Source organism: Hyalella azteca, unplaced genomic scaffold (genome assembly GCF_000764305.2).
Source record: "Hyalella azteca isolate HAZT.00-mixed unplaced genomic scaffold, Hazt_2.0.2 contig8570, whole genome shotgun sequence".
NCBI lineage: Eukaryota > Metazoa > Arthropoda > Malacostraca > Amphipoda > Hyalellidae > Hyalella > Hyalella azteca.
The window spans coordinates 1-55,516 of record NW_025938659.1 but is presented as its reverse complement, the minus strand read 5'-3'; the positions used below and the strand labels follow the sequence as shown (position 1 = coordinate 55,516).

The window sequence follows — 55,516 nt, the reverse complement described above, 5'->3', positions numbered from 1 at the left end:
AAATATTTATGATATAAGTACCCGCAAATTACTCAATCGAAAGAACTCTGAATGAGCCCATGGGTTACTAAATATGAATTTATGGTCCGTATTTATCTAAAGGATAAGTTTAAACTTCGTTTTTCGGAGTGGTTTAGGCAGCATGAAATGCCTAATTCCGCCATTAATTACCAATTTTTTTCCATGGCTAACCATTCTCTTGTGTACAATAGCTTGAGAAATAAAATTAAAGACATAACTCTTAAGAGCCTCAAGTCCAAAGTCACTTCGTAGACTTATCCACACTTCACTCACATATATTATTATTCATCATAGGCGTACTCCACACATACCATCTCTCCACCTAACCGTTATCACTAATCAATGCTTGTTAAAGAGGTGAATTTTTAACCCATGATTGCTCATGTTTACTGACAACCTCATTTTGATTTTTTTAGTTGGCAGGCCCTTTCATAATTGAACTCTTAGTTAACTTTCGGATCTTGCTATACTTTTGAAAATAAGTATTTAGTAGGACGTAAAAAGAAGTTCCACACAAAATTGCTCCAATTTTTTGAATAGATTATCATCTTTATACACGAGTTCTAAACATCTCGACGACCATATTTAAACTAAAAATGCATATGTGGAAGTTAGTTTTGTGTTAATTTAAAGCCTTTCCTTTCGATATAAAAGAGCGATTCAATCGCCTATCCACATTACCAATCGGCCGTGATGTATCAGAGCCTGAAGATTTTGATTTTTGGTGGTGGTATCATGCACCGAAATAATATGCGTTTAAAAATTACTTTTTAAAGACAACACTTCTAAAGAATCCAGTACCTCCGATGTTACAAATGTACAATGAATTTCTAATGTTATTATCAAATAATAAAAAATTAATTTTTCAATTTAATTAAAAAAAATTGGCTACAAATTACTTTACAAATTTCTTTCTAGTGGCTACAAATTACTTTCTAAGCACCCACTTCTAAAGAGGCCGGTGTCTCCGATGTTACATATGAACAATGAACTTCTTATTATATCTTTATTTAAATATTTTAAAAAATAATATTTAAAATTTTTAAATTAATTTCTTTATTATGTCATTCGATTCATGCATTGCCTCCGATTTTACGCGCAAGTGTGCAAAATTTGAGATCGATTGAACGAGTAGAAATGTGTTGAATATCAATTATAAGAAATTGTAGGAGATAAAATTATTTTTTAAATTTGTTAAATTATTTTTTTTTTAATTTGTAAAATTATAAATTCTATCAATTGATTCATGCATTGTCTCCAACTTTACACAAGTGTGCAAAATTTCAGATGGATTGGAGAGGTAGAAGTGTGTTAAAAATCGATTAGGGCAACATGGGCAGCGCGCCCCCACTTTTTTTAAACTAAATTTTTGATTAAGTTTTAATTGATACGAGGTGGCTCTTTGTTTTGTTTAAAGGTGCAACTAATGAGGAATGTATGATGTGAATTAGACGCCTATAGAGTTATTCAATTTTTAATGAAACACTATTTTGTAAAAAGTGTCAAAATGGGCACATTGCCCACCCCTGGGGCAATGGGCCCATGGGCTTGGGGCAAGGCGCCCACCCTTGGTCCCTTTACCCTAATTGCATAATTTTCGTTTAAAAATGATAAATCAACACTTTACAGTTGAAAATAAGAAAAAATGTATTTAAAAATATGACATTCATTCATTTATTAACAAGCCAAAAAATCATATCCTTAACATGAAAAAAATATACCCTTGGCTTAAAAAATCTATCACTGACGTGAAGAAAAATATTTCATTGACATAAAAATATATATCCTTAACTTGAAAAATATATCCTTGCGATAAAAATTCGTCCTGACATGAAAAAATGTATTCTTGACTAGAAAAAGTATATTTAGTGGATCAGAAAAAAACTTCGTTCCAGTTTTGCCCATAATCCAGATATTATGTGCAGAGAATTCGTACCTAATCGTGATTTCAGCCAACACCATAAAAACTCATCAACTTTTGGCTCATTTGTGTTGACTGAAATCAACTTTTGGCAAGGCTAGAGTCAATAACTCGATAAGGGGTCATAAATACGCATAACAAGAAACTAAACCTGCTGCCTTGAGGCGGCAAATCGAAAAATCATGCAATATGAAGTGTGATTGGTAATTCAAAAGTTAGTCATAGTTTTGAAAAGGTCATTGAGACAAATCTAATGATGTATAACACAAGACTTCACCATGGGCGCTTGGCCCCGTGACACGCGTGGGCCCGTTGATCCCACTAGGTATCCTTTCAATTTATATCGTGTAAAATTTTTATTTTAAAAGCTAATAGTCTAAACTTGATCTCAAAATTATCCCTATAAATATTACTTTCAAAATATTATTCACGGTAATTTCAGAAGCTTCATCTATAGTATTCGAAAACAGTTTTATTTAGCAGCAAAAAAAAACCTTTATCTGGGCTGAAACAGTTATCCACAAATATCTTAATAACGCAAACACATAGCAAAACGTACACTTCATCCCAGTGAAACTGTCGTCCGGCGGTAGAGAACACGGACCAATATCTGCAATACTTAGCGAGAAACCCGCTATGGGCCCGTGACCCGCAGTGGGCTCGCTGCCCCATGTTACCCTATAGGATTTGTAGCAGACAGACAGACAGACAGACAGACAGACAGACAAACAAACAAGAAGTTAAGTTAAAGAGAAGTATTGTAAAAAGGGAAGATGAAAGTGCATTGAGAAACTTAGCTGTAACTTTTTGTGGTAGACATATATTTAATTCATAAATAAATAATGAGAATTGAAGATAATTCCTTTGTCACTAATGTTTACTGAAAACCTACCGATGTCGGGAAAGTGCTTAATGAAGAAAGTGAATGCCCTCAGCGCTGTAAAACCAGCAGCACAGTGCGCGCTCTCATACAAAGAGCATTCAAGACCTGCACATCCGAGAGTGATTTGAAAACTGAACTCAGATCGTGTAAACAAACTCTAGTCAATATTGGTTTTTCAAATAGAACAGTTAACACTGAAATATCAAATTACAGATCGAGAGAAAACCGAACCAACAATGAAGCAATATCTAATGGAACCCCCACAACGGTCTTCTACCAAAACCAGATGAACAGAGGCTACAAAGTGGATGAACGAGTCCTACAGTCAATCATCCATAATAATATCAACAGCACAACGGATAACGAAAATGTAAAACTTCTGATCTACTACAAATATAAGAAAATTAAAAACCTTGTAATAAATAATAATCCCTGTAAAAAATCTGGTCTGCTTCAAGAAACTAATGTTGTTTATAAATTCTCATGTAAAAAAGAAGGTTGTAGACTTTTTCAAACATAAACTACATTGGTCTTACTGGCACGACTTTAAGCCGACGACTCACATGCCACCTACAATCTGGAGGACCTAAGTACCACATGCGGGAGGCTCACAATGAGACCATCACCCGAGCGACATTATGGAGGCCTGCACCAGCATAGTTATGCGGTGCCCTGACCCATCGAGACTGGCGATAGCTGAGGCCCTCATTATCAAGAGCGAGTCTTCCGCTATCAATCTACAAACTACAGGATTTGTCCGGACGATGAAATTATTTTCAGAGTAATTTTAAGCTAGTATTTTAAATTGTGTCCACTATACCATTGATATGTACTACTGTCATTTCCAAAATTCAATTTCAAGTGTTGTAAAACCTTCACCAGCATGATAATGAAAATTGTATTTTCAAAACGTCGCAATCTATTGTAATGTCATTTGGAAACCTGCTTTTTGATCTCCCGGCGCCAGCAAGAAAGTTGGTTCGACTCATTGAAAAAACGAACAAGAAGATTATTAATTAAAATCATGCTCTGGTCTTCAATAAAACTTGCATAAAATAAATAATGATTGCATAAATTCCAAAGCGGGTAGAAAATGGGAGTTCCATTATAAATGAAGGCTGGAATTTATTTTCCGTTAAATAACATCACATTGATCTGAAAATTATGAGAGGGATTATTGGAAACGAAGTTATAGGCAACATAATCATGATAATGGCCCGTATGCTAAATAGGGCACTAGCACTACGAAGTAGCACTATGCACTACGAAGTGTCCTGTTGGTATGCTAAATACGTCACAGACACTATAAGCACTTCGGAGTAGCTCTTCAATGTTTAGTGTCGCTTAGTGTCGCACTACTGATTCGTATGCAGAAAGACTTTGAAGTGCTACTTCGCTCTTAGAGTACTTTATAGTGCCGCACTACGCTATGAGTCTATTGAAAAATGGTAGTTAAGTGCTCAAATAATTAATTATTCCCTAAGTGATTCTCATTCTTTGCAGAAGATTGATGTAAAATGTCTAATTGTGATGGTATATAATAGTACTAGTGAAAATTGTGATGGTGAGCTGAAATTCGCAATGCGTCTGCGCACCTTTCCCATCATATATTCAAAGGCCACGCTTCCCAAAGACTTCGAACAAAAGAGAGAAGCATTGAAAGTTATTGCAGAAGAATTCAAAATGACTCTAGAAAAAAAATTTAAAACATGGTATCAAAAACAAGAAAAGTATTTTCTACTTCTACGCTGTTCATCTGTTTCGCCAAGGAAAATGTCAGCCATAAGAATAACATGTTATTCACTGAAGCGGTACACTTTTTTATATTCATGGCATGTAGTTCCTGAGGTTTTTACGCGATGATACCTTTGCTGTAAGCCAAACAGGTCCATAGCTGACGAAGTAAACAAGGTTAAATATACCGTAGTGTCGTCTTTAAGTGCTGGGTGTAGGACACTTCAGATTTTATAGTGCGCGTTATACTTTTTGCCCTATTTAGCATACCAACCGTAGTGTTCCATGCCGCACTATGGCTTGTAGTGCGAAGTGCTACTTCAAAGTGCTAGTGCCCTATTTAGCATACCAACCGTAGTGTTCCATGCCGCACTATGGCTTGTAGTGCGTAGTGCTACTTCATAGTGCTAGTGCCCTATTTAGCATACCAACCGTAGTGTTCCATGTCGCACTATAGTAGGCACTACGGCTTGTAGTGCGTAGTGCTACTTCGTAGTGCTAGTGCCCTATTTAGCATACGGGCCAATGCCCAAATATATTATGTAGATCAACACCGGGTTGAGATGCAAATGCATTGAATATTTGTGCAAGTTTGTTTTCGCGCGTGTGGAATAAGTAACATTAGGAATATATGATAATATGAAAGCCAACCGAGCGCGTATATCCCTCGTGTATGGATATTACCTGAATATGGGATTTCATTTATGTCATTAGAATGATGAGGCACTGACAATAAGTGGATCCGGAATTTGAAATCAAAATGCTAATTTTCTATATCTCGATTTGATGACAGATACATACGAACCTCTTGTAAATAGCCAAAAATATTGACAAGGTAGAATTACCACCTCGAAGTTCTGCAAGAGATTGGACTCATTGAGGACGTACAACATCCATCATCCAATCGGGTACTCTTCTTGATTTGGAAGCATTCAGATTTGGAAGCATCACCGACAGATTTTGGGATTGTTAATCCAAAAGTTAATGATGGTAAGAATATTAATGGGAACATTTTGTATTATTGCACTGTGCATTCATACGTGATGTTTTCAAGGAGTTTTCAATTCAAACGAAAAATTTCCCGAATAAAACAACGAAGTCGAAGTACTTATGTCTCGGACAAATTTACGGCCGGACTCGCGGCTTCGCTCAAGGAAAATGATTAGATTTTATCTTACTCACTATTAATTAAATGATAGGATCACTATTGGACCTCAATGAATATTGATTGTAATAAAAACAGTGCTTATCTACAATATTTTACTTTCAATACCCTTGATTGTAATGATTGAATAAAATATAAAATTTGTCCGTTCGTTAGATTTTCCATATTTATTCAATCTATTCATTTCCTCCACACCACTGCGCTGATATTTCAACCACGTAGATGATTACGTCCATAATTTCAACATCAATAAATATTATAATTCAATCTTTAGTGGTACCTAAATGTTATATGAACGGGCTTTGGAAACATTACATCACGTTCGCCACACGTTTGCAAGTGCGTTTGCCGGTTGATTTTCGCATTCAATTTACAGTTATCATGAGTGATGTGTTTGTGTTAGCCAGTTGCGGCATTTAGCGTGTTACAAAATAGAGCCGGACTTGGTGTACTATGATACTTTGAAAATTGGGAAATTATACTGTTAAGATGCAGCGATATTTAATTAACTTCTCATATTTTGGAACAAACTTCAGGTGAGTTTTATTCTTGCATCTGAAAAATAATGCTTATCGTCAGCTGGGCATGCATGCCATGATGCCATGAATGATGATGCCGGAACTGGTGAGACTCAGAAGTCAGAACTAGCTACGATTTGTAGGATTTGAGTAATTCAAAATAATTAGACACCGACTAGCCTACAAAGCAAAAGCTTTATTGATCACTCTAACATACTTGCTAATAATTAGCTACCTAGGTATAAAGCAGTGATTTAGCTTTGTTTGTAAATAGCTCATTTCTGATTTGATCATACCTAGGTATTTTGATGAATGCTGGTGACTTTAGTGCTGCACTGCTGCTGGCAAGTTTATTGGTATTTTTATTAATATTAATTTTCAAACATGTCAGTCCCAACTCAGGTTTCCAAATAAATATGGTCAAGAAACTTAATTAAAAATAATAAGTAAAATTTAGAATGTTATTTGTAATTTTAATACAAAATTCTTTTCTGTTCTCTTATTCTAAAATACCAAGTCCAGGCTCTAGGCCCAGGGTCCTAGGGATTTAGGCTGAACTGAAAATAACTGTCAATGAGTATTGAGTGAATGACCCATAAGACATAAGTTACTACCTACCTACTCAGCAACAGCAATTACTGCACTACACTTAACTTGTCACCTTTCAAAAAAATCATTTTGTAAAACTGGCCATAATTAAAAATTTTTAATGGTTCTACTTGACTTAGTTGACTAAGGCCTACAGCCTTACAGGCTACTTCTAATACACATAGTAATTTAGAAGCATTTTTGATGGAGCTAGCCTAGTAAAGGTGGGCTACACCATAAGTTCATAACATACGTGCTATACGTAGCTAACTAGCTAAGCCAAGTTGACAGATCTGTCTTTTTTGAACTAAAATTTCAGTATGCACAAAAGACCAAAATGCCAGGTTTTAGATTTTAATGTACCAACAGGTTTTAGAGTTTGCAGAGTTTTAATTTGTAACTTGTAAGTTATAATCAAATTCAAATTATTCAATATAGGTATGTGATAAATGAAGCTGTGATGCCTGTGAATGAAAATCAAACAATAAAATAAAAACTCTTTAAGTTGCATCTGCACCTAACTTATACATTACTTATAAATAAAAATTATGTAACTGAAGCCATGGTTTGGTCTAATTAAATATGTCAAAGTCATCTAAAAATTCTAAATTTTTTTCAAACTCCAAAATTTTTTCATCATTTATATACTGGTGAAATATTGTACGTTTGTTGGTTTGAAGCCTTAATCCAGAAAAAAAATATATAACTCAGTACTCACTGCAGTGAGTCACAGAGAGCACATTTTCTCATCAACAAAAATGTAAAGTCATGGACAGCCAGACGGACATGACCAGCAGTCCAGCACAATTGCGCCTTTTTTTCTGTAAATGAGAAAATGTGATAAAAAGGGACTTCTTTGGTCCCTTGGGTACATAGTATCTGAAATTCTTATCATTTTAGGGTATCTCCTGTAGTCCTGTTTTTAATTCTTAATCAATTTTGGTATCCGGTTACCTTGAGAAATTGAGAGGAGAATTAGAATTACAAATAAAATGAGATTATTGTGTTGCCAAGTGTAAACTTTTTTGATTAATAAGTTTAATTTTCCTATTGAATTTCATAATTGCAATTTTATTGGATTTCCTTGTGTACTGTGGGTTTGAATTGGTTTTTCTTTTGTTAAGTACTGCCCTCTATGGTACTTTGGTTTTAAAATTAATCAATGGATTTGGGGTGCTAGGATTGAAATAACAGGATCATTATATTCTAAGGATTGTGTATCTAGGGCAAAAGTGGGATAAGCTGCTAGTAAATTACATGGTTTTGTAGTTGTTGTTAGTTGCCCAGGATTGCTGCTCAGCAGCACTGCCAAAAATGACACGGAGGTAGGGGTTGCGGAGGTTCCACTCCAAAGATGTCAGAGAAGGGTGGGAGTGATGAGAGGAAAGCTGCAGTTGGTCCAGGGTTAGACCAGAGGTCCAGTGGGGTAAGCAAGGTGGGATGCAAAGGGCAGCTAATGAGGTGATGGGTGGTGTGATCTATTGTGCTGCACTCAAGGCAGAGAGGGCTATTAGCTGCAACAATGTAGGCAAGGTACGAGTTGAGCCGCGATGAGTAGCCTGAGTGGAGCTGGGAAAGGGCGCTTCTGGCCGCCCTGGGAAGGGATAGCTCGCCTGATGAGACAGTTGGGGCAGGGGTCAGCAGCACCTTGTTGGGAGCTGCTGAGGCCAGGTAGGAGGAGACAATGGAGCAGTGCAGGGTGATGAGGGCAGTGGAGTAGTTGTTGGGGGAGGGATCCCTCCTCCAGCAGGTGAGAGACCGAAGGGAGGAAGCTGGACTGGAGCATATGCTTCATGGGACGGGGCCCCAATGTCTTGAGTAATTCAAAAAAGTGACAAGTTAAGGGTGACGATAGGGTAGCTGGGATGGTGTGGTCAAAGGGCACTGGCAAGGTACTGTGATCAGAGTAGAGAGAGGTGTTCAGATATGGGTAAGACCTCAGTTTTGCTGTGCAGGTGGGAAGCAGAGGCCATTTGAAGAGATCCTGTGGCTTTTCAGAGGTCAGAGTTTGAATGGTTTGCAGCTTAGAGATTGCCAAAGGAGAGGTGTTGGAGAACCACACTGGGGCAGTGTAGGTGATGAGAGACTTAATAAGAGCCTTGTAAGTCACCAAGAGGGTTTCCTTCTGCTGTCCCCTGCTGTTTCCGGCAAGGGATTTGAGGATGTTGAGGCGCGGGCAGGCTCTCTGACATATTGCAACAATATGAGGCAAGAAGGTGAAGTGTGCATCAAAAGTGACTCCGAGGATCTTTGGGGTCTGGCAAAGTGGAAGGTTGGACCCCTCCGAGCTGACATGAGGGTCTGATTGTGATTGATGGGTGTCGGAGGTGAAGAGGGTAGTGTGGGATTTGGGGATAGATACGATAACCCCTACTGACAAGCCCATGCCACCACATCGGAGGATTGTGAGGAGAGGACTGCAGACGTGTTGGCAATCTGCATGGCCCCGCAACAGCTGTGAAATCATATGCATAGGAGGTGATTAGAGGGGGGGGGACTGGGGGAAGTCTGAGACATAGGAATTGAAGAGGACGGGCAAGATGACAAAGCCTTGGTTTTGTTGGTGTAGGTAGGCTATGGTTGCTAGAAGGCATTTGATTTTTGTAGAAATTTTAGAGCATTGACTGGCCATATATTATATTATGATAATCTTTGTGTGCAGAGGCATTCAAGTGCAAGGACTGCGTCACAGTGACTACAAAACTGTGCAGGGGGTGATAGAAGCTGGATTACGGTTCCTGAAGCCTGCCAATGATCCTATCACTCATTCATCATCTCGTACTGATGCTGGTATTGTATTGGAGTAATTGGACATTTGGAGATTTGAATGTAAAACAGGCTTTATAGTTGTCTGCATTAGGCCAAGTATGCTTCATTCGCTTAAGTATCATTGTCAGTAATGAAAATTTATCAATTTGTTTCACCTCAACCCCTCATATTGCAACATTACACACATAGGACATTCTTCATATGTGTAGTAATTAGAAGTTTGTACAATTCAAAAAGGGTACCTATATATAATCACATATGTTTTAATCCAATAGAATTGCCTTGCACTAAATTTTGTTCCTGGAAAGTAATGGGTATGTATGTCTAAGTCAATTTCCTAGTATGAATTTCCCAAAGAATTATTTTTGTGATGCTGACTGCAGCCATACTGCTGTGAGTTTGTTGCTGCTCAGAAGACTGTTAGCAAATTTCAGGCCATTTTCTCTATTGTTGAACACATGAGGTTTCCTTAAATTTCAATGTATGTATAAATTCCTGTAATTTTGCAGGTGTGCATGCTATCTCAAATGCTCTCCATGTGGACTTGGTACCTAGTGACAGCAAGCCTTATGACCCAGACTTTATTACACATCACCTCAACGTCTTCTTCAGAAAAGCTGAGGTCAACATCAGGTGATAACAGCTATCATAAACTGGTTTCAAAATTAGATTATCACAGTTATACCTTATCATTCTATTTTATTTTAGTGTTTTCTAAAGTCTAAGAATCACGAATAAAACTACAGTTCATCACTACTACTTCATTTTGATTGCTTGGTTTAGTATCCATAGATCTTTAAAATTCCATTACAAATAAATCTGCACCTGAATTAAATTATTTTTAGCTTCTGATTTGGTTTATCCCTCATTTTCCTGAATTATAATTACCTTCATTAAGTTTAAGTTTGTAAAATAATTAAATAAAACATAAAGGAATAAGTAATTCCTGTCTCGACTGCTACTTACTTTTAAAATTTTTTGTTCACGTTTGGCTTGTTATGCAGTTGCTTTATTTTCCACTTGTATCTTACCTTTTGTACTTGATTTAAATTTGGAATAACTATCATATATGTTTTTCAGAGTTCAGAATACACGTGTTGTGTCCCCCTTCATGAATGCTCGCCTTCACGCAGCCAGGCGCCACTATGTCTACAGACTTGCCTTGCTAAAGGACCCCATTGTAGACACCAGCGATGCCATATTTGCGGAAAATTTCATCCCTCTTGCTGAATTGGATAGACTCCATGTGATCAGGTAAACAATCAATGTAAAACTGTAAATGGAATGAAATGCAATTGCTAACTTGGAGTATAGAACAAAAAGTTTATGGGTAGATCAATTCAATGACGACTGGTAGCTTAATTGAGCCGCTTCATTCTATTTATTTTTTTTATACCTCTTGCTTCAAGTTTTATTTGATGTTTTTGTGCCATTTTCTTGAGATAATTCAATTAAAATGTAGATTTTAATAACTATTTTTAAAGATATTTTTAAGATAATCGACTAAAACGTTTTTGGTAGTTCTTCAGATGTGTTGATTAAAATATGTATACCTAAATGTTTAATTATAATTAAATTATAAATATATACCTAAAATTAGTGAGGTGGAAACATATATGTACTAATCCAATGAAATTTATTGCATCATAGGAATCCCTTGGACGTGGAGGTGTTGAGGCAAGGATGCGCGCTGATGCAAAGAGAAGCTGACTTTGCAAGTTTCATGAGCGTCGCAATGAAACACTCGCCTCTTCCCAAGAACACTATTAGGAACTTGAAGGTCTGCTTGATGATTGATCATGTTCAATATTTGCTTGAGAAAAATTAACTAGGCTTTAAATTTCTCTGATATATGTTTCATTCTAATTTTTAGGCTCCTAATAAAATGTATTGTAATTCTTTTGTTTACCTAAAATTTTTGAATCACTGATGTTCTAGCGGCATGACGGCTTTAATTATTTACATAGATTTTCTAAAATGTAATGCATAGGAGTGATATCACCGATAATTTTTTTGCTAATTTTGTTGATGATGAAAAAGTTTACGTTAATAATGTGTGAACTACAAAATATGAACTTATACATATCTTGAAAATTAACATTTTTGTATACCTATGAATACGAATATGAACAGCAAAATAAATTTATATAAGAACCAACCATGCATTAGTGGTTGCAGAGAAAATTTGACTTGATGTGCTAAAATTTTGTTCTAATTTAGAAATCTGTGTTCTCTCAGGTGGAGCTGCGACCAGGCCAGCCTCTGATGAACCCAATTTACGACCCGACGTACAATAAGCTTCAGCTCTGGGATGTGGCGTTCACCAGTCAGTCCTTCTTATACAATCAGGTAGAGCATAGCAATTGGTAACAGTATTAATTTTTAATGGTTGAGTCCATACTGAATGCACTCATGGAAAATCGACTGCCTACTGCCTCAAATAATAGCAATTTATTTGCTAAATGAGTGAAAACGTCAGGTTTTCCATTCTTTAATAGAAAGAGCACATTTTTTGCTTGTCTGTGGTGTTGGGTTCATCGCAGCGTATGCTACCAGCCATCTTTTTATTATTAAAACGTTTTTCTTAGCTTAGCTTCGCGTTTGTTTGTTTGTTGTTAAAATTGACAACGAAAATTGGTCCACTTCTGATTGCTCTAGAGATCTGAAATTCGGCATGCAGGCTATTTTCGCCTAACAATTTCAGATACAATCATAAAAACTTGCAATTACAGACCTAAATTAGCTTAATCGAGTAAAGTATATATATATAGTATGACATGCGGGCGCTCACATTATAGACGAGCAGGCGCTGACGCTGCGTATCATCGATACGCACGTCAAATCATGCTTTTTAGTCCGCGCATCAACGGACTAAAAAGGAGAAAATAAAATACTTAAAAATACTTTTTTAAAAAACACGTTTTTCTTGTGGACTAAAAAGTAGAAAATAAATTATGGCTCGCCCCAAAAAACGTGGGTCGGGCTGTACGTTCACCATCAAATTTCCAAAATTTAAGTGTTGTGTGCTTTTCGCTTTAATCATAAATCTGCCCGACACACGTTTTTTGGGGCGAGCCATAATTTATTTTCTACTTTTTAGTCCACAAGAAAAACGTGTTTTTTAAAAAAGTATTTTTAAGTATTTTATTAGTTTTTATTTCAATTGCTTCTATTGTGAACTATTCAAATGGATGCAATTATTCAATAATAATAAAAAAATCAAAGAAAAAATGTTTGAACTAGGAGATGGGTCAACCAAGATGCTGACGAAATTGAGGTTCAATGTGTCTTTTGTATCCTGATTTGATGTAACGTTACTGTCATTTATGTCGCCTTTCTTAAATAGAAACGTCCTTGTTGATGTGCAATACTGAACTACCACTTGCTAGCAAGACCGGAACGGCTTTGGAGTTATTATGTGGTGAAGGAGCGATATGTGGTTCTGCTTCCGACTTTTATTATGCGTTTTTTATTAACGAACGACGAGTTAAGCTCAGTATCTGTTGAGCTGCAAGTTGTGTCATTGATGGTAGATATCTTGTGTGAGATTGGCTCTTGCTAAATATAATTGAAAGGCCACCTTTAATATTCATAGCTAATTTCAAAAATATGTTTGTGTCTATTAGGAGCCTGGTGAAGGGACTGATATACGTGTGTATCAACGATTCAAGTCGTGTCGTGATACTTACTTGGAATAAAATTTTATTTGCAGCGGAGGAATCATGCAACATCGAAAATGTTGGGGAGGGGAATTAGATTCAAAGTTTAATTGTAATTTTTAATTTTGTAAGTGTAAATTTTGATCGGAGAGACTGTCTCCAAATTTCCTTCCCATTGAGTTGACAACACGTGTTAAATTGGAATTGCATGATCAATTTGGAAGGTAACGAAGCTTCTTTTAACAAATCACGTTCCTTTTCAAACTATTAACTGGGTTCGGGAAAATGTGATTCGCGGTGCCGGGATCCGGGAGAACATGATTTTCAAATAGCGAGGATTAGGTATACAGGACAACTTAGTGCTGACCTGTTCGTTTGTCACACTATTGCCGATCCAACATTCCAGAAACTTGAACATTTATATTGGAGACGATTGATTTTTTTCTATTTGCATTTCTAATTACATTAAATTCGTCATTCTCAAGTTAAGCAACTATAATTATATCTGGGGACTAGCGTTGACTGGAAAATTTTGCGCTTTCTTCATGGCGTGTGACGATGACTGCCTTCAGATCCGGCGCTGCCTGGGCGTGATTATCAGCTTGGCTAAAGGCCTCATCACCACAGACCACATTGAGGACATGTTCTCCAACCCCCGCGTCGGCAACTGGCCGAGCGAGACCAGCAAGACTCCTGCTCACGGTCTCTATCTTCTCAAGGTTGGCTCCAACTTCTATTGAAAATGCTTCCAGATTAAATTAATTCGGTAGGGTAAATATTCGTGTTTATCGAATTGATGCTTCTCGTGCCAAAAGGATTTCAAGATGCTATCACATTTTTTACATGAGTATTTCATCTATTGCATGATATGAATTTCCTTATTGAGATGGAAGTTATTTATCTACTTCATTATTTTCAATTCATAGAATGAATGTGACTTTCATCAAGATGGCAGGAAAGCTGTCAAATTATAAGCTGTGTTTTTTAGGTTTATTCAAAGCACGATTTCATTCCGAATTTAGTTTTGTTTATTTTATTGCGTAAAAACTTTGCATTTTTCATAAGCTTTAATGATGAGGAAAAATGTCCGAGTTAATTTATGCACTAGTTAAAGTTTTGTGTTATAGACTTTTCGTATCGTCACGATTATCCCTCTTATTATCCACCATTAATAACCAAGTTTTTGTGCATCTCTTTCGTATCACTCCGGTCTGGTTCCTAATTTCCGCATCTCTCCAGTTGAATTATTACATTTAAACCTATTAACAGTTGAGTTTTTCGTCCTCGGATTTTATGCAGTATTTGAAGCACCGCAACTTGTCCCCGGTTTGATTTCAGGTCGAATTCCCGGACCACGTGCTGGACCTTCGCTTCGACGGCGGTGACCTGACGCCCGCCACACGCCTCTATGTGGACACGTCGACTCAAGTGAAGACCGCTGTGGCCCTGGGGCAGACCAAACTCATCAACGAGCCGCCCTCTCCTGCCGACCTATTCGCTCAGGAGTTGTCAGATCTTCCGCGAGATTCAGGACCGTTGTATGAAGCGACCGAGAGTGAGCCAGATGACTCTCCAGGGCTCTGTGATGACATTAGTGAAGCTTATGATGAGGATGAAGATTCTTCGTCCTGCCGTGAGTCTACAGGTGAAGGACACCTGCAGAGAGTTTCAATAAAGCAGAACTCTGATACTTCATGTAACGATGGCGTAGTTACGGGTACGGTACGATTAGTAGAGGATTTAAATAATACTGACGCAATCACGTCAACCGAGTCGCACGATTACACTAAGTGCAGGAATTCCTTTCTTTTGTCAAATCATAAGAAAGACAGCGGTGAATGTTTTCCTGGTCGGATGCTTACTCCCGATGGACATAAGTTATCGCGTAGCTTTATTAAAGAAAATTCTTATAATAGCCAAGACTCGAATCGGAATCTCAATGTCCATATTAGTGCATGCAGAAAAAGTACTTCGTCGAAGTCACCTCGTCCAATGCGAGGTTCAGAGCGACGACGTCTCCTGAGCCAAGCGTATGAGCTCGCAATGAGCCGCCGAGAAATTGACGATAGATTGGCAGCAGTTTTGCGCAGACTTATCGAGGCTGGTGAAAGAGTGAAGCAAGTGGATTGCAGCGCAGAGGGCATGGCTCGTATTGCTGAGGAAATTAAACTCGTCCAGCAAGACGAACGCCAGAGAAAGATTCTTCTTGCTTCTTTAGAGACTTCTAAACTTATGAACGGCCAGAGAAAGACTGACACCAGCGAATAGCATCCGAGACAAGTTTTGGATAGTGATTTCCTCGAATGGTGAATTCACTTTTTATTTATTTAATCTGTTTTCCCTGTTTAATTACGCCTTTTTATTCAAAACGCAAAAATACCTTTCTGCTTTTTTCTGCTAGCTAAATTCAAAACAGTTTTAAGGGAAAGTTCTTGATGTCTTAGAATGCTACATACTCCGATATGAGGTCCCTCTAAATCCATAAGTTTTTGTATTATTCGACTGAACAAAACCTGTTTTATAAGTAAATGTCGGAATGACTTCCTGTCTTTCTCTATTCTCCCTTGCGTCTAATATCAGTATATATAATATAAAATATAATTATAATATTAATACTAGATATAATATAATAATATAAATACTAGATTTCCGACCACGGAACTTAATAAATTGTAATCCGTAATAAACGCTGCTGCTCGACTCCTGTGCAATAAGCGGACATTCGACCACGTGACGCTGATATTGCGCGATCTTCACTGGCTGCGCATTCAGCAGCGCACGCAGTTCAAGGTCGCTGTTCTGACGTTTCGTTGCCTTCACGGACTGGCGCCTCCTTATCTCACAGAAGGTCTGCAGCGCGTGTCGGATCTGCCTTCTAGAAGACGATTGCGCACGACATCAACAGCGGACCTCGTCGTACCATCTACACGTCTATCTAGCGTCGGCGACAGAGCGTTCCCGGTCGCCGCCGCCAGAGCCTGGAACAGTCTGCCTGCTTCCGTAATTTCGGCTCCTTCGTTGCAGGTGTTTCGTCGACGCCTAAACACGGAACTTTCGTAGAGCTAATTAATCTAATGCTTAGTCATAATATCTGCCCCATCCTTTCTTGCGTCTATTTATTTTTCGCTTGCTATTAATCTTATATGTGACGTGCCCTCGAAGTTCGTTTGAACCAGACGCCACGATAAATGCTTTGTAGAATAATAATCAGCGAGAATTTAACCTCGGTGTTCTAGGTTTCATGCGGGATTCTAATTAGTTTTAGAAATCACTATGCGTAAAAACTAATGTTCAGTAAGTAATAGGTTTCGGAGCTCCAGCCTATTTGGAGATCTTTGCTTGAAGCTCCTGAATTGTATCGCTGTTTATCTCAGATCTTCGTGTCCTTAACATTAGTTAGTTGAGGTATCCCCATGGTTGGGACGTTGCAGTTGTTCCTAGAGTAATTAATTCGTAACAAGATGATGTAGTGCCAATTTTCTTGATCTGGAATTTTTACTTTTTTTATCTTGAGTTATTACTGACGTATCTAATGCACCAGTTTTTCTACTTATTGGACTTGTTTGATTAAGAAGTTGTAAACAAATTAGGAGCTGGCGTTGCATCAATTTTGAAAAACCTCTATATTTTTAGATCATATTTCCAACGCATTCTCTACCACGTTTATGCCATCAGTAGAGTTATTATTGAGGCTATGAACGTCGCACAGCGCGTTGTGCTGGAAGTGCTCGAGGGCCTCGTAGACGGCGGAGGGACACAGCCACGACAAAGTGCCCGGAGGACATGGGCATAGCAGCGGCTGCAGGGCGCGGCGAGACCGCTCGTTGTTGTCCAGCTCCTCCACTGCAGGAAGCTCGCCCAGATGGAACACCGTCTGGTGATGACACATGAGATCTCAGTTCAAATTTACTTTAAATTGCTTGGGGTTGGTATTTACAACACTTCTCTTCAACTTCACTTCTTGTCTGTCTGTCTGTCTGCTACGAATCTTATAATCGAAATTTAACACACTTCTACTTATCCTATCGATCTGAAATTTTGCACACTTGCGTTGGAGACAATGCACGAATCAAATGACAAAATAAATAATTTTAAAAATATATATATATATATATATATATTTTTTCAATATTAAAAAAACTGAAAAAAATAATTTTGTCTGCTACAAATCTTATAATCAATATTTAACACACTTCTAGCTGTTCAATCTGCAGACTTGCGAATTTAACACACTTCTTGGCTGCAGACTTGCGTACAGTCGGAGACAATGTATGAATCAATTGACAGAATAAAAAATTTTGAAAATTTAATTTCTTTTAAATATTAAAATAATTAAAAAATTTATTTTTTATTGTTAGGAATTAAAATTAGAAATTAATTGTACATGTTTTACATTGGAGACACTAGATTTTTTAGAAGGGTTGTCTTTAAAAATAAATTTTTAAACGTATATTTTAATGGCTCATATTTAATCAGTTTATTATTCTAAACCAAAAATAACAAGTAAAGTGTCACCAGTATCAAAGTTTCCTTGCTAAATTCGTTAATTTAAAACCCCCAATGTATTATATTTCTTTACAAAATTCTTCCTCGGTCTGTTCAAGAGGAAGCGCTCCAGTTAGGCAGATCCGCTCCACCGCGCCACTAACGCTGTAACATCGTCGATTGCTGGATGATTACGTCGTAATGTCTTTAATGACGTTGAGTCGACGTCTAATGATTGCTGGGATGCAATTTTAACAAATAATGATTGGCAATGTCGTTCGAAGAAATGCATTTTAACAGCGGCAAAATCAAAAGAACGGATATACTTCTGCTATAATTTTCCCGTAGAAACCTCACGCTAACAAATAATAGGCAGGCAATGGTGATGTTATTCTCTGTTTTCCTGCGTGATTTTATTCCATGAACACTTGACACGTCGATAGTAAATTATTGCCTAACACTTTATGATTAAAAATATTTAGCTATTTTCTTGTTTCTAACAAATTTTGATACCCACTAATACTAGTGCTGGATGTGCACTTCCACGCTTTATAAATCGCATAACATGGAAACGGAAAGCTTAAAATATTGACGTCGTTAAAAATTATAAAAAAATTCATCGACATTGTGGTGGGAAGTGAGGTGCTATAGATAGATGCTATAAACGTAAAATGAGAGTTAAATGTCCGCTATTGTCTGCTATTGCAATATACTATAAAAATGAAATCAGTGCAAAAAACAGTCACTCTTTCAGAAATAAAAACAATTTTCAGATTTTTTTCAGACCCGTGTAATCAAAGTTAAACTTGTAAGAAAAGCAGACTGGATTACCAGTTTTTCACGGTGCATTTTTGCGGTCGTTCATGAGTGACGGATAAATGATCGTTATACGTGTACGTTTGTATGTGGCGGATAGTTGATTGATTGGCGAATAGTTGACGAACAATTGATCGATTGCGACGAATAATATAATTGATCGTTTAATTCAATTCAATAATTGATCGTTTGCAGAAGGCGAATAGCCGATCGTATATATGTGGCGAATAACTAATCATGTGCACGGCGCATGTGGCGAATAGGTGATCGCTCACACGTGGCGAATAAGTGATCGCTTGCCCGTGGCGAATAATTGATCGTATGTGCATGGCGAATAATTAATCGTGTGCATGTGGCGAATAGGTGATCGCTCACACGTGGCGAATAAGTGATCGCTTGCCCGTGGCAAATAATAATTCGTATTTGATTGCAAATTATTAATCGTGTGCACGTGGCGATTGATCGTATGTGCATGGCGAATAATTAATCGTGTGCATGTGGCGAATAGGTGATCGCTCACACGTGGCGAATAAGTGATCGCTTGCCCGTGGCAAATAATAATTCGTATTTGATTGCAAATTATTAATCGTGTGCACGTGGCGAATAAGTGATCGGTTGCATGTGGCGAACAAGTGATCGGTCGCATGTGGCGAAAAAGTGATCGTTTTCTTGTAACGAAAAAATGACCTGTATGATTGACATAGCCTGCATGTGACTGATCGTTTGACATGACATGTGATACACGACATACGACATGTGACTGGTGAATGTCGTATGTATGTCGTGTATGTGAGGCTCCGCTAATTTTGTTTATAAAGACCCAATCTACAAGTGGTGGACGACGTCTGAGTTGCCCATCCATTGGCGCGGAATTAAGATTCAGTCACCATCAAAATGAGGGCACCACCACATGAGGGCAAAGAGGGCTCTTTTCTTTACATGAATTTAGAACATATTTTAAAAATCAGTATAGCACATCCAATCATTTTAATCAACGTGGAACTATTTAGCCCTGTTTTCGATCAATATTTAGGTAATGCATTAGATGAAAATTTATTCTATATTAAATTTATCCGAAAATCAGTCTACGGCCTTCTACAAAAAAAAATCCGAGTTGAGAATTAGACTTTCCTCAGTCGGATTCACAGAACATTAATTATTGTTAGAAGAAATGCATTAATGAAGGTTTGGTCAATGCATTTATACTCGTTCGATGTTTTATGAAAATTTGTGACAAATTCTGCATAAATTCCAATTTGTCCAATTCCAACCAAGTGTGGGTTGTTTTTAAATTTATATGCAAAGTCAATTCTACTTTCGATTAGGAAATGACGGATTCGTTGCAACTTGTCATATGAACTAAGCGTTTAAATCAAAGAAAACGCCAAAAAATTCATTTTGTCTGCAGTGAAAACTTAGTCCAGCTCCATCATCAGTACAAAAACTTCATTAATACGATTTGACCAAAATAGGACCTACAAATTGCCTAAGGAATGCAAAACCTATTGCATAGGTTTCAACGGTTTCAAGTGGATACGAACTCATAACATCGTTTCCTCAGCTGGCGTCATAGTTTAAAGAAGGTGATAGAGTACCACGGGTAGCTATAGCTATAAAAGTTTCACCACGATGGTATGCTGCTAATCTATCCACCGCAGCTATTTATAACCGTCCAATTGTCAAACTCCGAATAAGAGGATCAATAATGATTGAACCGTAACCGATGACGTGAGCCCTAGGGAAAAGAGCAGCCACTTAAAGTACTACTTTCGAGGTGCTACTTCAAGATCCCGAATAAATTTATCGAACTGAAACTTTAAACGCGTGCTGCGTCTAAGCTTTACCAGGATTTCTAGGTAGAAGCCGAGCCAACTGCCACAGCCAAACATGATTGAGGCTGCATCTTTCCATCACAGAAGACCCGGTGCGGTACTCAATAGTAGCTCTATCGTCTCCTTAGATAATATAATTATTAGAAATGATACATAAACGTGCGTTGATGCATACAATAGCAAGTGCGGACCCTAGGCCATCAAAGTTCTTTGATGCATCATTGCAAAAAAAACAGTTTTTGTATTCTTCAAAGTTCATCTTATTAACAAATAATCTATATACTCGATGAATCGATACTGAACTTTTTTTCACCGCGACATTGACAAATATATACGGCAGGCAAACTGTTTAAACGTTGTTAAGGCGTCAGCAAACTTCATTTCCTTTATAAATGTGACGAACTTGTTATGTCGGAACTAATTGATGACAGATGTTGTGTTTGGTGAGAGCTTTCAAAATAATTGGCTCCTGGCCGTGAAAAATTTAATCGATTTGCGGTAGCTATACGAAACACATAACGGTATATTTTTGTGTCAGAAACTGGCGATCATTTTCTGGATTAATAACAACAGGTTTGCCACAAATGTCAATTTTTTTTCAATTGAAAAGATGTGATTAAGTCGACGTAAAAACATTAGAAAAATTCAATTTCACCAGAAATACGTCAATTAAGCTTATGTTGATTGATTCACATCTGCAAATGGACACGATTGCGCTCAATGCCAGTTTTTATCACAACACTTCTCTTTAACTTCACTTCTTGTTTGTCTGTCTGTACGTCTGCTACAAATTTTATACTCGAAATTTAACACACTTCTACTTATCCTATCGATCTGAAATTTTGCACCCTTGCGTAAAGTTGGAGACAACACATGAATCAAATGATAAAATAAATAATTTTAAAATTATTTTTTTTTCAATTTTAAAGAAATTGAAAAAATAATTTTGTCAGCTACAAATCTTATAACTGATATTTGACATAGTCCCATTCCAATTGGACTATGTCCACTGATCTGAAATTTTCCAATTGATCCAATTGATCTGAAATTTTGCACACTTGTGTGAAGTCGGAGGCAATGCATAAATCAATTGACAAAATAAATAATTTTGAAAAAAATTCATATATTAAAAAAATTGAAAAATTAATTTTTTAATATTCGAAAATAAAATGAGAAATTCATTGTACATCTGTAACATCGGAGACACTGGATTCTTCAGAAGTGTTGTCTTTAAAAAGTAATTTGAAACATATATTATTATATTTCAAAATATGACCTTAAACATGAAAGTTCTTCATTCTTCAACAAGATCGTTAAATGTATAAAAGGGAAATTTCAAGATTCAAATGAGCTGCAGTATCGCGAGTGGCAGTAAATCGAGTCGATAAATTTCGTGTCAATTTTGTGCTTGCGCTTAGATCTAATCTTTGCCTTTATTTACTAGAATTAGAGTGTAAATGGAAGTGAAAGGAGAGCGAAATTGACCCTGAAGCCCCTTTCACACAGGGCAGTAGATACTGCGCGCGTCAAAAATGCCGCAGCAGTATTTACATCGCAATCTTTCACACGAGGCGCTTTTTACTGCTGGGATCTATCTGTCTTGCAGTGCTTTATGCTTCATCAGTCCATCTCTATGTTTATGTACCAATTTTTCTATATGGAAATCTATCTCTACGTGAGAATAATGTAAATACATCTCTATGGAAATACCTATATATTTTATGGAAAATATATCTTATATGAAATATATCTCTATCACTTCAAGGATATATATATATTTATCAATGTATATCTTTATGTTTATGTAACATTATTTATGTACCGATATTTATGTCATAATATTATGCTATAATCTATGTCATGCAGTGCTGTTTATTATGAACCTAAAATACGGCACCACTGTCTGCTAGGGTGCGGCGTCAAAAACCGCCCAATGTGAAAGATTACATTTAATACCATTGCAAGCTAAACTGTCGCGGCAAATTTACCACCGCAGTTTTAGCTTGACACACGCTGGCGTCAGGCGTCAAGTTCTACGCCGCGGTAAAAGCAGTCGTGTGTGAACAGCAGTGCACATTTCGTATGTCCGCTAAGGTTCGGCAGTAAATACGACGCTGTAAGTTCGGCAGTAAATACGACGCAGTACGTTCGCAGTACGCAGAGCCTACGACGCAGTACGCAGTACGTTCGGCAGTAAATACGACGCTCTAAATACGACGCTGTAAGGTTCGGCAATGTAAGGATTTAGTCATTTATACTACAAAATAGCGGTTATCCCGTCATTACGGATGTAAGTTTATTGCGGACCGGAACTTACTAGGGACGAGTTACTTTAGATATTAGGGTTGTTTACTTTACGATCTCATCCTCGGCAGAAGTCTCCTTCTGATCCATATATCATTTGTACATACTGATTGCTGCTGTAATAAATATAATGTGGAAACTCGTGATCTATCTCCTGTGATGTGTCAAAGCTGATGTAGAGAACCCAAGCGAATTACTACAGGCAGTATTGGACGCTGGCAGTATTTACTGCCCTGTGTGAAAGGGGCCTGACATAGAACCGTCTTAGATCCGCTGGGAAGGAATTCGGTTTGGCGTCAGACTCTCATTCCGCATGAAATATTTCTAAACGCAGATTTATCATCTGTAGAACAAATTGTATTTCGTAAATGCTTCAACAATTCCATGAAAATTTTTTTGTTGAAATTTGTTCTAGCCAGTACTGGGAATAAATTTTAAGTAAACTGTGGTGCAAATGCGGCATATTTTTATAAATGCAATTTATGAAGTATCCATACTTGTTGCTAGCTGTAAAAGGAGTTAACAACCATGCTTACAACATGGCAAACGAAGTAAACGACGAAGCCTAATAACCACACCTACGACATGGCAGGCAGATTACAAGGTGAAACCAATATATAACCGAAATAGCAAAATGGATAACGGCGTGTGGTGAAACCAGTAACCAAACTCACGACGTTTCAAACGAAGTATACGGTGAAACTAATAATCAAACTTACGACATGACAAACGAAGTATATGGTGTGCACGTATTTTTTGCACTGAACGGTGCTGTTCTCGTGCGTTGGTTTCGACAGGACCTCTTGGAGAGCCAGAAGAAACACCACCGAAGCCGCTGCTGCTCGCACGTTATTCACGGCTTGCGACATCTCTGGCAGTCGTGTCTCGAAATTCTTGCTCGAATTATATGTTGCGAGTTTCCTTTATCTTGTTTATCCAGATAATAATAAATTTATGGAATGATCTGATCGCTAAGATGACGTCCGTCTTTCGTTGTGCTTGAGCCACTATTTTTTCAGAATGATCCAGTTGATTAATTCTGTAGAACAAAGTTAGGATTAAATTTTTTCGTCGCTTCACCAGAGAGCTTATATTTTATGTAATTGTATATGTGGCTGACTTAAATTTACAATCGAGTTTTATTCCACCAAGTGAGAACCTAAACAAGAGCGATTCCAACACGAGCGTTCATTAACACCTATAGCAGCCGACAAGAGCCTCTATGCGACGACTATGTTAAACCTCTAATGTACCTACGCTTTGTGTCAAGTCGGGTTGTCAAAGGTTACGCAATAGCATCGCTTATTTGATGAACTTTCATGCAGAGTTTATGTTGCAATAGTGTAACATCAATGGCCGTATTCCATGAAGTGCTGCGGAAACAAGTCTTATTGCTGCATAAACATTCTCGGAAAACAAATATCATTGCAAGTGCAGAATCTCGAGGTGCAGCTGATTGATGCAAGCGCAATAAGCAAATACTACGTGGACGAAGCCTCGCGTTAAATTGTTTTTACTACTGATTTGTCAATAGTTTAATTTAATTACTATCAATATTGCATTGACGATCGCTTTAATTTAGAGATTAGACTGGTTTCTATTTTGGACACTAGCCACATTATCAGTTCAAGCACTTCGAGAAGACGAGTTAATCAATAGAACAACCTAAATAACACGCACAATATTGCCACCTTAAATACCAAAATAATCAGCTATAATAACTTTAAAACCAATTGACTAAGAATTTCCTACGGATAAGAACAACAAGTATTGTTTAGAAATTGCCGACGGGTGGAGATATTCAAAACGTTGCTCCTTTTTTTGGTAATCCGTTTTATAAATAACTTAATAACGCGAATGTAATATAATTGAATAATGTGCAACGTTAATTAATTTAATAATATAATTTTATTAGTTTTACAATACTATATGTTTTTCTTTTAATAGTTCTTGCATTTTTGAAGTGGTGATGATGGAGTTGGTGTACGAGACGTATCCAACGAAGGCAAGTTGGATTTGCTCGACATTTTCTTTCATCTAAAACTATTCATTAATTTGCAAATTAAAAGGCAATTAACAGTTTAGACTAAAAATAATGTACCTAATTAAAAAACTACTAATTTACTTGAAAAATTTTCATGACCACACGCATTACATATTATAAATGAATTTAAAAGGACATAAAACGCAAAGTGTACTACATTTTCATTAAATAGTAACGGTGATTGTGAATTATCAGCTACGTTCTCCGGTAGATTGTACTGAAGTCTTTTTTTAATCTCTGTATATTTCTGCGCGAAAACATTTGAACTACGATTTCAGTTCCTAACAGTTTTCCGTTACTTTATTTTTTAAAAGTCAAATTAAATTCTAATATCTCCTCTTTAAATCCAGTCGTACGAATTGGTAATGATTATATTCTTGAATCCGAAATGTTTTCGGATACCGAAAGCTGGTATCCGAAATGTTTTCAATGAAGATTTGGGTTGTTTTGGCATTGCCTTCATTCATAATTTTTTGCTTTATTTGCAATTAAATGATTTTAGAGTTTAATTTTTTTTCCAGAGGCTTTCTTCTAGTGGTACAAAAACTCGGCTAGAACGAAGGGCAAGAAAAGACTCCATAAAATGTGCTTTATAAAATAATTCTAGAAAACATAACAGTTTTAGTCATCATTTATTAAAACTTGTAATAACAAACAAAACGAAGCGTCAACAATGACCGCAAGTGAGAAAATTTGCACAATTATAATTGCTGGGACTACGACAATTGTTATTCCTCCATCGGGACTACGAGGTGATAAGTAAGATAAATACGTCATAATTGTCAACACGTTAAACCGTTATAAAACTGGCTAAAATTTATAATCGAAACTTATGTTAAATTTATAAATTTTGATCCAAAACGTATTCAGGTATAGAATTGTTTAATAAGTTCATCAACAATAATTACATGGCATATTAGTTTTGACTTTCGTTATTGGAAAAAACATGTTCCACGATTTTTTAATATGTATTGCAATTCAAAGGCAGCCATTCGCTACCATTAGCCTACTCTTGAGAGTCGACATTACTTGACATCATTTCGTTTCATTTTTAATTTAACCATGAGTTGCCATGCTACATGTTTTAATAACTATAAATCGTGTCGAATAATTGTGTGTTCTTAGCCATTTTTAATCACTTCGTCAACCTGAAAGTTAAGTCAAGCATTTACCAACTTTGCCAACAACTTTGCCATTCACTTTGCTCACAAATTTGCCATTTACCAACTTTGCAAAATATTGGTTCTATCGACATCCATATGAGTATTATACGTAAACTCGTCTCGTTGCTAGGGAGTAACAGTTGTGCTTCGGCCCAGCGCAGGTTCCTCAAGGAGCATCTGAGGTAGCGGCGTGAAGCCCGTGTTGCCGCCACACAACACCACGCCCGCCCTCTGCACGTCGGGGCACCGCTGCTTCAGCTGCTGCACCGCCGCGTACACCGCCGCTCCCGACGCGGCCTCCACCACCACCTACGACACCAGAAATAGTTTGGCTGGCTTTCGTGAGAGCATCGCTCACATTCGGCTGATTTAATTTGAATTTGCGATGGCATCGCTTAAATTCGGATGATTTAATTTGAATGGCTTTTCGTAAGGGCATCGCTCTCATTCGGCGCTGATTTAATTTTGCTGGCCAATCATTATGAGTCACCATCACATTTGACAGATTTAGTTTACATCCATAGAGGTAATTTATCATTTAAATCAAACATGAATATTTCAGTGATTGTACCAGGCCGCGCGTTCAATCATACAACATTCAACCTTCACAGTTGTGCTCCGCCCTCAGGGCTGGCGATTATTTCAACCCGCCCTATAAAAATAAAACTCATTTAGCCTTGCAATAAATTAAGGCTTACGATCCTTCAACGAGATTCAGTGTAGCTGAAATTTTCTTATCTTCTTCCACCAACACATGCACATAAGGAAGATTCATTATTTTATATCATGTTCGTTAATTATACAATAAATTGACTCGCACCTTCATCCTGGTGAGAGCGAGCCTCATGCCCTGCATCATCTGCGGGTCCGTGACGGTGAAGACCTCAGGCTCCACCAGCGAGCACAGCACAGGGAACGTCAGCTCACCCACCTAACGTGGGAAAAGTAATCTCGACGTTTTGAAAAGAACAGTTCGGAGATATTGTGCAACGACGAAACACCTATTGTGCAATTTTCGTTTTCAAAATTTTCAAAGGTCGTTTTTCAAATCAATGTCTGTTCTATACGCTTTCGTTTTTATATAAAAAATATAATCATTGAGTAACATCATAAGTCATGAACGATCTTCATTGGATAAGTTTATAGTTCATGAAGTATTAACAAGCTGAATCGTGATGAGGTAAAATTTTAACTTACGTCAAATGGAGTCTCTGATCAATTAGGGTTTAGGTTCCACACGAACAATATAAATCACATGAGAATAAATATTATACACCACGTCAAGACGCGAGTGACCTGTTGGGTCCTGATGGAGTCTGCGACGGTAGGCAGGAACTGAGGCGGGTTGTGCCACAGCCTCTTCTTGGCGACCAGGCTGCTGCCCAGCTCCTTGCCCGCCGGCTCCACCGCGTACACTGAACACATAATGCTATACAACAATAACGTTTTTTGTATACGGTGTTAAATAAATGAAGTAGTAGACGGAGACAAAAAGCATTCAGTTACTGCACGTAGCAAATTATTGTGCCGAAAGTAAATCATTTCAATAGAAAAGTATTAGAATGTTTAATTCGGGAAAGTGGAATTATTTCGTTGACCAAATTGCCAACCTTTGCACTGAGGCCGCAGGGCTTTGACGGCCACGGCGATGCCAGCAGTCATGCCGCCTCCACTTATGGGTACCAAGATAGCGTCCAAGTCCGGGACCTGAAGAAATTATACATCGTTGTATTCTATTATGATAATGAAAATGTTCCTAAATGAAATTGAAATTTTGCTAGGCAGATGAACCAACCTATTCTGTAACTGTAATCGATAGAAAATAATCGACAAATAGATCATATAATTTACACATCTTTCCTAATCCATTTTTCATCCTCTACAAAGGCATCGTTAGCTGTAGGAGAGCTTGAGTGCCACTACGACGTCTGCGTGTTCAAAGTCTGTGTTTAGAGCTTGGCACCTTAAAAATATGGGAGTGTTCGAGACATCATCCGAATCTGAAATTGTATTTTAATGGAGGAATAATGAGGGAGGCATCACAAAACAGACTGGATTAAAAACTGAATCGAATTTCACTTTAGCGCAGACTTAGAATTCAAGAACGAGAGTTCAATGGCTATCTTCGGTGAACAAAAGTTTGAACTATTCTTTCTTAGAATCTTCACCACTTTAGTTTAAACACTACCATGACAACAAATCAGGTTGTCTTATTTAGAAATTATCCGGGATCAACTATATTAAGTAGTGTCGAGGTTAACATGACAGTACCAATACACAGTAGAACAAATCATGTAGAACAAATATTGTAGAACAATACAGGACAGAACAAATCATGCAGAACAAATATTGTAGAACAATACAGGATGGGTCGTGTGGTAATGTGGGTCGTGTGGTAATGTGGGTCGTGTGGTAATGTGGGTCGTGTGGTAATGTGGGTCGTGTGGTAATGTGGGTCGTGTGTCAACACTGCTACTGATTATTGCCGTAACTGCGGGTCATGGAGCTTCCATCAAGAATATTACTTATCGTAACCATTTGGCGTTTAGAATAATTCAGTCTGATCGTACCCGTATTCTGAATATATCAGCCTTATTATAACATTATGAAATTTCTGATACCCGTAACTGTAACGCATGTGATTTTAAATAGTGAGAATGAGAATGTTTTTCATGATTTCTACTTGGGATTTGGCAGCTAGAACGCCGAAAAAAGAATGAAACTCAACCGTGAGAATTGAAGACTCATCATTGCTTCCATTATTTGATTTGAGCGATTTTTTACGAGGTTTAAATACCAGTGTCATTTATTGAGATAAGTTAGACGAGTTACTCATTATCGTTCTCCGCCATTATTCATTCATAATTTGATCTATGCTTCATAAAATTAACGAGTTACCCTTCGATCGCTTGGCACTTGATGTCTGGAGTATCGTTAGGCACCACAACGCAGCACGGCAAGCCTGCGCACTCTGTGTAGTGCAAAATATCTTGTTTACAAGTACTTATATTATAAGCTTTTTTATATCGCAAGTTCACTAGAAATTGTAATGCAGTGAAAATGCCAAATAAATTCGTAATAACTTAGGCAATCAAATACAATCAATGCGTCTGTATGGATAAGAAAATTTACGCTCCTTTAAGACTTGAAATTGGCAATCATCGTTTTTTATAAGGTATTTAAAAGCAAAGAAGAAAGCGCTAAGCAAATGAATTTGCTCGGCGTTTTCTTTGCTTTTAAATTCCTTCTATATTTCCAGATTATTATGTGTTTCGTGTAAATTTGGCTTTTCTCTATTGATTGTCCTTGTATTCTCTATATATTCGAACCGACGATGGAGCTGGCCTCCATCATCGGAATAAAAGAACGCGACAGAACGTAAAAAATCGTTTAGAATACTACCAGAATATATAGTAAAACGCGTGCAACAAACAACATACGCATATAGTGAGCTAAAAAATTCTTCAACGCATTTTTAGACTATATATTTTACATTCATACCTACAAAAATACAAACTTGTATGTTTACTTACTGGAAGCATAGGCTACCGCTTGGCCGTGGTTTCCGGTGCTGTGGGTGACTATGCCTGGCAGCTTCTTGCCGTCCTTCTTACTTTCCTCCATTGCATGGAACACCTTTATAAAAAAATATAGTTAACTACTGATCAAATCGAATCAAAAACTATTATGGATCGTCATAAAAAAACAGAGATTCATTATGATCATAGTTGAGACTTTATAAGGTCAACATTATTGTAGATGCTGTGTTTAGTGAATTATTTAGTGTATTTCGTGTGTTTAAAATCCTGGCTAAATGGCATATACTCAACGCGTTGCCGGCACCTCTGGCTGTACAAGAGCCAGTTTTCTGAAGTTATATGGCATAAACTCACTACATTACAGGGGCTATAAAAGGGCCAGTTTTTTAATCTAAATGTCATATACTCACCGCGTTACAGGCACCTCTGGCTTTAAAAGAGCCAGTTTTCTGAAAGTTCTCGGCTTTGAAGAAGAGCTGGAGACCAGCGATCTGGTCGAGGCTGCTGGAGCTGAGGACGGGCGTCTTGTGCACCCACGGGGCAACCCGCGTCGCCGCCTCCTTCACCATCTCCAGGCTTATGCCTTCTGTGGCCAACACCTTGTCCATCTCATTGACTATTAAGCGTCTCTATCACAAAATCGTGTGATATTTAGCATCTACTGGCAATGATTTGGGAAAATTGTCAACATAATATTTTTTTTTAATATTCAACGGATGTGACTTAAAATCATATTACTGCCCAATACGTGCAAAAGATAGTAAAAAATGGCCTACTACCTGTGAAGAATTGCTACGCGACAACGGATTGAACTCTGATTAGCTGTTTTGAACGTACGAGCCCGGCTTTGGCATGGAATTTTCATAAGAGACCGAATGTATCGGTTAAGAAAATTGTGTGCTAAAGGGCTCGTTTCCATCCAAAATAATATAAATACTACAATCCTAGTCTTAAATTCACTTTGTATGTGGCGTTAACTTTTCAATAGCAATACATCACGCTGCGATAAGACACTAATGAGTACATTGTACGGTTCTTGGGTTATGTTATCGCAATTTCCTCTTCAAAGTATGAAATGAAATTATGAGGAAAATTCCAATCAAAGTGAGTTAAACTATCAAGCTTGCACAAATCAAATGTATTAATAAGGACGTGAATTATTCTCAGGTTGCTTTCGCTGATATATGCTTGTGCACATGGTCGTTCGAGTTGCCTTCACGATGAAGATGGCCAATTAATAAAAAGACGCAAATCGTAAGAGAATAAAATGCAAAAAGCGGCCAAGAACTTAGAATCAAATTACTTACAACTAACAAGGCTGGCGAATTCATAATGAACGAAAACCTGACGCTGCATGTCATTGTCATTTCCAAAGTATTCATATGAGAAGTTTTGAACAACCGCCGGTCACTAAATGACAGAAGTCGCAGGTACTGAGTGAGGCTGCGCAACTCAAGCAGCCTGCGACGGACAGATGCATCGTTAGATAACAATTTTTACAGTCCAAAATAACGAATGAAAATTAGATTATTATGAATAATTTCAATAAAATAAACAGCTGGACAATTCAGAGGTTGTCTAGCATTGATTCATAAATTTAGATGCAATAATTCGAGCATGAATTCTCGTACAATCGTAAAATAAAAACCTAAAGAAAATACATCGGAACAGCGGAAGCAGTTCCATTCGTAGTTGTGTGATCTGACAAATCCTCAGCCAACTGATAATTAACTGGCTGCCTTCGTCGACATACATCAACCTTCGATTTTATTTAATACCATCCAGAATAAGCATAAAATATTACGATTGAAATGATTAAGCAAGTGGGAGTTCCTAGGGAGGGCTAGTTCCCTTGGATGCTAGTGAAGGCAAGCATCCCCGTGAGGAAAGCTGTGCAGGTGCATCAAACATTAGTAAAAGTAATAGCGGTGGCAGCGTTTATTAGGCCATTAGACCTGTCGCTTAATCTGAACATCGCAAAATTTTCACAGCTTTTTGCGGTCTCAAGTTCGGTTGTTGCGGTCTTTTACTGCTTGTGGCGGTGCTGGTAAAATAATATTGGTATTGAGCAATAATAGCATCATTTATATTAGAAATAATAATAGATTTGCTGAAGCTAGAAAAGAAACCTTTGTGGATGTTACATGTAATAGCGAGAAATAATCATGTGGATCTTAACTCACGTTGCTTCACCCAAGATACGGTATTAATGAAATAATAATTAGGAAAATTTTTATTATATTTATGTTTCCTTAGAAACATTATTTCTGTGCTCCCTAGAAATACTGAATGTAATAATTACCTGCAAATAATACGAGAAAGCTTTTCTTTGTTTGTATCCTCTTGTCTTCGTATTCTCTTCTGTTGTAAGTACACATCGCAGCATTTGAACCTCTGTTGACAAACGCTCTTCGGCAGGTCTCTCCTTATCATGCATGATAGAACAAGTCATTTGTGAATGAAACTTTCACTCATTTAGAAATTGGACTTCACAATATTCATCAGAAATCTAATGGTACCTCTGGTGAATGAAAGAAAGTCGTTCACTTTACCGGGCGTAGTTATCTGGATGACTTTTACCTACACACATCAAAATTGCAGTACATAAACTTTTCTTGATATAGATCGATGGCTTGTTTAGTTCGACCACTAAAACTTAAAAGATTAAATATAAATTACTATAAGAACTGTTAAGAAAATTAATAAGAGCGATGCCGTAGTTTTCGGCTAAAATTATTGGTCTAAGACTTCAGGTAGTTTAATTATGCATCATCAGGTAATTCTGCCTCATCACACAAAACTTGAATGCAATCAACCAGAATAGTAACTTGCAGGCAATGACCAAAACTTTTTGGGGTATAAATAAAAACGAGTACTGAACAAAATCACTAACGATCTTAAACGCAGTGAGTGCAAGCATCCACAATGTAAGGCAACGAACACTTCGGCACAGCCGTCGACGCGAGATGCGGCCTAATAGCTTAAGAATCTCCAACTTATATCAGTGCACGGTATAGATACGGCGATCATTTCAACGCATCATTATCATTCCTCAGTCTCACCACCGACGAGTTCATCATTATCATTACTCAGTCTCACCACCGACGAGTTCATCATTATCATTACTCAGTCTCACCACCGATGTGTTCATCTTGATCATTACTCAGTCTCACCACCGATGAGTTCATCATTATCATTATTTCCTTTTGTACAGGCATAGCATTTCATGTCCCGTTAGGTAGTGTCAATGGTAGCATAACAAACTCAAATTTTACAAGAGCATCTGCTGTGGAGTACATCGCACCGTATGTCACGAAATGAACATTAAGAACGGAGTGAACGGTCACGGTCTCGGTCAACAAGAATTTGTTCTAGTCAAAAGTAACTTACAATGAACGAAGGTCTCAAATGGCCAGCGCGCTCACGCTTGCGAGCATTAGCCTCTCATGGACATGAACGAATAAGGGACAAGCGAAAAAACAACACAGACGAAGACATTCATATAAAATGTTCATACGAGACGTTGGCTACCCTGCATCGGTCAGAGAAAAGAAATGCATTGATCGGAATGAGTCAGAATGATGAATCTATTAAATAATCGTCGATACCTGTTTTACATCAAAGACCTGTTTTAACTGTATAATAAAAAACATGCGTCCAAAGCATTGGAGTCTAAAATAAATCTCAGACCGTCTCAGACATTATTCACTTCAGAAAATGCGGAAGCAAAATCGTCCCCGCTTTTTTTTCTTGTGAAGTAAAGCTAAAGCTAAAGGTTTAACAGGAACAACACCAATATAAGAGGAAAACGTGAACTTCTAACCAAAGAAACTTCAACACACAAAATGAACCGGTAATGAGATACAACGAAGCCAGCGGCAAGATGCTCAAAAACGGTGCCCTAGGGGACGTGAAATCACCTACTCCTGACGAACCAAGTCACGCATCAAAAGAAAAATCTAATTAACAATTGTTGAGAAAATTATAGAATCCAGAACAACAGCCGCCTATAATATTAGGAACCAAGTTTATTATTCCTTGTCGGACGTGAATCTAATGAAGTCGACCTCTCAGGGACGAGCGCGTTTGCTAGGACCTTCTTCTTCACAAGCATCACTTGCATGCCCCTCACCAACACCACCCGAGCCAACACCTCGGCCTCTGCAACAAACAGGCGACAAGAATCAGAACCATGTAGGATCCAGCCCACATCCAAGTATACTAAAACATTTCTCATACGATTCCATACAGATGAAGGCCCATAATAGCAAAGTGAAATAGAAATCGGTCCAAGTTCATCCAATCTTCTATCAAGATAGAAATGTTATTGATGTATATTAGATTCGCTCAACTCAGACGGAGGGGAAAAGTTCAACTTTATAAACAGAGCACTTTAAATGAATCTTATCAAACGAAAATAAAATGTACCCTCCAAAATCCAACAGGACGATCGATTGCAACACCGTTCCAGCTTATAACAATTCCGAATTGCGTTACCCACACAACAAAAAGCGACCCAGAGAAAACCACTCCAACTTTTGAACACAAGCAATGAGCGCGCATACGTGAAACCCCACACACGAGGCAAGATGCAACTGACCACACAAGAAAAAGGTTCTCTATTAGCGAATTAGCGTAAAATCTAATTAGCGTATTCATTGATGCCGTTTAAAATTACACTTTAGAGGTCAAGAGAGCAGTTTTTCAGTCGAGTATTCTGCGTTTTATTCCGAAGATGTAAATTGGATAAATACGTACGCAAACCGACAGCTTCTGTTTTCGATCCTTACTGTGAGCGACTGACAACACTACAAGTTAATAAGTTATTGCTAAGGAGAAATTAAACACCGCATGTAGTAAGAAGTCTCATTGAATTTCATGATTATACAAAAGTTAGAACGGAATACACGTGCTGGCAGGCTTCAAAATAAGAGCCATGACACCGCATCCTCTATGATACAGGTTTTGTCTGTACAAAGGCGATTGAACGTGGGTAGTTTAAAAGGAGCGAGTCTAGTTTATTGAAACCAGTAAGTCAAAGAAGAAATTTCAATGAGCAGAATTCTTTAGAAAGAGAAAAAATCAGTATATTAGCAAGTCATAGGAAGAAGGCAAGTCAACGTGTTTTCATGGCTCAGTCAAATTGGATGGTTCAGAATTGCAATTTTCGCCTCGTCTCGAAAAAAAAAAAACATCCGAGGGATGCTCAGACTACGAGCCCAGCTCAAGTCAGACACAAAATGTTAACCGGATTTGGCGACTGTCAGTTGTTGATTAACGAAGTATGGTTGAAATATCACATAGTAATAGTTCACTTTACTACTGAACAAATTATCTGGACCAAAAGTTTTGCAACCTTATAAGCGAGTGTTCTTTGTAACAGAAAGAATGAAAGTTATGTTTTGTTTGTTCTCAACAACGGTTGTGCCTAACAACCGTTGTTCATTGGCGCCAACTTTAAATCAGTTTATTACGACAAGAGCTATACTGAAAAATTATAAATAATTAATGAGCTGAACGCACGAACTTCTAGGAGCAAATTCAAAAATTTCTGCGCGTAGAATATGAACACTGAGTTGTAGAACACATTTTTAAAAATATCAATCATCTTTCTTCGCAACGAGCATTGTTTACTTCTGTACGTGGCGCAGCTCAGTAAGCGTCTTCTCACAAGCTTTGATTTTCATCATTCAGGATCAGAAGGCACCTAAGCAACCTGGTACTTTTACAATACATAATTCGTGCACTGAACTATGGAGCAGCACGCGGGCACAACGCGTTGAGCACTGCATGTAGCCATACATCGTGCTCGATAATGCACTACAGGGAACTTAAGAATAGACTTATTCGAATTAAGTACAAGCTACATCGGCAACCGAATGTCATGTGCCGATGAAGCCTTGAGGTAATTTCGCTATCTTAGGAATGGCTGTGGTTCTAAGACTAATCGTACTGATTTAAAAGGTAGCGTTTACATATTACTTTATTTTATATTGAGAGTGCGTTGACAATTCTAGGGCTGATGAATTAATACATTTTCGTGCCGAAAACCGAGTATCTGACCGAACATGAGGCAAATAAAAATATTCTTTACACCTTTAAAACGTGCGTGGTTCGTTCTCAAAGCTGTTTTCAAGAATATTTAACTTTCTCTTAGAAGTCATAGCAAGTAAACTCTTAATAACACAAGTAGTGCATATAAGTTTACTGTGGATTCAACACAGATGCTACAAGTGACGTTTATAACAATGATATATGCTGCAGGAATAGCAATCTGGAACCTATAACATATGGAACAATATTTGCTCGAGGTCAATGAGCGCAATTTGAAAACCGAACTGACCGCAAGCAGAGGTATATCTGAATCAAGGGGAGTCAAAAAGCATTCAAAATCAGAAATAAAATCAATAAACTAGAAATTTGAAAAAGTAACATTGATCGTAACGCAGGTTGTGATTGATCAATCAATTACGATTTAAGAAAGTACCAACAAACTGAAACAACTCTAGTCCGGGCAGTTCATGGGCTAAGAGCGAGGCAGCCACAAGGTAATAGCTAGAGCCGTTACGACGCTAACCTCAAAAATCAAGTGACGAAAGCGGGCCCTCAAGAACACATCAAAATTCAGTACAATGATTAAATTATCAACTAAAGACACACAATAAAGCTTGAAACTAAATCAGGATAAGAATCGTATCATTTTTTAAATGTATGTCATGAAATCATAAGTTTTTACATGCATAGATGTGACTGGAATATAAATTGAACGAGGCATCATCCTTATAATGTTAAATAGAAACTTAAGAAATCACAAAGGAAGAAAAGGGTTAACCTGAGCAGTCCGAAAACAAAGGCAAAATGAATCAAATAAATCTGCTCTGGGGGAAACTGTAACACAAAGCATTGGAATGTTATAAAAATTTGTAGGAGCTAATAAAACAGAAACTGAGGAAAAAGCTCGAAGCAAAAATAATCGCACATCCATCCACACTACACAAATTTAAATAAAGCAATTAAATAGTCAGGTAAGAAGACACCGACAGTCAATGAAGCCTTGCATGTCGACGCTATCAACAATATCTAGTAATCAAGTGCAATAAATGCGAAGACCGTTGCTCAGCTCGTGAGAAACTGGCTCCTGGAGAACAATATGCAAGACGAAGCCATCGACGCTGCGAGCAGCAGTAATCTATGCGCGATAATAGAAATCAGACAGCGACAAAAGTTATAGCAAAACAAAAATCTAACAACATAATTATAATGACCTAGATGGTAAAATGACTCTAGTATTCGTCGAACATCTACACGATTAATTGCTAGTTATAAAATAGTACTATATTTACACAGGTGGGATGGCCATACAAAACTAACTGCTAATAGGTCAACACGTAGGCTTGACAGGCAACGCGTTTGATTTGAGAGATGAAGGCGGCGACGTCTCAAGAAGATGTTTGTTAGAGTTATGGAAGGTAACCAGCATACGGGGGCAAACTGTGATGAAAACCTCATCCAAACTCTTAGATATTATCACATGAACAATATTCGTTGTAGCCTCAACTTTTCTGACCAAACAGCTGGCAAAAGATGATAGAAAAGTTACTAATCCTTAACCGGCAAATGATTTTAGAGGGACCATTTCAAGTTATCGCAATTTTTCGACACATATTTGAAGTTGATGAACATCAGATTACATTATTTTTTAGAAAATTACTTCATTTATTCGCCTGTCTCGGCAATATTTAGGGTTCAGCGGGTGTGAAATAAGTCTCAGAAAGATTTCACTACAGCGCACGTATCATATGGGACAGCTTACAATTTACCAACCAATGAATTAACATGGAAAAGAAGTTTGGGAAATACGATTAATTCAAATGACTCGTGACACTTTCACCACAACCCCGAGGAAAAATAATTTCGACACAAACAAGCCGATAATAAATTAGACACATATTTAAGGTGGAAAATCCCACATGAACAGAAAACTGTGAAATGTTTGGTGTAATTTTCATGTCAAGGCATATTTAGCTGTTAGCTTTCAGACAAAAAATAGGATAGAATGTGAAGGACAGTTTATAGAATGTCACGAACGTTTCGTGCTGCGAATCACAATTGAATGAATTGTTGGGCAAATGCAAGGCTTGCTCGAATGAATAACGCGAGGGAAGAGGAAAAAACATGTGCACTTCCATGAACAAAAGATAAATAAAAAATAAAAATTGAAACGGGAACAAATCTGCAACAGAACAAGCGTCGCATGGAATATAATTTTGAATTTTCTGTACTACTCAATGTCCCGAATATCTGGAACACTCCTACAAAATTTCATATCTCCATAGTCTTGACACAATTTACGGAAATTCGAGGCTCGTTCAAGAAATTTAACTTAATTTCTTCCCACGGTAAAAAATTGCTGGCAGAATAAAATTTTGACACATGTTAATATATATCATTATCATTTTGGGTTCGACCTCTTCCTTGTAAACAACTTGGTTGGGTCAACCAAAAAATATTTAAATTCATTATATTAGTTAGCCTTTAATAACTGAATTACTGCAAAATGATTAAATATTGATCCCCAGTTACCCCAGACGAATTTATATCCCTACCAGCCGCCGAACATCCAAACCCCGAAGCGATGCTAGCAACCTCACTCCCCACTCTCGACTCCAAATAGACCCCTATTCCCCCTCGAGCCTTAATAGCTCCACCAGCTCCTGAAGAACCAAACGCCCCCCGCGACGCCCACAGCGAACACCCCCATAAGAAGCGGCCGCAGTATCCACCTCTTACGGTACTCCCAGGCCTCCGTGACGCGACTCTTCTCTTGAATTGCCGTAATTTTCGACCTCAGCGACGCGTTGCGCTCCTGCCGTGTCTGTCTTCGTCGCACCTCGCACGCCCTGAGCAATGGAGTGGCGTTAAGACTTCACAGAAACTTATAACAGTCACATTTTACACGAAACCCTTACGAAAATCCAAGAATGGAATACGGAATGGCCCATCTGTTTTTTAAAGCCTTACGAGCTGAGACACACATGATAAAAAATCAGTTCAATTTTCAAAATTAACAGTTTCAATTATTCGTAGTTGAATGAGAACGTTCAAGTTCCAGAAAGGGTGGAGTTTAAACTTTAGTTGGCGATTCATTTGTGGGATCAGGTCACCCGGTTGAATGGAACTCAGTTTTTCATCATAATCGACATAGTAAGAACTAGTTTTCAACTCCTGCAACTTTACATTAAAATCATTTCAAGAAATTTGCTTTAAACCCTTTTTACTGCTGCTAATATCAATTACCTGACGTTCAAATTGGAATGTCATTTAAAACGGTTACTGTATCAGTGGACCAGACTAAACAAGTACTTTTCTTCAATAATTTTGAAAATTTAATTTCCATAACACTTGGCTCAGAGCAAAAACATAAAATACTAAACGTAACATTGAAGACATGAGTCTGCCATTTGTATCACATCGTTGAGACAACATCGGTGAGTCAACATCGTTGAGACAACATCGTTGAGACAACATTGTTGAGACAACATAGTTGAGACAACATAGTTGAGACAACATCGTTGAGACAACATCGTTGAGACAACATCGTTGAGTCAACCATGGTTGAGACAACATCGTTGAGTCAACATCGTGGAGACAACATCGTAGAGTCAACATCAACATCGTTGAGACAACATCGTAGAGTCAACATCAACATCGTTGAGACAACATCGTAGCGTCAACATCGTAGCGTCAACATCGTTGAGACAACATCGTAGTAAACATTCCTTAGCCTGCAGAGATACTGACATTTTAGTGGCAAGTTCCTCAGGAGACGAGGGCGCCTCGTCGCCATCACTCGGTGACGTGACCCTGGCCGGAGGAGGGCGAGGAGGAGGAGGCGGGGTCGGGGGATGTTCTGGGGACGACGGCAGGTCGGGGAGGTCAGCGTCACCCAGGCTTGCTGCACCAAATATTAAAGGCTACAGCAACGCTACGTATAGGAACCAAGTGACAAATATTAAAGGCTACAGCAACGCTACGTACAGGAACCAAGTGACAAAATCTAACACATAAACTGAAGGTATTAGCGATGATGCGTACTACGGTATCTATAGCAGCTCAACGTGGCCTGATTTGGGCTTTGATTAATAGATTAAGTTTCGCCGTTCATTCAAAATTAGTACACGGGGATATGGAACACAAAAAAATAATTAAAGAGTAATACAAGTAAGTGATCAAAATATGTGTGCACTCTACACGACAAGAAATACAACAAACGGAAGAACCACACAAGGAATAACCCCCTTACTGTTAGTGGTGTTGTTGCGGTGCACGACAAGAGGCTCTTCCTCTTCCTCCTCATCATCATCATCGTCCTCACCATCATGATGATGATTGTTGTTCAGAGATGGACCAGTAACATCATCATTATCATCACCCTGCAGTTTCTCCCAGATCTGCGCCTCGGTGACGGAGCGCGTGAGGGAGTCGGTGCGAGGCGGCGGGCGTGGGGGAGGCGCGTCTTCGGCGGCCTCCTCTGCCTCATCGCTGCTGCTGCCGTCGTCTGCAGGGTTCACACCGTTGCCCTGCGCACGAAACGCGTCTCGTCACGCCGTGTATTGAACCATTTGATGCTAATAACATCGTTAATGCGTCGACAGACACAGAGTTCATAACTTCATGTATGTAGTCCGTCCAGTCAGTTTAAATAAAAATATTGTATTTCTACAGCCTGTTCCGAGCCGATTTTGCTACCGCTACCATGACGCATTTCTGCCTGTCGGGATAATTTACTCAGTAGCGACCACGCTCTCAACAAGGTCATCGTGGTGTTGATTTAAGTATGAATCTATCCGTACGGTAGAAAATTCGTCTGTCGTGGTATAACGAGTAGTTTCATCACAATCCAATTGCCACAAAGCCAGCCGATTTTTGCTACTTATTTTCATTATCTATTAAATGTTAAAATTTCAAAATGTTCAGTTCTATCAATCAAACTTCCAATTATATTATTAGCCATGGAATCATTTTTTCACCTTTGAATTTTGCCTTTAATTTTACATAAGATTGTAGGAATAGAATTGAGTTGTATTATGTGTCGTAATTACCGTACGCGTTCCTGCAAGTCAAATAATTAGTAAGGGTTCATTCCAGCCGACACCCAAGTGTCTTGACTACGGACGTCGCCAAGCTATTGTTGCCTAGACAGGTAACAGCTATTGTTGCCTAAAATGCCTAGCAACTTACGGACCATCCAATAAGTCCAGCAGCCATCTCAATCAATCGTCAGATATGGAGAGATCGGGTTCCAACGGCCTGATCCCTTGTGAATCAAGTCACGAAAAGTTCAAGATTCAAAAGTTCAAGAATCATATTTCTTCAATGCCGACACTTCTATTCTATTGTTCCCTACACCAGCAGCTACACTGCAGCGACCAGCACCTCCACAGCCAACCAAGGACAGACAAAAATAATGCTAAGCAGGATGTTCCCCTAAATGCACATGTCAGTCGACTAATATCAAGTCCAACCAACTTACGCCTCTAACACTGATAAACGGCAATGACTTCCAAGCATTCATCTTGGTTTCTGCTCTCCTTCATAAAGAAATTATATACGACTTTGAAAAAAGGATCAGGATAGGCAGGCAATTATTCATGCTACGGTGATTTTTTAATCACTTTTTCATTTTAAAACTCGAAGTATTCGCATGGGAGCGATCCAATTCATGCCAAAAAAGGCAGCTTAAGTGGCATGTTAAGAGGTAGGATTTATTAGTCCTTTGCAAAAATCGGAAAACTACTGCGTGAGCCCGTACAAAATTCACTCAACATCCAATAAGGAACGTGCGATGGCTGAAAAGAGTCTACTGATCAATTTTTTAATTTTAGGCAAATGCTTGTAATGAGGAAAACTAATCACCAAGTAGTAATATGAAAGACTTTTACATTGCTTTCGAAAATATGTATAGCACCCGCTTGCTATAATACGAGAAAGCAGTAAATCCTATTCTGAGAACTCAGTAAAATGATCAGACGCTAGGACCAAGTTTCGACCAGACAATTGTTACAATCCATACCTAATTTCAATCAAGAATTAGCAAGTAAAATATAACTCGCATTAAATGGATTAAAGCATGGCATTTCATTTTGCCTTTTAAATTACACCAGGTCGGGCCAGTGAAATAAAATAAAGCAGAAGCAGTTACATAAATAATGATGAACGTTAATTACAAAGCGCGTAGCGGTTAGCATCGCCAGTTGTTTATATGTGAAATATCAAGCATCGCCAGTTGTTTATATTTGAAAGTGATGGTTTGAGCAAGAGGGCTTTTGATTGAAACAAATAATAAAGGAGGGGAGGGGGTAATGACAGACCAATTGATCAAAAGGTGAAGTTTATTAGTACACTTTAAAATATAAACAGGCTGGGACAGACTTGCTACAGCGAGGCTAAAGAAGCTACTATGGTACAACTACAATATTTCTTCATACATATTAAACAAAATTAAAATATAAGTACTCTGGACGGAAGCACAAAAGCAACGGATAGAAAGTACAATGAAAATGGCTAAGATACAAATAGTAACATGCTTTAAAAAATTGAGCTCATCTACTAAATGTGACAGAAAGACAATGTCTAGTGGACACGGTACACAAAAACAGAAATAAACTACGTAGCTACTACTAATACTTTGGAACAAGAAGTCCTACAACTTAAAACTCACGTCAGCGAGAGTCAGTAATACTACATTTACCGTGGAGTGACCATTACAGAGAAGTGGCTACGCAACCATAGCGTGACAGTTCAAATTTCAAGAAGTGGCGGCGAGAAGCAAAATTCGTACAATAAGGAAGCAGCCTCGCTAGCTGGTGGTTAACAGCGTGCATCAGAAAATGTGTAACAATCGTAAGCGATTATAATTATCTGCATATATTGAAATAGAACTAACGATCCTCAGAGTATTTCAATGCGTTTTAATAAATGAGAACGGAAGACCATGCGTTTTAATAAATGAGAACGGAAGACCAGGAATTGAGCAGCAGTTTTGATAACCTGTCGATTGCTGGTCAAGGCTGCGTATCATCAATACTGATTCACTCCACTACAAGCAGGATATGGCGGACTGCAGCTAACGAGCTCGCACGTTAGAGTGAGGATAATAACCTACGCCAGTGATAATCGAAAGATTAAATTCAGACAAAGAATTCTCAAAATGGGAAAATAAAAATATCAGAACACCAGAAGTTAACGTTAAAAGGAAAAATCATTAACAATGTTTTTGATAATCATTGAAAAGATATTGATGAGAAAAGAACGAACGAGTGAGAGCATTAATAAGAGTAACCACGATATGTAATCTAACGTTGTAACAATCTTGAAGAAACCTAAAACAAGATCTAAAGTTGCAGAACCCTTAAGTGTTCTTTTCGCTATAAGTACCGAGAACCTCCGCTTAAAGCGCTTATAATACAAATAAGCAATTTAATCCGACATCTGGAAGCAAATTGATTCAAACGAATCAGTCGGAAAAATGCTGGTCGATTCCAATGCTGCTCAGAAATTGCTCTGGTATTTTTTATGAAGAAAATGATGAGAAAAAGGAAGCAAAGTTTCTGACGATGGTACCAGGAGGGTTTAACAGTATCAACAAAGGTAATCTCAGAAGCTGCATAGTACAATACTGAATTTTTCGGGTGTAATGGCTTCTAGAAACCTGCAAGCGGTGTGAACAAATATACAGTATAAACAGAACCGCAGACGCTACGGATCAAAATAACAGATAAGAGTACAACATGCACTTCGGCAGTCACATCACGCATGCAATGAGCTATGTTAAACATTATTCGACTCTCTTGCTAAACGAATGTGAGCTTTACGACAAAGATAACAGCGCTCAGGTGGTATTGTACATATAAATATAGTACATATATTGTACCGAATACTTTACGAGTTAGCGACTCGAGGATTGCTTTTTCAGAAACGGTTCCAAAATTTGTATGCTGTTAAACGGTATAAATTATAGTTTTGTGGCAGGCAATTTGAGGGTTACTTTTTAAACGGGACGTCAGCAAGGCAGCCTGCTCGACTATGCTGTGCTTGTTTGAGAGAAAGCGAGCCCATGCTCAAGACTAGCATGGGCTACCAAGTTATGAAGAAGTAAAAATATTCAATGGTCTCAATGACTCAAGAGATAAGAATAATCTAAAGCTTTCAAACTGAAAAGAAAATCCCATGTACGACTATGATATCAACGGTCAAACTTGGTCCATGATCACTTCCATAAAAGCAGTACTAACTGCGACGTTACTAACCAACTATTAGTAGTAAATAACAAGGTGAAATGAAATCCATTCTAAAACACGTGACTCTACTCCTACATCTCAAACTTAAGTAAACTTTTAAACTTTTCTTTGTGTAAATAGAACTTGTGAATACATATAAAGATAGAAAACTAAGTGTCCATTAAAGTACGACATTCGATCTACCTTAAACACTAGCTTAGCGTAAACCATCTCAAGTCGAGTGGCAGCTCTTCTAAAATCTAGTCATCTTGTTGCCTTAAACAAATTTTGGTTTAAGAATGCATAGATTTTACATGAGCAAGAAACATTGGCAAGTTCTGGAAGGCACGCCGTTATGAGAAGCGTTCTTAGTATGTCACAGTTCGGTAACACGGGACCGGTTACACGGAACAGGCAACACGGGACCGGTTACACGGGACCGGTAACACGGAACAGGCAACACGGGACCGGTACACGGACAGGCAACACGGGACCGGTAACACGGGACCGGTAACACGGGGCCAGGATCATGAACTTGTAGCGAGTTACGACTCCTATTCCACACCAACGCCAAGACATTTCAGCAAACAATGCGTGCAATAGACTCTGAGTTTGATTATACAGCGAGATAAAGCTATATGTTCGTAATCTTTGGATGGGAGAGATTCAGTTTGTCTTCACGATGAATCAGTTGAATCAGTTAAAGTTAACCTGCAAATCAGTTAATTGTTATACATTTAGCGCCCTAATCTGATAGTTTTCACGAAAAATTGAAGCTTTGGATCAATAAAAATTGTTGTACCTATATTAGAAAAATAATGTATGTAACTATACTTGATAGCTTGAAACTGAAGTCTGAAATCATCAGCAGAGCATAGCAAACCTACGATGAGCGACGCAAGTGTCACTCAATTAAATAGTGCCCGCGACGACTCTGGGGTCGATGAAGTGATGTAGTTTGATCTGTAATCCCGTAAAGACACAGCCCCACTTGTCCGTGTAACTCACGAGGCTGCCGTTGGTAGCACGTTGCTGCTGACGCAGGCGCTGACGGGCGCCCTGCACGATGGCCTGGTATGAGAAGCGCAGCTGGTCGGGCGTCTGGATGAGACCCATGCGATACCTGCGCATGTCCAGCAGCACCTCCAGCACCGTGCCAACGTTACTGCCGCACACACCCTGGTCCAGCTGCCCGATACACCAAATATAGTCTCAGTTATTGTCGTGGTATGAAGATAAAAATAATATATGAAGTCTAGCCTAGATGATCATGAACTAGTAATGAAGCAGTGAGAATTTCCGATCCGATAACGAGTATCAGAAATTTATGTCATTGCAAAGTAGCAGCTCCGCACTCGTTAGACCTTTCAAATCAAAATACAATTTTCATAACAATAAATTAAGTCGTTTTCCTTACCCAACGAAAGAAATGCGGAAATTACTCATTAAACTGTAGTAATGATACGATACACGACACAAGACGAGGATTAATTCAATGCACTGATGTTATTCCAAATGAAACAATAAATTACACTAACCATGAGTAGCAGTGTATCCACGAGGCAGAAGGTGCCGGAGCGACCAATACCAGCGGAGCAATGCACGATGGCAGGGCCAACGCTGGCGTCCAGGGAGCCGCTCTTGATGACCACGTTCAAGAATTTGTTGAAGGCTTCAGGTGACTGCGGCACACCGAAGTCTGGCCACGTCGTGTAGTGGAAGTGGAGGACCTCGCGGCTGTTGCCGCTGCTTGTCTCCGTCAGTCTGTACACAAAACCAGCGCGCCGCATGGGCTTAATGGGGGGGGGGGGGGGGGGGTTTAAGGGCATGCGCTTGGTACACTTATTTGCGTAGTGTAAAACGCGAATTGAATTTTGTAAGTTGCAAAGAAACGACAACCAGTAAAATAACTCAAGTAAAATATTGGGAAAATTATCAACAGAAATAGTAAATTTGATATGATCTCAACCTCGCTGCCTGAAACGATCGCTTAGCCAGGCTCGAAAATGAGTTCACTCAGTTTTTACAACATTTTGAGTAATTACTGAACTTGAAGTACCATAATCAACATACACATCATCATAAAGTTTCGCTAAATGTCGATGTACATATGACATCATGAACTTAATTCACTTAAAAAAATAAAGAAAATCCTGTCAGTCGTGGCTTTAGACAGTACCTGAGCACGCGGTAGATGAACAAGACAGTACCTGAGCACGCGGTAGATGAACAAGACAGTACCTGAGCACGCGGTAGGTGTAGTGGTGGTAGATGACAGTACCTGAGCACGCGGTAGGTGTAGTGGTGGTGCTTGGCTTCAGAGACGAGGTCGACCTGTAGCCCCACTCCCGGGAAGGTCATAGAGTCCTGGCCGCCGTTGCTGGAGCCCAGCGGCCAGTATTGGTCGCATTTGATCTACACCACACAACAGGACGAAGTCAGCTCACAGAAACATCGGGTTGCACAAGTTAAGTCATTATCAAAACTTATGCCACATAGATTCATCAAACTTTATCGGAGGCGCGAAACGCTGTAAAGTGTACATCATTTAATCATTTTTACTTGGCCACCAAGAGTTATTCATTAAAAATCACTGGACATGAAGAAGCAGCAGAGGAGTTCCTAAATATAACCAAAAATTCAACATCGGTGAAAAAGCATCAAAACATCGTATGATGGCGAAGCTCACGCGCGGTCCGGACATCTCTTTCCAATTGAATTGCGCAATTGTTCGTCTGGCTAATGTTCGTCTTGCGATAACGTTGCAAGGTTCGATGGTAAGGTCTTGTATCTTAAATAAAAACTTTACTATGCTCTCGCATTTCTAATTTTTTTTACGTGGCAAATACAGGCGCTATCACGGAAATATATCAATAAGTTAAAAATATCAAATTTTGAAGTCGTAAGTAGTATGGTGTAGGCGTCAGTACCTACGATTTATTTAGCCAAGTATGTGGTTTTTTAATCGAAGAAAAGGTTAGGTAGGTTTTACGTCAAAAAAAATAAACAAATGTACATGGAGGTATCAAGACTTTGAAAGTGTCCGTAAGAGGCTTGCACATTCCGCCGGTAAAAAGATAACCCGGATTGAGAGATAAGGGATCCAAGATAAGGCACATACTTTGATAAGAAGCTTCAGAAACAATGGCGCAATAGTAACTACAACTGAAAGTTGCTTCGATTATCTTCCACAGTAATTTTCTTGAGAAAAATAAATGAATAGCAAGTGCCATCACGTCGAAACTTGACGACATCTAAACGACTATTGACGATGGGCTGAAAGCAATTAGTTCATTAAAACAAAACCTGGACATTTTTTTGCAAAAGATACGTAAAAGACTTTCGCGATTGAGCACTCTTATTACGGTAAAAATTACTATTCTTGAACTCGCACTTTTTGGCAGCGCGTCTACAAATAATACCGGCTGCTGCACGAGATAGAATTTATCGAGTCAAATAAATCGTCAATGAAATATTATTGTCAAAGAATATCGCCTAGGTACTTCTTCGGGTGGACGGTCATGATACTCGAGTCGACCGCAACCAAATGGTAAGCATAGGGTATTGACCGATAAATTATAGCTTCCTGTGATACTTAGCCTACATGAAATGATTTATGCCCGGCATAACCTTGTACAAGATTTGACAACAAAGCGTCGGGATTTGCTCAATGCTCACAATTCACCCTAAGCAGGTAGATAACGTAGCAGGTAAATAACGGTTCAAATGAACAGGCTTATCACGTGAGCAGTGAGCAATGATCCCTGAAGATGTCTGATTCTCTCAATTGAGTTATGAAGGAAACATAACGTAGCTCGCAATATCGTAGGTACTCTCATTTATACCTTATATCATAAAGGGATTGACCTCATGGGCGACAATAAAATATTGCTGAAATTAAAACTAACACAGGAACCCCATTTTGAATAAGTAGTATAGGTTCGAAAACAAAAAAATTTAATAAAACCACAAACAGATCAGTTGTTGGTATCAGTGCATCAGTTCCTCTCAACACTTAGCATCCAGCCAAAGAATCCATTCAAAATTCAGAAAATATTAGTTAAAATGATATTCCCACTTCACCGTCTTTAAAATTAGCAAAAACTGACAAAGCAACAAGCTTGTTTGTGCACACAGCAGTACATAACCAAATGTGAGCATCGCACATACACTTTTCTTGTTACACTACACTACTTCAAGGTACCGTACCTCTTTACAATTATTAGATGAATAATTTCTTATGCAAAGTTCAGACACAAAACTCACCATGTTTTTCTCAATAGTTTTGTTGAGCATGATGATGCCTTTGGTCTGCTGCTGCCATACCATCAGCCAGAAGTGCTGGCTGGTCGTTGACAGCGGGCCTTGTGTCAGGATGTATTGCCGCTGCACACTCTCAACCTGCCATTACCATTAAAAGAAGCATGTAAGCATTCTTCATTCATACTAACACATTCTAACCAAGTTCATAGACCTTTAGGAATCTTTGTCTTTAATAAGTATATACTAATTTACTTCAACTAAGGAACTGATTCAGGAGGAAGATTTATCCTTTCTTCTTAGTAACATGATTCAAAGAAAAGTTCCGCATTACTTATGAGCAAATATCAAAGTCAAACTGTTCAGTTAGAACAGTGGTTCCCAAAGTGGGCGATATCGTCATATCGCCCCTGGGGCGGTGGAAAGATTTGGGGGGCGGTAAGGAAGAAAGACGCGGTAGTGGGGCGATGTGGAGGGGGGGGGGCAGCAGCCCGAAGTCGATGTCAGAAGTTCGAACGTTTATTTGACGATTTGTACACAACGCGTGCAGCACATGACTAACAGCAATGTTTTTTCACCCAGATCTGTTTTTTTAACCTCTCCAGGTTTACGCTTCGGACAAATTAACGGCTGGACTCGCGGCCGGTCTCACAGCCAATTTCCAAATTCAATGATTAAGGAATATCTCTCAAACTAATGAAATTTACTCGATGAAACTTGGTACACGTATTTATTAGGACCTAACGGTAATGTTTAGCTCGTGAAAATTTTTTGAATTTTGCCTTCATTTGCTTTTGCCATAGTTATATGGCAATACGGGCCGGAATTCACGGTGATCTGGGAATTTCTACCAAACTACTGAAAATATTTGAACGAAATTTTTAATTTACAGTCCTAATTACCGAACGATGATGTTAAGCTCATGAAAATTTTTTCGATTGTGCCTCCGTTAGCGAGTTTTTTTTTTTCATTTCACCTATTTGTGATTTAAACAGCAATACGTGCTTAAATTCGCGGTAATGAAGAAATTTCTTCCAAACTACTGAACAGATTTGAATGAAATTTTGTATTTAAATACCTAACCTCAGCAACGGTAATGTTTAGCTCGTTACAATTTTTTCGATTTTGCCTTCGTTAGCGAGTTATACGGCTATACGTAAACGGCTCTTGGTTAAACCGGCCGGTAGAAATAACGATCGTTTCTCCTATATCTGTATAACTCGCGAACGAAAGCAAAATATAAAAATTGTCACGAGCTAAACATCACCATTTGGAGGTTAGGTATTTATAGTCTCGTTGAAATCTGTTCAGCAGTTTAGAAAAAAATTTCGATCGCCGCGAACTTAAGCGTTAAATACCCGGCGATACGGGCCGAATATAAGGAAGTGTGAAATCAAGAATGACGGTGAAATGAATTTCGGCACGAATCACTGCGAATTTCGGCACGTATCGCAATAAACTCACGAATGAAGGTGAAATTTAAAGAGTTTTCACGTGCCAGACATCACCGTCAGGTCCTAATGAATACGTGTTCCAAGTTTCATTGAGCTGCGTTCATTACTTTGGGAGATATTACTTGATAATGGAATTTGGCGATTGGCCGTGAGACCGGCCACGAGTCCGGCTGTAAATTTGCCCAAGACGTCCTAGGTTTCTAATGCTGAAACAGTTAAAACAGCTGAAAAACATATTAGTTCACTAAATGGGGTTCTATTTGTGAAATACACAAATGTGTTTAACCTTTATCTTTTAAAATTGCAGCGTACTAAATTTCAAGAAAGATGCATATATATGTTTTTAGATGTGTCTGTGGGGGGCGCTAGAAGCTCACTAGGGAGCCAAAGGGGGCGTTAGCCTGAAAAAGTTTGGGAAGCACTGAGTTAGAATAACTTAAGCTACCACTGCCTATAATAACACACCTTAAGGAGTGAGGCATTGATGTAGTTGGTGGTGGGATGCTCGAGAATAATGCGTGAGTGGTCGTAAGGCAGCACATCTCTGTAGCGGTTCAGAGGTCGGTTGATGGCGCTCTTGGCCTCCGTCAGAGGGAAATCATAAGTTCCATCTGTGCGCACTTTCTGAAACACAAAACACAAAAGGCTCATCAACAGCTATTTACAAGCATCAGAAAATAAATACCATCAAATTTCAGTGAAAAAAAATACTCTCATTTGTGCGGGCATTGATAAACTTTGGTAATTACACATCTGAACATGATACCTTGTTCAGCTAATTGCTGTTTGCCACTGTAAAGTGTATAAATATCACAACATATCCTAAATAATGATGGCATTGCAACCTTGGCACACAATGTACACACATTTTGGAGCCAATATCCAAAAAAGTTTATTGACAAACACTATCACCCTTCTTGTATTGTCAGCCTTCTTCTAGAAGTTCTAAGGCACAATATATTGGATATCAATGTGTTCAGGCATACATCAACATTGGAAGTAGGAATTCATTTGTTCACAAGTTCAATTGTGTAGATATTTATTTTAAACATTAAATATCCAATTAATAACTAAATAATTTAAATCAAATCTGGCAACGCAGGACAGAGATTCATTTATATATAAAATAGGCCCATTGAAGGAAATCAAATGAGAAATATTCCAACAATAGCAATAAAAATTTGTCTCTAACTTGGGGTTCTGGAAATGTTTAAAAAGAACATGGTAGGATGGCTTAACAGACCTTTGACTATTTCAGTTGAAGAATTTGATTTCTTTATTTGTCTTCTTTCCCAAGATGCTGCAATTGGTGCTTTTGAATACCTTATTTTCAGCTATTCTGATGCACAAAATAAATCGATTTCCCAGCAATCAAAGCAGATTTCAAGAAAGAAATTAATATTGAGAGGTTCTCAGTTCTTATATGTATAAAAAATACATTCAAGCACCAACTCAAATTTCTTAAAAATTATCTCTAGCTTTGACTTAAATACTGATGTCTGGTATCAATCAGGCATCTCATTCTATTCGTTATATAATGATATTCTGAGCTTAGATCAACTGTGATTAAGATGTAATATTCACAAGACGTGGCAGAGATTGATGGAAAAGTACCTACTAGACCTCAATTAGAACAAGATCACGTGACATGTGACATGATCAAGACCTCAGTTATGGATGAAATTTGAAAGGCAACCAGTAACTAACTAGCATACCCCAATGTAACTAGGTTGACGTCTTAGCCTTTACTCGTTTGTATTTTCCATATTAACTTGTGTTTCCGAATGCACCTAGTCAATTGTTCATTCATACCTGTCCTCGGGTTCAGGTAGAACTAGTAATATTATTAGTCAGGTAGTGCTTAATATTGACACCTGACACTGACATTTCAAAATTTTTCTTCAATTGGGAGTGTTCATAACCATTTCATAAGGAAACATTGGTATAAAATGAAATTTACATTTTTTACAATATACATCAATACAAAGAGAAGCCATTTAACTGTAATATAATGCACCCTCATCATACAAGAAAAGAAGGAGCATCAACTAGGTTAGATAGCTAAGCTTGCAATTATTTTATAAATTTTGATTTTTGATCATGGTGAGGTGTTCTATGCATGGTGCAAATGATGTACAATTACCAATTGGCCAATGCACAGTAATGAAGCCCTAAACACCAAGTGGATGGAGATGGGAGCCATTTAGGAGATATGATTTCAAATGATCATAACTTTTCAAAGCATGCATAATGCAAAACAACAACAACAGAGGACAGCAGAGAGTGTGCAGTTTCCAATCTAAATCTGCTGTCATAGGAGTTTCAAGACAAGCCTCAGACAAACAAAAAATTCAGTTGTTACCACAAGGAAAAATGTGATGACCACATAGTGCTTGCATTTACAGAAGAAATAAAATGTAACAAGCAAGGCATTGAATGCAATTCAACCTAAGACTGCACTATGCAAAGATATTTTGTTTTTTATTTGGATTTTACTGTCATAGAAGTTTATTAAAATTTATATTAATTATTGGACTTTTTTTGTAATATCCTATTTACATGGTTTTATATTAATAGTTGTAGTAGTAAGATGGTTTGCTAGTGCAAAAAAAAAAAAAATGTTTCCAAAGATAGCTTTCTATAGTAAATAGCTGCTAATTTTTTTTATAGCACAAAAAATATGAAGTGCAATAATAGAATAGTTGTGTGCTGTTAGTTGATAATTGTAAAGTTGCATTATAATTGTCTATTGATTGTTATCTTGTTGCTATTGCAATATATTTGTTTGTAGGTATACAAAGTCTGAAGTACTTCCCTCCTGTTGCTGTTCTTGCTTCCAGTCTCCTTAAAAAAAACTACATCTGAACAGCTGACACAGATTCTGATAACGTACAAGCAGAAGAAATGTAGGATTGCACTTTGTAGATTCAGGAACTGATGCTGAAATGAGCCCATGAACATCATTACACAATGGTAATAACTGTACTGTTTGAAGATATATGTCAAAAACTTTCTAATTCCAGATTCATTCATACAAATCAAATATATGCAGGGTTGGCAATGATTAAATCAAAATGATTAAATCATGTGATTAAATCACTTGATTTTTTATAAAAAATCGTGATTTTTTTGATTTTTTCGATTTTTTTTTTATTTTTTTTATTTTTTCATATATTTAAATATATTGAGTGGCAGTCTCCAATTTATATTGAGGTATTGTTATTCATGGTTTAGTATAAATGTACTATAAATGACAAATTGGTATATAAACTTGTTGCCTTTAGTGTGTATTAGATTCCAATAAATTGAATGTTTTTGGTACAGAGGCATCAAGTGTGCAATACATTAGCTAGCAGCTTAGCTAATTCTTATAAGGCTATAAGTAGTCTTTAACTATTTGACTATTTGTTATATATTGATTACAATATACAATTTAAATGTGTTAGCTAGCTTATACAGGGTGGGGCAGAACTGATTGAACAGTTTTGGGGCAAAATAAAAGAGTAATGGAGGTACTGTGTGTATAGAGGGTAGAGTCTGGTAGATTTTTAGGACATTAAACTAGTGGATCTATTGATAGTGCTGTGCACTGTGCTATCAGCTACCTATCTGTTATGTGACTCTTCAATGTTTAGAAGATCTGCATTCCTGAAGTGTTTTTGTATATTGAAGCCAGTTAAATGGTCAATATTTAGCTTATTACCTTGCTCCATACAAACTTTACAAAGCTAATGAATAGACATAGTACCAATAATTGTTTACCCAAAATCCCTAAGTGGTAAACACCACCTTGGCCTGTTGGCCATTATTGAAGGCAATAAGTGCCCTTTTTAGCCATCCATTATGATCCATATACTGTTATTGTTGGTAGGCTAATTGCAACATAAAAAATGACACTTCAAAAAGACAAAAAAGTTTAAAAAAATCAAAAAAATCAAATAAATCAAAAAAATCATGAAAAAATCAAAAAAATCATTGATTTTTTATTTTTTTGATTTTTTTTTTAAAATCAAAAAAATCGCCAACCCTGAATATATGTGTTATATATATATGTTATATATATATTAGGGTATATATACCCTAAACCTATCACAAGGTCTAGTTATGCAATGGGCTTCAAAGCTACAACTCAGACTTTTGCATACAAAACAGTTTTCTTTACAGGTTAAAAAAAGTGAGCTGGTCACATCTTACCCCATTGGGGTAAGATGGGACCAGGTTGGGGTAAGACAGGACCAACTGGTAATTCTTTTGTTACAAGGTTTTTAATAAAAGTACAAACCTGATATTCAATATTATCCATCTAGAAACACATTATTTGATTAAACAATCACTTGTTACTGTTTTGTGTTGCGGGAAGTCAACTCTAATATCAGTCACATTGGAGTTTTTGTTGCAAGAAAACTTTGTTAACTCTTCAACAACCACATTTTTTTGAAGTGCATAAAATTTTTTTCCTTATAAAATTTCTGGTGATTACGGTCACTGAGTAGTGTATATATGAGTATGGAACATTGAAAATTGTATATTGAAAATTGTATATGTATATATTATCCACTAAAACTGAATAAATTGTGGTCCACTTTGTCTTACAAGATCCCAACATTAAATGTGACCATATGATCCATTTAGTCTTTTGAGCACAAATTATGGATGATATTATATAGCTGGCATAGTTAATTAACATTTTATACAGTACATTACTTTTGTGGGGTAAGATAGGACCACTTGTAGGGTAAAATAGGATCATTTAGTGGTCCCATCTTACCCCATGTCTGGTCCTTTTTTACACCATTTTAGAATACATGTCAGGCAGTGATGGTAGCAGGTAGGAATGCCTAGTATGTCTCAAAAGTTGCTTATTACTTGAGGTTACCTGCCTACATCCACAAACCAGGTCAAAATTTTTTTTGTAATTAGACAGAGCTTATTTCCCAAATAGGGTTAACTATTTTGTGACCCTTCTTTACATAGGTTTTCTTCAAAAATTAACAAAAAAATCATTATTTGCAGAACAGGGTTGAAAAAAATACTGAAATGACATGCAATGATTGCTCTAACATATTCTTCCATCAAATTAAATTCAGTGCAATTAGAATGCATGCCATGGGCTGGTCCTTTCTTACCCCATGAAGGCTGCGATCCTGTCTTACCCATTTGACTATACATTAGATCAGATTTTATTTCACAAAATTATGAACTTAGACAGTTCAGTGCCAAGCACCCAGGAAAATATCATGAACCCAAACAGTTTTCTTGACAATTTCCTAGTAGCAGTCATGTCAGATTGCATTAAAATTGCTTTGTTGCATAAGTGGAATATATCTATGAGCTGTTGAGCCATAACCCAAGCTTTGGAGATATTAGATTCCTGCTAGATGAATTGCCTACTCACTAAATAATCCAATTAGGCTAACTAAAGTGTAGAATGGGAAGTGGGATTCCAAATGTATAAAAAATTTGTTACTTTGGAACAGCAAGATTTCATTCATAAATAGAGAATTTCTATCCTGCATTCTTTCTTTTGCAAAAAAATAATAGGGTAAACGCGGTATATTCCGACACATTAAGGGTGCATCGAGAAATGAAAAACTATAAAAAAATAACTGTATGCGTTACTCAAGTTCTGTTTGCTTTATGTGACTTGCAAAACACCGTACTACGCGCCAGCAATGATGAAACGTCACAAAATGTTGCCATATTTATTTAAAAGCAATTAGAATGCAAACCTACCAAATCCCTATATTCCGACACTGTGTGTGGCAATATTCGGCACGTGGTGAGGCATATTCCGTCCGTGCTTCAAATTCTACTGATACGTAATGCCGTCATCCACATGTTCGAATTCCGTTCGCTGTGTGAGCTGAATTGGAATACAATATGGCTTTGAATTAGAACACTAATGAATATTGAACACTACTTAATTACGCTTTTAATTAACAACTATTAGGCTTTTAATTAAGCAAATTTCAACTTTTGTACATAGCTTGGAACGATATGTGTGTCCAATTCAAGTTGTGATGGAATTAGTTTTCATGTGTCTAAATCCATTTCTCAACTTAATCATCTATTAATTTATTTA

General features: G+C 37.8%; 5 protein-coding genes across 7 annotated transcripts in view; 2 read left to right on the top strand and 3 right to left on the bottom strand.

Moving 5' to 3' along the window:
* LOC108676608 overlaps positions 1–813 on the top strand; it is a 5,101-nt gene extending 4,288 nt beyond the window's left edge. Inside the window, exon 3 of the mRNA XM_018164716.2 lies at positions 1–813. This exon is cut by the window's left edge and continues 1,315 nt beyond it. The gene's annotated coding sequence lies outside the window, so the exon portion shown is untranslated.
* A 5,207-nt stretch (positions 814–6,020) lies between these two features.
* On the top strand, positions 6,021–15,799 carry LOC108676622. 2 transcript variants are annotated; one of them, XM_018164736.2, is made up of 8 exons: positions 6,021–6,260; positions 9,493–9,620; positions 10,109–10,232; positions 10,680–10,853; positions 11,250–11,379; positions 11,838–11,948; positions 13,831–13,977; positions 14,597–15,799. In XM_018164736.2, the coding sequence occupies exons 1-8, from the start codon at positions 6,214–6,216 to the stop codon at positions 15,524–15,526; spliced, it is 1,791 nt and encodes a 596-aa protein (XP_018020225.1). In that variant the 5' UTR covers positions 6,021–6,213; the 3' UTR covers positions 15,527–15,799. The 2 variants fall into 2 exon arrangements, with proteins under 2 accessions (XP_018020225.1, XP_018020226.1); XM_018164737.2 differs by lacking the exons at positions 6,021–6,260; positions 9,493–9,620 and having other exon boundaries at positions 10,110–10,221.
* A 615-nt stretch (positions 15,800–16,414) lies between these two features.
* On the bottom strand, positions 16,415–23,904 carry LOC108676611. The gene is made up of 2 exons (XM_018164720.2): positions 23,415–23,904; positions 16,415–17,132 (listed from the first exon to the last, which is right to left on the bottom strand). Exons 1-2 carry the CDS (start codon positions 23,562–23,564, stop codon positions 16,893–16,895), a joined length of 390 nt encoding a protein of 129 aa, XP_018020209.1. The 5' UTR covers positions 23,565–23,904; the 3' UTR covers positions 16,415–16,892.
* Positions 23,905–25,318: 1,414 nt separating this feature from the next.
* Positions 25,319–30,232, bottom strand: LOC108676607 (probable serine racemase). Its single transcript, XM_018164715.2, has 8 exons — positions 29,852–30,232; positions 29,436–29,538; positions 28,801–28,873; positions 28,473–28,479; positions 27,513–27,609; positions 27,199–27,317; positions 26,723–26,833; positions 25,319–26,211 (listed from the first exon to the last, which is right to left on the bottom strand). Exons 1-8 carry the CDS (start codon positions 30,047–30,049, stop codon positions 26,029–26,031), a joined length of 891 nt encoding a protein of 296 aa, XP_018020204.1. The 5' UTR covers positions 30,050–30,232; the 3' UTR covers positions 25,319–26,028.
* A 1,134-nt stretch (positions 30,233–31,366) lies between these two features.
* LOC108676606 (tyrosine-protein phosphatase non-receptor type 2) lies at positions 31,367–50,094 on the bottom strand. Of its 2 annotated transcripts, XM_018164714.2 has the most exons (9): positions 49,900–50,094; positions 47,987–48,121; positions 46,002–46,135; positions 45,259–45,484; positions 44,729–44,908; positions 39,745–40,021; positions 39,243–39,396; positions 38,225–38,341; positions 31,367–33,602 (listed from the first exon to the last, which is right to left on the bottom strand). In XM_018164714.2, exons 1-9 carry the CDS (start codon positions 50,083–50,085, stop codon positions 33,512–33,514), a joined length of 1,500 nt encoding a protein of 499 aa, XP_018020203.1. In that variant the 5' UTR covers positions 50,086–50,094; the 3' UTR covers positions 31,367–33,511. The 2 variants fall into 2 exon arrangements, with proteins under 2 accessions (XP_018020203.1, XP_047737636.1); XM_047881680.1 differs by lacking the exon at positions 31,367–33,602 and having other exon boundaries at positions 34,294–38,341.
* Positions 50,095–55,516: the final 5,422 nt, after the last annotated feature.

Coding starts and splice junctions, on each gene's coding strand:
- LOC108676622 (XM_018164736.2), top strand. CDS start 6,214: ATGCAGCGATATTTAATTAACTTCTCATATTTTGGAACAAACTTCAG. Junction 10,854..11,249: donor GATAGACTCCATGTGATCAG/GTAAACAATCAA, acceptor ATTGCATCATAG/GAATCCCTTGGACGTGGAGG. Junction 13,978..14,596: donor ACGGTCTCTATCTTCTCAAG/GTTGGCTCCAAC, acceptor GTTTGATTTCAG/GTCGAATTCCCGGACCACGT.
- LOC108676606 (XM_018164714.2), bottom strand. CDS start 50,085: ATGAGCCTTTTGTGTTTTGTGTTTCAGAAAGTGCGCACAGATGGAACT. Junction 48,122..49,899: donor TCAATGCCTCACTCCTTAAG/GTGTGTTATTAT, acceptor TGGTAATGGCAG/GTTGAGAGTGTGCAGCGGCA. Junction 46,136..47,986: donor AAACTATTGAGAAAAACATG/GTGAGTTTTGTG, acceptor TGTGTGGTGTAG/ATCAAATGCGACCAATACTG.
- LOC108676611 (XM_018164720.2), bottom strand. CDS start 23,564: ATGTCGCAAGCCGTGAATAACGTGCGAGCAGCAGCGGCTTCGGTGGTG. Junction 17,133..23,414: donor TATACTTCGTTTGTCATGTC/GTAAGTTTGATT, acceptor TGTCATCACCAG/ACGGTGTTCCATCTGGGCGA.
- LOC108676607 (XM_018164715.2), bottom strand. CDS start 30,049: ATGGACAAGGTGTTGGCCACAGAAGGCATAAGCCTGGAGATGGTGAAG. Junction 26,834..27,198: donor ACTCCATCAGGACCCAACAG/GTCACTCGCGTC, acceptor TTCCCACGTTAG/GTGGGTGAGCTGACGTTCCC. Junction 26,212..26,722: donor TCGCTCTCACCAGGATGAAG/GTGCGAGTCAAT, acceptor CTGGTGTCGTAG/GTGGTGGTGGAGGCCGCGTC.